The 71,620-nt window shown below is 44.9% G+C and overlaps 2 protein-coding genes across 8 annotated transcripts; one reads left to right on the top strand and one right to left on the bottom strand.

Annotated features, from left to right (window-relative positions):
- Positions 1–1,173: 1,173 nt before the first annotated feature.
- FNTA (farnesyltransferase, CAAX box, alpha) lies at positions 1,174–23,652 on the bottom strand. The gene is made up of 9 exons (XM_044443923.1): positions 23,495–23,652; positions 22,690–22,775; positions 21,071–21,185; positions 19,364–19,468; positions 16,491–16,617; positions 15,782–15,930; positions 14,982–15,044; positions 4,179–4,350; positions 1,174–1,903 (listed from the first exon to the last, which is right to left on the bottom strand). The coding sequence occupies exons 1-9, from the start codon at positions 23,626–23,628 to the stop codon at positions 1,772–1,774; spliced, it is 1,083 nt and encodes a 360-aa protein (XP_044299858.1). The 5' UTR covers positions 23,629–23,652; the 3' UTR covers positions 1,174–1,771.
- Positions 23,653–23,884: 232 nt separating this feature from the next.
- FUT10 (fucosyltransferase 10) lies at positions 23,885–39,547 on the top strand. Of its 7 annotated transcripts, XM_044444037.1 has the most exons (6): positions 24,555–24,789; positions 29,391–29,684; positions 32,614–32,908; positions 36,501–37,336; positions 38,103–38,119; positions 39,014–39,195. In XM_044444037.1, the coding sequence occupies exons 2-6, from the start codon at positions 29,604–29,606 to the stop codon at positions 39,054–39,056; spliced, it is 1,272 nt and encodes a 423-aa protein (XP_044299972.1). In that variant the 5' UTR covers positions 24,555–24,789; positions 29,391–29,603; the 3' UTR covers positions 39,057–39,195. The 7 variants fall into 7 exon arrangements, 6 of the variants coding, with proteins under 6 accessions (XP_044299969.1, XP_044299972.1, XP_044299968.1 ...); XM_044444034.1 differs by lacking the exons at positions 24,555–24,789; positions 38,103–38,119 and adding an exon at positions 23,885–24,093 and having other exon boundaries at positions 39,014–39,547; XR_006416069.1 differs by having other exon boundaries at positions 24,554–24,789; positions 36,501–38,351; positions 39,014–39,136.
- Positions 39,548–71,620: the final 32,073 nt, after the last annotated feature.

Here is a 71,620-nt window from a genome sequence, read left to right on the forward strand (position 1 = left end):
AGAATCTACCCAGACACTGCAATCAAGACCTGGGGCTTGCATTTAATTGCTCCCTCCAAGGGAGGTTCAGTTGGTGGCAACAAGGAGGGCCTTTTCCATGGTGGCCCACTGGCTATGGAACCAGTTTCCCACCAAGGGATGCCTGGTGCCAAACAATCTCTTTTTGGTGCCAGGTTAAGACTGTCCTTTACCACAGGGCAATTAGTGTTCTACTATATTGGAGCTTTGTTAGTTGCTTAAACAGGTCTTGTGATTCATTTGCATAAGCTACTGCAGCTTTTTAACATTTGTTTTAAATTTGGTTTTAATAAAAGCTTACCATACAAAAATCACATTTTTATAGCTGTCTGTATTTTATGTTCCATTGAAACTAGACTTCTGTAACGCGCTCTACGTGGGGCTACCCTTGAAGACAATCCGGATACTTCAATTGGTGCAAAACAGAGCTGCCAGGTTGCTGACGGGGACTGGGCGTTGTTCTCATATAACCCCAGTTCTCCGTCAGCTTCACTGGCTCCCTATTGAAGTCTGGGCCCAATTCAAGATGTTGGTTATGACATATAAAGCCCTTAACGGCTTGGGACCTGGTTACCTAAAGGAACGTCTGCATCCATATATGCCCTCCCGCCCCCTACGATCGGCTGCGGATGCCCTTCTCCGGGAACCCTCTGTGAATGATATTAGGACGGTGAGTACCTGGAGGAGGGCCTTCTCTGCGGTGGCGCCCCACCTATGGAATGTGCTCCCCAGAGAGGTCCACCTGGCGCCGTCATTATTTGCTTTTCGGTGCCAGGTAAAGACCTTTTTATTTAAAAGTTATTTTAATTGTTAATTTATTATTGTATTTATAGATTTTAATATATATAGCTGAGATGGTACCAGTTTTTAAATTATTAATTGTATTATTAATGTTGTAAGCCGCCCCGAGGCTTTGTTGCGATGGGAGGCATAGAAATGTTTTAAATAAATAAATAAATAAACTGCCCAGGGAGCTTTGGCTATTGAGTGACACTGGTCACACCTGGAGACCAGAAGCCAGGATTCTTAGTTTATGGTGAACTGACAGCGAAATGTTGTGGTGCAGTAATCCACACCTCCCCCAGTAGTCACAATCCCCATTTTTGCACTAAATATTACAGAACCAAATTATCGAAACACTGTAAACACTCTAAATCCCTGCACAAGCATTATACCTTTATTACAAATTATTGATGGCATTAGTTGAGTACAATGAGAACACAGTCTGTGTTGCATAGCTGCTCCAATATACAACTGCGTACCCTTCCTCACAGTAACCACAATTAAGTTACTTTACATATCCTCTACACATCAGGTCTCTGCAATCCAACTCAAATACATTCAGAATCTTACATGCGCTTACTTTATAGTCACTTTGTAGTGACCATGGCTGGGAACTGATTTAGAACATTATAATGGTAAGTACAGCATTATTCATATACTAGTAAGAAACAATTCATTTATTTGGTACAATTCAAGTAATTACTAAGTGTTGTTTTTTTAAATGCACAGTGCTCCGGACCGTCCCACAACTAATGTGTATAGCACTAGTAACCACAGGTCAGTTTGTTACACAGAATGCTTTGCACTCTCAGTGTGGTTAGAAGCAATACCTCTGCAGTAATGTAAAGTTACAACATATTTGGGGAAGAGAGGAAACAACACTATTTAATTGCCTGCCTGGCTCTTCCTGCCATGAGTTCTTGTAATACACACAGAGCTGAATGTTGTATTCTTTTCCACTAGCATGAAGTTACTGCGGATCATTTTCAGTTGGCACATTCTGTTCTTCATTTGGGCTGTGTTTACTCTTAAGGGACCTTCCAATGTATCTCCAATATTCTTTCCGTATTATGTCTTTTTCTTTAGCCAGGGTTTCACATAACTAGAGTAAGGAAAATAACAAGTTGTTTAAAAATAGTATTCACATAGTTATTATTCACTATAGAACACCCATGTATGCATTTATGTGTGTGTCATCTTTTACAAAGTAATATAAGCAAAGACAACAGGTTCCTGCTCCAAGGAGCTTACAACAGAATGGGAGACAACGCTCATTTGGTTAACAAGAAGAATATCGCAGTTACATAAATTCCTTGTTTACATCTCAACAATCTAAGGCAGGACTTTTAGGGATCAATTCTACAGCTGATTTCTTAAATGTATTATTTATATTGATTAAAAAAACATTTCTGTGCTGATTTATGGCCCTCAAAAGGATCGAATCCTCTATGGTTAACTTTTCTGTGAAACACCCATCAAGCGTCCATAGAAATGCTGATGCAGCAGTCATACCTGGCACTGCTGATTTTATTTTAATAGCACAGTGATTTTATTTTAACTAGCTGTCAAGATAGCTCAGGAATAGGGTCGCAGCAAAAAATACTCAACTACCCGATTTCCATCTACCCGAATTGGCCTATGAAACCTCTATGGGTAGACAGCCAGCATATTGTGGCCAGAATGCTGGTTTGTCCAGGACAACCCTGGTCCGCCAAAGACAAGCTCAGTAAATGACTTTGGAAACATGACTGTCTCTTGGTGTAACATCACAGATGTTGAGAGATAAATCCTATAAACGTTGCCTTGAGCTTGGAGTAGGGATGGATCCCTGTGCAATTAAAGGTTGGACCAGTTTTGTGAAGGTTAGGGTTGGCCTCTTAGCTAAAAAGTCAAGGCTGTTCTACGTATTATGCCAAATCAGGTCTGGAATGGTGGACTGTACCACTAGACTGCAGTGGGGGGGGGGGGGGGGTCATCTTTTGGAACACTAAACATACATAACACATTTCTGCATGTAGTAAAAGAGAATATCAGAAGTGCCTAGTGCAGCCCCCTTTTATGTGCTTGCTTCATTAGTATATGCTGAGAGCGGGCCTTAGAAAAATGAACCCCTATTCTACCTACTGCAGACTGAAGCATTTCCCCATAATTCTACAAAGTCACTCCACATTAACTTTTTGGCACCGCTTCCTAATCCTCATCCACTATTATAATTAAGACTAAGTATGCGTGCATGGACTGAGGGTGTATTTTTCCCAATTGACACATCCTCATTTCCCTCAGTTTTGTTTATTTCTAGACTGTAAGCCATGCAGGGCAGGGGCTTGTCCTTTCATGATATGCACGAGAACATTATAGCAGCACCTAAATGAGCAGCAATAGCATCACCACACTGTTTTGGAGTGCACAGTAAGTTCTTCTGAGATTTATCTGTATATATCAAGACTTTTCCCTTCTCCAAGTGGAATATTCTATTTAGCTCATTTGGCAGTTCAGTCTGGCTTTTAAGATTTGGCAAAGGAATTGAAACACACAGAGTTCCCCAATCCTCTTAATGGACACTACATAAATACAGCTTTCTATCCTTTCTAGTCTGTTTCCTTTCTTGTACAGAAGACTGTGTCCTACTGGCAGACTACAATTTCTAGCCAAGGCTCTAAAATCAGTCACTGTTACTAAAACAATAACTAGCAAATACAATGCTAGATCTAGGAAGACAGTAAGTTGGAAGGCACCTTTGCAAATTCTGCCATTTGCGTGTTAAAACAGACACTAACTGGCTGGTAGTCATTAACAAAAAGTCAGCAGTTGTATTATGCAAGCAATGAGAATCAGACACTTCTTCAAGTACATGGAATAACATATAGGGGAAAGGGGTAACACACATACACATATACAGATACACATGGGTACACACAAAGAAAGCAAGCATGTGCGGAATACCCTTGGGCTAACATGCCAGAGATAATACATTTTCTTTGTAGCAGACATCAAACAGGCTAATAATTGGCATGCGTGAAACCAACAGTGACAGCAAATATACAATGCAGCGTATTAATATCACTGCATTTAGACAAATGCTACTTTCCCCAAAATTAACTCCCAGCTTGCACTACACTGTGCAGAAATCTTTATTTACAATTCTGCAAAAATGAAAAACTTGGTGAAATATTATAGAAATGCCTCAGTTTGAGTTTGTTCAGTGCACCAAAATTTGATATAATTGGCAAACTGATACACTAGGTTTCAATTTCTTTAATTTCTATAGGAGAATAAAGACAGTCATCATTACAACCTGCTTATAGTTACCAAATAAACTATAAACAATAACACAGGCCAGAAAAAACAACTTCAAAAAACACCCCCAAAAAACTAACCTCTAGTGCATTGTTAAGAATTTCTTCTTTGTTTTCGCACTGGTTTTCTAGCATGTCTTCATATATGTCCACCAAAAAGGCAATTAAATAGGGAGAACTGTGACTCGGCTGCAATTCTAGAAGTTGCTCTAAGAGATTTGGATATTTTGAAAGGCCACGATCTTGCAGAATCCTGAAACAAAACCAGTCACAAACATCACACTGATTTTCATGCCGTCACCACCCGATTGCTGTACAGTAGTTAACGCAACATTTCCTATAAAACCTGAGGTATAAGAACAATGAAAAGCAAGCAGTTAGTAATCAGCCTGCCAAGATTTTGCAGAAGCCTTTCTGGAAAGGTCGTAAAATACATCCTTAACCTGCAAACATCTCAACAAGAATCAGAAATCAGTGCTGCATATTCAGAGTAGTGGGAAGAGCCTTCCCTCTGCAAGGTCAGCTATGAAGGAGACACAGGAGCTGGATCACCACAGGTCCTGTGTGCAACACCTGTATGTACATGAACTTATCAGAAGTATGGGGCATTTCTTAAAGTGTTCAGCTTTGCAGTGGGGATATCTTACTCCACAGCCCATTGGCTTACTCCTCCAAATAGTGCCAGGGAACAGAGAAGAACAATTACCTTTGCTAGAGCCAGCTCCAGGGTCAGGCTGCAGGCACAATTCGTGCTGATGGCCCCATCTGCCCCTCCTAGGATGCTTCCCATATACAGAATTAGCACACACACACACATATACAAAGGTGTGGCTGCTTCAGTGGTGAGCCTGGATCTCATGTTCCCTTGCCCAGTGTATGCCTAGGAGATGGACCGACATGGATCAAGTAGCTATCGCTATACTCGTGGCTCCCTCCTCACCCCCCGCCCAAAGACTCTCCCAGACTGTTAAAGTGGAGCTGGCTCTCTCCAGTCTTAGCTACTCTCATGCCTTGGCTCAAGAATCCATTTTGTTCCCCAAGTCATGACCTGGAAGCTGCCAGGAATATAGCTGAAGTTTTGGAACTGCTAAAGAGGCACACTGTACACACCTCGTTTCTCCTTGGATGAATGAAAGAAAGCTCTTCCCTACGCTGGGGAAAACACACAATGCCTACCTCAATGCCAGGCCACCACCCAGCAAAGTAACCCACAAGAGTCCTTTGGTGCTGCTGAATCAAACACCCTGGCAGGAGAAATAGTCCAATTCCAAATCATCTCCAGCAAGGCCTACTGCTACCCAAGTCCCATTAACCCCACACCATCTGGCATTTTGAAGACTGGGCTATGCTACTTAGCGGCATCCAGGTAAGTGCAAAATTAAGAGGTAAGGAATTTCTCTGCACTTTCCACTTAGTGATGAGCATAGACCTACTGCTACCTTTGGTTTATGTCACCTTGGCTGCAGCCTCTGAGCATATTTTCCCTTCCTTGCAAACCCTGTAACTGCCTCGGTATTTGGCAGTTTGAATGCTCGCAAGTTTCAGCTCTGCTCCAAGATTTAAGCCAGAGTTTACGTGTTCCTTGTGACTCATTCCTAGCACTTCTACTGCTTCAACGCTTTATGCACGTTTCAACAGCCAAAGAACCCTGCTTCTTTCAGTGGGCACCACCCATTACCTTGTTTGCCCAGTGAGATCTGCTGCCTTGTTTACCCAGACAGAAAGCTTTAGTTATACCTCGTAAAGTACCTATCGAGTCCGGGATCCGGTTTTGGTCATAGCACAGCAACCCTATCAGCTGTGTTACCAACTCATTTTGGTTGTCTATGCAGGGCATTGTATTCCATGCTTCCTTGCTTAGTTTGTTTGTTTATTTATTTATTTAAAACATGAATATCCCCTTTTGTATCTGATCAGGATCTCTAGATGGTCTTATGTGCTCAATCCCAACTGAGTGTGGGATTGCAGAGAACCTATTCCGAAGCTGCTGCCAAAGAGCTCTGGTCAGTTTTGATCACTTTTCCAAGCCCATTTCCAAAGTTCTCCACTCCAATTTCAAATTCTTCATTTAGTCAAATTGTGACAGCTCCAACACCTAACAATAGTGGACCCTCCATATTCACTATTCAGGAAAGCAAGAACCCAACTCCGTATGAATCTATCCTCTGTCTGCCTATGTTCTGATAACCTGGCATGCAACAGGGCTAGAGAAGCATGCCACTTTTTCCCCATCTTGCTTTGCAATTAAGAGCTGAGCACTTCAATAATAGTCTGTGCTGATAGAATTTTTCTAGCTTTTGGCAATCCTCAGGTGAAGTCTTGTGCTTTCTCTAAAATCCAGTAATAATAACCATTCCAAGTTGATTTTCTTTTTATTTCTTCCAGGACTGACTTCTGCTGCATGGCCCACCATTCTTGCCTGCATTCAAGCTTCTTGGCCAAGTAGCCTTCCAATCTCCTGCATGGCCACTTTGAGAGCCCACCTTCCCTTCCTTTGCTTGTCAACATTAATTTCCGCAACTTGTTGTCATTCCTGCCTCTTTACAAGTTAGGTTCAAAAGAACAAGCATATTGGCCCATGTGTTAGTAGGTGGCTATGGTAACTGAATGTGGATATGTACACTTCTGAAATTAGAGAGCTATATAAATAAAGGACTCGGAACAAGCATCTGAGCTAATTTCCCGTCTAAGTAGTAGACATCCCCCATTTAGAAAACACATAAAGCACAGGATCTGCTGTTTGCAGGCTACACCTCAGGTTAAAGACTGCCCCTAAGAGCTGCCTTGCTACCACCTGTGCAACCACACACAAGTCACATGCCCATGTGACTAAGAAGAGGCACTGCACTGTGAGGAGTCACGCAAGGCTCAGCACACGCATCCTCACGAGTTCAGGTGATATGCTGCTGTAAATTCCTGCAACATGTTCAGCCCCCTAACACTCAAGATCTGTCTGTCATTTTCCATGGTAGTTACTATGGATAGGATGCACAAGACAATGTTCAGCTGGCTGGTCTATTCATGTGGAAGAAATATGTGGGCCTAGGAAAACCCTTTTGCTAAGCCCTTAGGGGCAAGCACATTGCATTGATGAATTGCAACAACTTCTGTAAAGATGGAGCTCGCTATTGCTCAACCATCAGGAAGGATAACAAGACAGAAAGGATGACACACGTATTGAGGACTGATTGTTCTCTTACCCCTTTAAAAAGAGGATGTTGTGCCTGCCCGCCCCTTGAGAGCTGAGGCAGAGGTCCTTCTCCAGAAGCTCTCTCTGAAGGAAATGAGGAGGGTAGCTACTTGGAGAAGCGCCTTTTTGGCGGTGGCACCCCAACTGTGGAACACGCTCTCCAGGGAGTTTTGCCTGGTGCCACTGCTTTATTCTTTTCAGGGTCAGGTGAAGACCTTTTTATTTTCCCAATATTTTAACAGTTGATTGATTTTATCCTTGATTTTATCATCATTTATTGAATGCAGAGCGTTGTGTGTTGTTTGTTGTATACGGTTGCTTTGTTTTTTGTGTTTTTTGTAAGCCATATTTTTTAGCATTGGACGGCATATAAAAACTTTAAATAAATAAATAAACCAGATGAACATCAACAATCAGTTTTGATGATCCTCCCTCTGCTGCTTTGGACTTCCTTGCAGATGCCTAATATTGCCAGAGCTGCCATGTTCAGCAGCCATTTTGTGTGTTTCTTCACAAGCAACTTGGCTAAGAAGGTCCTGTTCTGTCTGGAAAGGATTGAGCAAACTAGGATTCGAAGGTGCATTTGAAAATTCCCCATCAAAACCATCAATGACCAATCTTCCTCTGGTTCCTGATCTAATCAAAGTAGTAACTATCAATTTTCTCTGGAGAGCTCTGAGATTTCAAGTTACCTCTTCAAGAAATATTTCAAGCAGTTAAAAGCCTAGACCACTTTCTTCCTGTTCAGCAGGAGCCAATACACTCTTTTTGATACATCTGGAAAAGGCCTTCCCAGGGCCATCTGTTTTGTTATGAATGCTGCCTTCCTAAGATCTCAAAGATATTTCAAGATAAATTCTACGAGGTTTTAAATCAACAGGAACTTCTGAAGCTATGCATTGGCAGACACCCTGCCTGATTAGACCTTGGATTCCCTATTGAGTCCCTACTTTTAGCTTGTACATTCTTGCCATGGTAGAGGTAGAGGCAAGGATTCTTGCCTTCCCTTTAGCTTTCTTTTGGATTAATCTGGATGCTGCAGAACCTCTGCTCCTCCTCATGTCTGAGCAGGAAAGAACAGTATTAGTATTCTCCCAGTACCCCAGTTTTATTGTGTTTTAATTTGTTTTTATGGAGTCGTCTCTGGCCATGTCGACGGTTGAGTTTCCTGGGGAGCGCGTGGGCGCCGCCATTGGGGTGGTTACGGGCAATGGACGTTACAGCGGTGGGGGCTTAACGTGTCTGCGTAGAAGAAGGAGGGACAGATGGCTGACACCCGTCCCTCCTTCTGGTTCTGCCCCCAGCCAGAGGGTTCCAGGTAGTCTTGTCAACCGCCCCTCGGGCCTGACGGTGCTGCTGCTTAATTCCACGTCGGTCCACAATAAATCTTCCCTCATCCATGACTTGATTGTGGATGAGGGGGCCGACCTGGCTTGCATAACGGAGACCTGGGCGGGAGGGGGGGGGATGTTGCCCTCTCTCAATTGTGCCCGCCCGGGTATCTGGTTCAGCACCGTCCACGCCTGGAGGGGAGGGGAAGGGAGGGGAGGGGAGGGGGGTTACTTTGGTTAACCGAGCCTCCATCTCCCTCATGGGACTTCCAGTCCCTTCAAGACCAGGGCTGGAGTGCCTCTACTTGGTGTTGGGCGATCGAGACAGATTGGGGATTCTGTTGGTGTACTGTGCACCCTTCTGCCCAAAAGACTCCCTGCCTGAGCTGACGGAGATCGTCTTGAACCTGGTGTTGAGGACCTCCAGGATTTTGGTCCTGGGGGACTTCAATCTCCATGCCGAGACTGGTCTGACCGGGGCGGCTCAGGACTTCATAGCCTCCATGACGGCCATGGGGCTGTCTCAACATGTCACAGGCCCGACCCATGAACGTGGACACACACTGGACCTGGTTTTCTCGACGGGGCAGGAAGAGGGTGGTCTGAGGGTGAGGAATTTATGTCTGACACCCCTGTAATGGTCAGATCACTTCCTTGTGAGGTTTGTGCTCGAGAGCGGCCTCTCCCTCTGTAAGGGTGCGGACCCGATTGTGTGGGTCCGCCCCCGGAGCCAGATGGATCCGGATGGATTCCTGAAGGCCCTGGGGGAGTTTCCAGCTGACAAGACTGGTGCTCCTGTCGAGGCTCTGGTCGAACTATGGAATGGGGAGATGACTAGGGCTGTTGACACGATCGCTCCTAAGTGTCCTCTCCTGCCAGGCAGAGTCCACTCTTCCCCTTGGTATACATCTGAATTGTGGGCGATGAAGCAGGCTGGGAGATGGATAGAGCGTAGGTGGAGGAGATCACGGGATGAATCTGACCAAACACACTTAAGAGCCCACTATCGGGCCTATGCTGTGGCGGTGAAGGCGGCGAAAAAGAAATTCTTCTCCGTTTCCATTGCCTCCTCAAAATGCCGTCCGGCGGAGCTTTTTCGAGTGGTGCAAGGCCTGGTCCGCCCTGGCCCTAAGAAAGATCTGGTTCCACCCTCGAAGGCCCGCTGTGACTACTTTGCCAAGCATTTCAGGGAGAAAATCGCTCAGATTCATCATGAGCTAGACTCTACTAATGATTCAGAGGCTTCTGGGGAGATACCAATGTCGCTGTCTGGTCCAAAATTAATGGATGAATTTCAGTTATTGCAGCCTGATGATGTGGACAAGGTGCTTGGACGCGTACGTCCCACCACTTGCCTATTGGACCCTTGCCCATCTTGGTTAATAAACAATGCCAAGCACGGGATTGGGATCTGGATCTTGGAAGTGATTAACGCTTCTCTGAGGGAGGGTTGGGTACCTGCCCCTTTAAAGGAGGCGGTAGTCCGACCGGTCCTGAAGAAAGCGTCCCTGGATCCAGAGATGGCCACTAATTATAGACCAGTGGCCAACATCCCATTTCTGGGCAAGGTGTTGGAGCGGGTGGTGGCGGGACAACTCCAAGCACTCTTGGATGAAACTGATTATCTGGACCCATTTCAGTCCGGCTTCAGACCCGGGTACGGTACTGAATCTGCCTTGGTCGCCCTGTACGATGACCTGTGCAGGGAGAAAGACAGGGGGAGTGCGTCCCTGTTGGTTCTTCTGGACCTCTCAGCGGCTTTCGATACCATCGACCATGGTATCCTTCTGGATAGGCTAGTGGGATTGGGGGTCGGAGGCACTGCTTTGCAGTGGTTCCGCTCCTATCTCAATGGCCAATTCCAGAAGGTGGTGCTGGGGGACCATGGCTCTGCACCATGGCAGCTATGCCATGGAGTACCACAGGGATCCATTTTGTCCCCTTTGCTGTTTAACATCTACATGAAACCGCTGGGAGAGGTCACCAGGAGGTGTGGGCTGCGGAATCATCAGTACGCTGATGATACCCAGCTCTACCTCTCGTTTTGCACCAATCCGGTGAGGCAGTGGCTGTGCTGAACCGGTGCCTGGCTGAGGTAATGGGCTGGATGAGGGCCAATAAACTGAAGCTCAATCCAGACAAGACGGAGGTCCTGTTGGTCAGCAGATCGGGCTTCGGGGAGGGTGAATTGAACCTAGTCCTGAATGGGGTTGCACTCCCTCTTAGGGACAAGGTCCGCAGCTTGGGAGTGCTCCTCGACCCAGAGCTTTCATTGGAAGCTCAGGTGACAGCGGTGGCGAGGAACGCTTTCTTTCAGCTTTGGCTGCGCCCCTACCTGGAGTACGACTGCTTGGCGACAGTGACACACGCGTTGGTGACTTCCCGACTTGACTTCTGTAACGCGCTCTGCTTGGGGCTACCCTTGAAGACGGTCTGGATACTTCAACTGGTTCAAAATAGAGCTGCCAGGCTGCTGACGGGGACTGGGCATTATATTCACATGACTCCAGTCCTCCGTCAGCTTCACTGGCTTCCCATTGAAGTCTGGGCCCAATTCAAGGTGTTGGTGATGACCTAAAAAGCCCTTAACGGCTTGGGTCCTGGTTACCTGAAGGAGCGCTTACATCCATATATGCCCACCCGCCCCTCAAGATCTGCGGGAGAGGCCCTTCTCCGGGAACCCTCCATGAAGGAAATTAGGAGGGTGAGTACTCGGAGGAGGGCTTTCTCTGCGGTGGCGCCCAATCTATGGAATGCGCTCCCCAGAGAGGTCCGCCTGGCGCCGTCGTTATTTGTTTTTCGGCGCCAGGCAAAGACCTTTTTATTCAAATGTTAATTTAATTGTTAATATTATTTATTTATATTATTCTTTGGGCAGGGCGACTTAATTTATATTGTTAATTTATATTATTGTATTGAAGTTTATTTATGGTTGTGAGCCGCCCCGAGGCTTCGGCGAATGGGGCGGCATAGAAGTCTCCTAAAGAAAGAAAGAAAGGAAGGAAGGAAGGAAGGAAGGAAGGAAGGAAGGAAGGAAGGCAGAAGGAAAAGGGAGGAAAAATTGTTGTCACAGCAAGGCTGCACTGTGGATTGCTTCAGCATCTCTGAGAGATGCAAGCCTCTGAACACAAGTTAGCCAGGGGACATATGCAGGAGGGTGAGTTGCATTCATCCTGCATGTGGATCTCCCATAGGCAGCTTTGTGAGAACACAACGCAAGGCTGGATAGTCCCTTTGTCTGATTCTGCACGGCTCTTCTTACATTCTGAAATGCCATGCCGGTGAATGCAGGCTGTTTTGCTTCATGCAAAAGGGTGAAAACCTAACCAGGAAGGGATAGATGGAACCTCGCTACACAGCACATGCAGCAAGCTGTGAACAAGACAAAGGGGCTTGTGGGCATCCCAAAAATATCTGGCTGGCTCCTACAGGAACAGACTGCTAGATGAGAGAGTTCTTTTGTCCTAGCCAACAAAACTCTCCTTCCATTCCTACAAGAGTAGTTATAGTCTCTCCTGATGTCTTTAAGCCAAGTCAAGCTGAATTGGTAAGGTCTGCTTGTCCTGGAGGCTATATTACTTAATAAAATAAATAAGTGCAGGTAGAGGCAACTTTCTTCCAATTCTAAAAGAGCACTTGTATGAGAACTTTATATACATTGATGTGTTTATTATATTCCACATTGTTTTATTAAGAAATGCAGCAATTTTTATGCGAAGGAACTTCACATTTATACTATCTGTCCTCCATAAATAATGTTATTGGCTTACTAAGGAGGCTGAAATAATAGAGTTCAGCTTGTCTTTATAATGCACACAGTGTAGAAATGGCAGCATTTTAATGCTATGCAGATACAGTAATCCTGTACTATGAAATCCACTGATGATTCCTCTTCCCCTTCTGCTCATTATGCCCAATGAACAGTTTGTGACAATTCAAATAGCATCTTAAGGATGATGGGGTTTCTGTACCTCCATGCAGGAAAGGGAATCTATGCAGTGGGAGAAAATCCGTATTTGTGCAGTTTCCCCACTTCTCTTCTATACAGAGGATACAAAAGCTGTGCCTCTGCCCCCGCCCCCCGGTCGCCCTGGTGTGTGTATGGGAAGGAGGGAGGAAGATTATTTGTTATTTTCCTAAGTAGGCTGAGGTTCTGTATCGTCTGGCTGTTTAGCAGAAATTAACAAAAATATTCAGAAGTTTAAGTTTAGGGTAGTAAGTTTAGAGTAGTAAGCTTCTGTTTAGATTGCAAAACATTCATTTAGGATTAGCCCTACTGATCTACTTCCAACATCTTCTCACGCTCCATGTTAATTTTCAAATTATTGTCTTACTGATTTTTGTATGTCTCCAGGTGGTATTTCCCTACTGAGATTTATAACCCTTCCATATAACTGCAAGGTCTAAATGCAAATTGTTACAACTGTTGCTGCTGGAAACAGAAAGCTGGATTAAACGGATCTTGCTCTGATCCAACCCTGCTCTTATCTGCCTGATCAACATCTCTTTCCTACATGTCTCCCATCTTCCCAAACTTACCCATCTCAAGGAGTACATGCTCCAGATCACGTAATGCAGATTCATTGACCCAGTTTTCGTGTCCCACTGGCAATCCTGCGTTTAACCCAGGAACCGCAGGGATGAGTGAAATGCACAAATCATGCACTCATTTCCATTTTTAATTGACAATCCAGGTGCAAAGCTGGAAATTCCAGGCTCCTGATGGGTTAAAGAACCAAGTTAACCCAACAACGAACCGTGGATACATTCTGGATTTGCACTTAACAAAACAACCCAGGAATCAGGGCATTCATGGGGTATTAATTAACAACAGAAATGACTCATACATTCTCACTCATCCCAGTTCCTGAGCTAAGTAATGCAAGAATTCACATGAAAACCCAATCACCTCTCACATTCTGTGACACTCATAAGATCTGACCACCTCCCTCCCAAATGCTAGAAACTATTTTGATGAACCTGTTCTGTTTTTTAAAAAAATATTATTAGTATGGTAGTTGTAAGCCTCTCTTGGTTATTTCTACATGCAAAAGAAAGAAAGAGTATGGTAAAGAAATTATATTCAGATGCAACATGAGTTTTTCTAGCCTTTTATCCTGGAACAGGGTCAGTACCAACAGTTACAAGAAGTCCTTTAAAAATGAAGCTGAACACAAACAACCAAGGGTGGGAAGAGAATCAAATGTTGAACATGGTTATGTCAGTTAAGCAGCGCACCATTTTCCTTTCTGCTGTCTATATGTTCATCAGTACCTTCCCACCTCTCCAGTCTGACCGCTCTTTAGAGGGCTGCATCTGGAAAGTCCCAGATTCACTCCCTGGTATCTCCTGGTGGAGCTGGGAAAGGACCCTACCAGACCCACCATCAGTCAGTGCTGACATTAAGCTAGATCAGGGTTGCCTACTGGCTGGATAAGGCCAACAGGTGCTCCCACCTGTCCTGACAGCTTCCAGAATGCAGCCCCCCTGAGAGCTTCTCCAAAGCTGAATCCAGCTGCTAAGCCAAAGACGAGATTCCCCATGCCTTGTTGAGACGAGCTGATGACACAACCCAATAAAAGTCAGCTTCCGATGTTCCTGTGACTTTTGAGGCAACTCATCACCTATTAATCCAAAACCATGGCATACAATTGCACCTAGGAAGCAAATGTTTCTTTTGGGTACCTGAACATTCAGTATCCCAAACTGACCATTTTTTCCAGCAAACACAACAGTATCTTAGCTATTAAAAAGATTTCTATCACTTCGGCCAGTCTGCATGAAGGCCACACGCTGTGCCAACTCAAAACAGCAAAATGTTTTGTGATGGCACTTCCTGTTGGTTCACCTAACACCCTCCTGCTTGCTTTTCAACTTGTTCCTCCGACCAGAATTGTCAGTAGGAAATCCTTTGGAGCAACTCTCCTTACATGCTTCTCTCTGGAATTCCTTTCCTCTTAAAATATTCAGGGTTCTGTGTACATCAAACTAAAGATATTAAAATTTTGCATCCAGACACAGTCTGGGGAAAAGCAGATTCTGCATTCTATATCCATTGCACCAATCTGCATGGTTCATCATTTTTTGCTTAATTTCTTTCTAGCTTTGCTGGTCATGAAAAGGGACAAGGCACTTGAAGCCCTACTCAGAGCCACAGGAAACCTTAGCAACTGCACTGATTTCAATGGTTGCAAGAAGGTGCTGTCCACAAATGGACAAACACTTTTTTGCAGTCACAAGAGCTAGAAACACATTTTCAAACAATGAAATCCAGCATCCTCAGAAAACTGAATCCTGTGCCTGGAAGTACATTCTGCACTTCCAGAGATTCACGGCATACTCGGCCACTAACAAACAACTCACCCTTTCAGATAATTCCAAGCACTTTCATTATGAGGCACCATCTTGATCATTTCTAGGGTAAACCTGAAAAAGGACAACAAAATGTCTCATGAGCCAATAGCGGAAATAGAGCCATATTCCAGACGTCAAAGAATTCTTAATTCCAAACACAGAGACAGACACACTGACAGCCAACATGGGACAATACATTGTGCCCTTACTTTCTTCCTCCTAGAATAGAGATAGTTCTGCAAGGACAAAAAAGCTTCCTAAATAAAGTCAAAAGACATGAAGAAGAATGCACAATACGCTTCAAAATTGCTTTGCTAAGTATATAGTATTGAGTAATTTGCTTGTTAAAAAATATTCAAGAGCATGTTTTTCTATCCTCATCAAGTGAGAAAACTAAGATATTAAAAAGAAAAAATAGGAAAAGGGAATGCCTGTAAGAAAGTGCTGCAACATGGACTGCCTGGAAACCTGAACAGAAATGCTCAATTTTCCACATGTTCTACCCCAAATAACCAGGCTGTATTTCACCCCTACTGTGCTCTGTTCATACGGGCATGTCTTCCCCTCACCCAAAGTTTCTGTCTCCTCCTTAAACCTGTGCGCTTCCCTCTTTGCCCTCTTGTTTGTGCATGGTCCTCGTTTTTCTACAAAAGGACAGTCATGCAGATATTTGAGATCCCTATTATGCAGAAACTGCATATCTGGCATCTCAGGTTAGCAAGAGGAGCTCAGACAATTCATGCTGTTTTCTTTTTTGCCTACAACAAAGGTAAATGGCACTAGATGATGCCACATATAATATTACTTACTGGACTTCTCTGTCTAGAACAGCAGGATCATCATAACCAGTTGTGTTTGAAATCACAAAGTATCGTTGGTTCCAAACAGAATTGTTCCTAACATCTTCTTTCAAAAGTTGTTCCACATACTCCAGCTCATCATCCCATAGTTTAAATTCCTAATGCACAATGTAAGTGAAAAATATTAGAAGAGGAAATAACTGCCTCATTTTCCCAGACAATTGTAATTAATCATTTTTAGGATTGTTAGCATGAGTTTCCAGATGAACATAACATAATTTGGACAAGTCAATCTTACTGAATGGGAGAGGCAATTGACAGTAACAACAATTAGCAGATTAAAAGCATCTTGAATGCCATATATTAGAGAAGGAATCATGAGACTAGACCGCTTGATCCGAGTTTAAGTGTGTTAAGGCAATTATCTATACCAGTTCCCATCACTCTAGCATGACTGAGAAAATTCAGTATCAGGGACACAAACTCTGTCCAAGTTGCTTTTCTCAGCAGCCATTCTCTTAAAAGTTAAAAGTGGCACAACTAGGGGCGACCCTGTAAAGGAGGCAAAGCCTGCCTCCCCCTGTAGCGGACAGCTTGGATTTAGTGAACAGGATTCTGCCATGAGTTGCACTCTCCATGGCTCTTTGCAATATATAAGCCCCCCTTTTCTACCCATGAAACAATGTAAATTTTGCTAGTAAGAGCAACATCAAAGTACCTGAATGACCCACTGCCTATGCTGCCATGCATGGTAGTTCTTAGCATCCTGGTTAAGAATGTCAGCTATAAATTCAAGTTCTTGGGATGGATCCTGCAGCCATTCTACCAACACTCTTCTGTGGTGCCTAAAAAACAAGATGTCTTTATTTTCAAAACAGTACACATTCAGTTCCTCTCCGATGCATTTGATTTTTTAAACAAAGCAAACAGAATAAAAGCATAAATATAGTTATTACTACTGCATCACCCTACAACAGTATTTACCAGGAAACAGAAGAGTGCAGTGAAAAGGTAACTGAAGAATGAGTGCAACAGGTTGTAACAAAATGGCCAAATAAGATGATTTGCATCTTATACGACTCGGCATGATAGGTTGCATCACTTGGTCTCACACCACTTTGCTAAAAGTGTAAGCTGCTGTTGAAAAGTATTGTGCTTGCAGAGAGGTTCTCCCTGTAGTAACTAATCTAAGTATCTCCTTGGCCCATCATAGACATCATGAGATGCAAGTGCATGTGTGTAGTTGGACGTGTTTTCCACGCACAATATTCCTAATTGTCCATTCAGGAATGCACTGCAGGGGGCGTCCCCTCCCAAGTTGCAAAATTTCAATACGCACAATCCTAATAGATTACTTTAAGAAAACTGACCAACCACGCATTCTTCCTGATAGTAAATGAATTCCAGCCAATGTGCAAGAGCAGGAGGCCATTGTTCCATTTGACAGGTAAAAACAATAAATACTACAGCTTGAACAATGCAAGCTACCAGTTCCAATGCTGCAGCAAAGCAGCTTTACAAGGTTTAGGTATCCACTTGATTTGGGGATATTATTAACAAACAAACAAACAGAAGAAATACATAGATTTTTGCATTAAGCATGCACCAGCTAGTATGTATCAGGGTATCTTGGAAGAGGATTTTTCTTCTCCAAAAGAGACCAGGAGAAAGATCAGTGTAGCAGGCTGAGGGTTGATTTATGACTAAGCAGCCCCAGAGGCTGAAGGAGAGGACTTTGAATCCCTAACTTGGCAAGCAATATTACAGTTGTGTGGAAAACCAAACTCAGCTCATCTTGCCAAAGACAGGGACTGAGGGTGCCTAATTAAAACCACCCACCAACCTGCTGAACTCACACTGAGGAAGATTAATGAGCAGCAAAGACAGGCATGAATATAGCTGCTTGTCCGGTTGCCTATGGCAAGTGAATTTTCCTGCTGAGGTGACTGGGCAGGAGAGTTCACAGAAGTGATGGGCATTATGCCATAAAGAACGGAAACAAGTGTGGGCAAGCAGGTGAGCAACTACTTTTGCTGACTAGCATTTTGGTGGACTTAGTCGCCAGGGTGAGTAAGAGGGCATTTTTGTCAAACCAGTGGAGACTTTTTCTTAAAAATAACAGGAAGAATAAAGCAGACTACAAACAATATATGGAAGATTCTAGGGCTGCAATCCTATGTACTCTTACTTGGGAATAAATCCCATTGCACTCAGTGGAGCTTGTTTCTGAATAGATATGTATATAATCATACTGGTTGTGTGCACAGAACCTTTTTTAAATTAATGTTCAGGTCACAAAGATGTTCTATGTAAGCAACATGTGCATTCTGTGCATACAGGGTGTTCATTAAAAGCACAGGACTGGGACTCAGACGACCTGGGTTCTAGTCTCTGCTCAGCTATGGAGCCAACTAGGTGACTTTGGCTAGTCATTTTAAGCAACATTTTAAATGCTAAATACAATTGAATTTTATCTGGCCAGGGCGGCTTATTTTATAATGTGAGTTTTAATCAAGATTATTTTATATGGATTTTAACTTGTTTTATCTATGTTGTAAGCCGCCCCGAGGCTTCGGCGAATGGGGCGGCATAAAAATGTTTTAATAAATAAATAAATAAAATAAATAGTCACAGACTCTCAGCTCAACCCACCTCACAGGGTTGTTGTTATGGGATATAAAATGAGAGCAACACAAGAGTATGATGTAAGCTGCTTTGAGGCAGGATAAAGATCTAATTAATTAATTAATTCCCAACAGATGACTACGAACAATTTAGCTGATATTCTTGCCCTTTGGGCTGAGAAAGCTCAAATGATAAACAAAGTCAAAAACTGCCATAAATCAGCCTATTTTTTAAAACAGATTGTGCCAGGACATATAAAATGAAGCACTGGGGGGGTGTTTACCAGGGGGTACAATATTTGCAAAAGACACCTTCTAGATGGCTAATTATACAGACAGTAGCCAGTAAGATAAGTTACTCTCCCCCGCCTCAAAAAAAGCCACACACACAACCCCACAGCAGTGGTGCATTAATGAACGCATTAAAAATCAAGTACAGAAAAAACAATTCATATAAGAGATAAGGGTGACCCAACCATATGAAAGATACAGAGGCTAATTGTACTGCAATGCAGATTGGAATGCTGTTTGTGGATCATGTCTAACAGCATATTTTTCTCCTATTTAGCAGGTATCACTTCTGTATCTTGTATGGTTCTTCTCTGCCCAAAGAAAGTTCTGACTGGACAGATATATTTATTAATGTGGTTCATGTGTTACACATAGGCTATGGCCAACCAATTCAACTGCAAGACATTTCTTGCTGTTCTTCTTCAGACCTTTTGTAAGCACTCAGACTTCCCTCTCCAGTGCTTTCTGTTAGTTCATGCAATACCTATGCAGTGTTATCCTATAAACCAACCTCATTATCATCGCATTCTTGCCATTTGTAACCATGTAAAATAGGATCCCTGCACAATAGGATCCATGGGACAATCGTGCACCTCTAGTTCAGGGAATAACAAGTAAACAGGATTTTCCTCACAAGGGAAAAAAACCTTTGTTCTGAAAAGAAGCCAGACTTTACCAGACTTGGTAATTCTTTGGTTGATCTTCAATGATAGCTGTGATGTAACTGAGTTCCTCAAGTAGGTCTTTCTTTAGAGACTGCAGAAGAACCCTACGGAAATGCCTGGGAAAAATAAAGAATTCAGTATTAGGCATCTCCTGCTGTTTCTTTCCTCCTCCAAGCTGCTTTACAACAGAGTTACAAACTGCCTCTTCCCAAGTCCTCCAGCTCCCTTGAAAACAAGGCAGTGCTTTCTCTCACCTGCACAAAACTTTGGAGCTAAGAAAAGGTACACAGGAGAGGCAGAGCCTTTGCTCACCTGTGGAGATTTAGAGAAGGTAAGATACAGCAGCAGTTTCTCCCACTGTTTACCCTCTCAATCAAAACTTGCCCTCAGGTTTTCTGACAAACACACTGAGCTACAAACACAGACATGAGTTTTCCTCTTAATTGTAATGAGATCTGGAGAAAAAAATAAAGAACAGCAGAAGAAACTCCTGCTGCTTCACATCTCTAACTTGCAATGCAAGGGAAGCTGTTAGAGACTGATGCAAACCTTGGCCAGAGGACTAGAAGCATGTGGCTCTGACATAATGAGTTGGGGATACCTGTATTTGCTTAAATACATATATTCTGCTTTACCAGTCCATAGAAGGTTCTAAAAGTGGCTTATATTTGCAATGGTATCTCAAGAAATCAAATACATATGCCACAAAGCAGTACTGAAACCTACAGGCTGTCAACCAAGCTATACCACATTAAATTTATATGTCTCTCTGACATCAGGAAGAGGGAACCTACGGCTCTCTGAATTTTGTGGGTCTACAACTTCCTTCTTGCTGGCAAGATCTGATGAGAGTTGGATTCGCATATCATCTGGAGGGCCACAGACTCCTCTCCTCTGCTTACCACTACTTTTCATACCTCACCACAAAGAGAAGGCCCTCTTTAGTAGATTGCTCAACCTGAGAAGTAAGAAAGTACAAGTCATGCTGGATCGGACAAAACGCTTCTTCTCCTCCTACAGTGGTCAAGCAGATGAGCCTGCCAGTAGGGCATGACGGACCCACCTGGTCATGATCTCAAGCAACGGGTATTGAAAATAAAGCCTCTGACAATGGTTACAGCCTTCACTGCTAGTAGCTGTTGACAGGGAACCCATAGGAGGATGCTTTCCATATGCCCTGCAGCCAGGCCATTTAGGGTTTTCAAAGTGAACACCAGTACTTTGAACTGGGCACAGAAATAAAGTGGCAACCATCAGCTCTTTGAAGAGAGCTGCTATATAGCCCTTCCAGCTTGCTCCAGGCAGAAGTCTAGCTGTTACATTTTGGACCTACTGCAGTTTCTGGACACTTTTTGAAAGGTGGCCAAATATAGAGCCCAGTGTTGTAACTTAATCTAGAGGTCAAAACCTCAGGCTATGGTGGTCAAGCCTCATTTGACAAGCATGAAATTAACAGGAAGAATTCCATTTGTTTACTTTGCAGCAAGGCACAGAAATGTAATATTTTAAACAGAGTCTGCCCACTGCTTTCTTCTTCTCAGAGATCATTATGAAGCTGGCCAGACAAAGATAGGATAAAACAGGCTTCAAATCAACAGGCAAATGTCAACTTGCCTGACTAGCCCTGAATCTTCCTAGCATTCTTCATATATACTCAGGAACTCCTAAGTTTTGTAAAAACACCAATTGCTACAGTAAATGAATGCATTACTACATACCACACAGTGTAGTTTGCAGCATTAAGATCAATGGCATCACTTGTTAACTTGAACGCTCTTTCACTCCTTTCATCGCGTTGCAGAACCGCTCGGAAATAATCGTAGACATCTTTAACTAGACAGAAAAAAAATGTCAAATCACTTTCTAGCCTTTCTTGGTCACCTTTTGGTCCTCCCATCTCTACATCCAAATTTGAACTGCCAGAACCAATCAGTATCTCTGCTCACTCAGCCTCTGGGATGGCTCTCTTCAAGTCCCCACACTGTTTCCCCATTCAATACAAACTCAAGTCCTTCTCTTTACAGCTCGCCACAGATCTGTACCCATCTCTTTTTTGCCCCTACATCCCCGTCCAGGACTTTCATTCCTTTAACTCTTGAACCCAGTGCTGCCTTTAAGTCCACTGCCTTCTAGACCAGTTCCTCCCATTCTCTTGCTGTCTCTTAGGCCTGGAACTCTTTCCCACATCACCCATAGTGTTATCTCTCTCTCAGTCTTACCTAAATGCTCCCCTAAAAAGGTTTTAAACATTAATTCACACGCCAACTGAAATTAAAACAACAGAGATGCTCATATTTATTGTTTCCTTTGCTGTTCTTCCATCTTTTCACTGTTTAAAGTTACAAACCTATGCAGAGTCGGAAAGAGAACTGCAACTCCCATCATGCCCCAGCCAACATGGCCAACTTGAAAGAATGCTGGGAGGTGCAGGACTTTGTCAGTCTAATCATACATAGGATTATGTCCTTATATTGTAACCTCCTAGGAGCAAAGACTTCATTTGGTTATTTTAAACCACCATGTGTACATTAAATGAATCATTCTCACCTAGAAAAGCACCTGGAAGCACATTTTTAGAAGAGCCTACCCTTTTGCTGCTTCTGAGTATCAGCTAGTAAGCTTACCTGGATGTAGTTCATTTCTGCTTGTTAATATAGCAGGATTTGTGTTGGTAACCTCTCAGCACCTAAACTATCTACAAGGACTAAAGTCCTGACATCTCTGAACTGAACATTAACAGTTTATTTTACCTTTTAATAGTTAAGGAATTTTAATCCTAGTTCTCTAATAAGTAGGTAGAGTTATAATTCATCTTCAACTCCACCTTATTGCCAAAAGCCATGTGCACTGATCTAATCTCATACTTTCTTTCATGTCCTAAATAATTTCATTTGCCTTTCTGCTCTGCCTGCTCTCCCATAAAAGAAATAATAGTGAAGAACTCCAGATCCTTGTTTTTAAAAACACATGTACAAAAACTAATGCATATTTACTCTGAATCATGTTGCACTATGTTCAAGGAAGTTTACTTCAACAAAGGCGTACACAGGATTACAGCATAAATTTATCAGCAATTCTGCAAATGTTTGATGAATGAGTAAAAAAAAAACACAAATAACTACTCTCCAGGAATACAACTAAAGGACAGTGCAGGACCTGAGAAAACAGAGACAGAGGCAAAGATCTGAGGGGATAAACAACTATGGAGCAACATCAGCCAGAAGAGCAAATTATGGCTATCCGTTTATTCATACATAGCCTACTTTTATAGCCACATTTCCATACAGACCCCCATTGTGGAAATTCTGCTTGTGTACTAAAATGTCCCCAAACTTACATTTTTCACTGTAAATAATCTGAACCACTGGATGTGGTCCATCATCCTGAGGAACTGGCTCAATGTCAGCCCATTCCTTCCTGTCCCTGTAAAAGATATATATCCAGTAAAAGTAAGGCATGCCAAAACAAAACAAAACAAACAAAAAAGCTGTTATGTTTAAACTCCACTTTATCAAGCACAGGAATTTCAGGACAGACTCACAAGGCTTCTGTACAATCTAAAATGCTGAGATTGTGCCATACACTCCCTTTTCAACCAGTGAGGTCACAAAGTAGTTTACAGAAAGTGAAACAGTCATTTCTATAAATTCATCAGTATTTTATGTTTATTTTATTCTTCCTGATACCGTGCCCTTTCCCCACAAAATGAGTGCCTTTCCTTCTGTGGTCAACCACAAATTAGCCCCTCTCCAACTATCTTGACTAGGATAAAGGAGCTGCTGAAAAGAAAGCTTAGCCTTTTTTAGGAAACCAGAAGCTGGCATTTCGCAGCTTAGTAATCAAACGCTACCGCAGAGATGCTAGTTCATCTTGTTCCTCTGGGCATTTACAACCCACATTTCTGTGATAAAAAGAAAGCCCAAGACAGCTTGAACAAAATGCATAAAATCACAACAGAATTAAACTAATTGTATCCATAACATAAATCGGAGTTAAAAACAACTTCCACCTCCTCCACGCTGGCCACAATCCTGTGCGAACTTAATTGGGAAAGAATCCAAATGAACGCAACGGGATTTACTTCTGAGTAGCCCCGCATAGGATCGCCTGGCAGAACTTCCTAAAAACACCCCCGTACGTGCCTGTACAGCACGTAGCCGTTGGATTCCAGGGGTACCCCACACTCCAGCAGCCCGCTATCTCCGGCGGCCTCCGCTTCTGTCTCCAGGCGAGGTACGTAAGGGTCCGGCTCCAGCCTGCCTCCCTCGTCCGCCATCACTGCACTGCCTCCCGCCCACCCCGGAAGAAAGCCAGCTAGACCGAGGCCCTATGAGAGAGAAAAGGAAAGCTCCGCCCCGTACCATAGACATCAAGCATAAAGTCTAGAGTGTCTCCACAAGGAACACCCTGCACAGCGGAAGCCATAGAGATGTCTCGGTGGAGTGTCTATCTTTTCCGCTGCAGGGCTGTGATGGGAGCAAGGCGTGAGCTTTGACCATAGAGATTCAGGAAGCCGACGATCCCGGTGGACTGATAAGAGATGCCCGAACGAGCACCGCTCTCTTCCTTGGTTCATGTGCACTCCCGGAAACAGAGTGAAGGGAAGACGTTTCAATTTAATTGCCAAATAAAGAGTGCCCCCGGCATAAAAGGCGCCAGAGAAAGAGGGGACGAATTATGCAGTTGCTGCTTCTGCTGTCACACAAAATGCAATAGGAATCGTGCAAAGAAAAACATGCATGTGTGTCCTCTTTGTTAAGCTTGGTTTGAGTTCATCCTGTTGGCTAGCCTTACTTGGATTTTTTAAAAAAGGCGAAGGATTACGTTTTCAAAACTTTCTTTGGGGTTTTTTTGTATTTTTTTATTTATAAAACACTATAGTAAAACTCCTACCCTGAATGTCAGTGGTTGTTTTCTTGTTAGCGGTTGTTTTCTAATGTCTTCCTCTGTCGCGTACTCAAACAATTTAGGTATGTTAAACCTTCACAATTAGTGGGGCTACAGGTTAATCCCTGAGAAAAATGATACAGGGTTGGAGGGCGCAAATGGCACGATTATTTCAAAGTACACAAAGGAAAAGTTCCTGTTACCTGGCTGCTATGTTTGCCATTTTATCAATTTCTGTTCTTTGCCCCGCACATGGAACCCTCAAAAGACACGCAACCTGAAACCGGAAGTTATCAGTCCATGTGACTAGTAAAAGAATCTCTTTGCTGCTGTTGAAATGGCAGGCGCAGGTTGTCCTCTTGTGGAACTTCTCTAAATTCTAGTCTCTTTGTTGCGGAGAAGTTTTGTACTAGTGTCAGTGCAGAGGAGCAGTGAAAATTAAGAAACAGTCCTAGGCCAGTCTACTCGGGAGCAAGTGCCATTGAGTTCTTTCCCAAGTAACAAATGTTGAAAGAAGACACACAGTTTCTTGCAGCAAAATCTAAGCCAGGTATGTTATCCAAAAGACGAACACATTTATTCTGGCATTGGATGATGCCCATGAAACTTATGTCATAATAAAGGCCCTTTGATGTATGGGAACACAGCCCAAGTCTTACAGCTTGACCCTAAAATGCACGTTTATTTTATTTATTATTTATTTAAAGGATTTAATACTGTTCCTTTAGTCAAATGACTCAGGACAGTTTACATCACATTAAAATGTTACTCAGAAGTAAGCCTCAGTGAATGCTAATAGGGTTTATTTTCAAGTGTTTTACTACATAAATAATTGGAATGTATTTATAACATATTATAATTTATGTAGTGTTTCTTTACCCTCACCAGGCCATGCTGACCCTTGACACTGACCTAAATCTAACTGTGTGCTGCCTTTTCATGACGTCCCAGATCAGCTGTTTGGGTGATCAGGCTTAGAACAAGGCTTGAATAGATGCCTAAGTAAGCTATTAAGAGTTGCTATGTATTATTATGTATTAAGAGTTGCTATGTATTACTCTCCTGTACAGTACAGAAGAGCTCGCACTTTGGAGTCTCAACATTCCAACATTTAAGATAATGCATTCCTTACCAGTAGACATTAAACTATGTTTTAATTTTTTCAAGTGGTGAAGCTGAAGTAACCACTTGATTCCTATGGGGGGCAGAGCAGGCCTAGTAACTCGCTTATGTGCCTAATTCGGATGACACCATCAACTAGGGAAAAAATCTGCAATAAATTCAAAGGAGTGCAGGGTTCCATGAATCCAGCTTGTGAATTCCACAGTGGGCCAGCTTTTCCTGAGGTGTGTGGACCAGCAGGCTTTTTTTAAACTGTGGGAGATTTGCATTAATTCATGCTAATACACACACTTTGGAATGTGTAATTCTCATACATTCCTTAAAAAGTTCAGTTGTGTTAAGAAGCAGGTGATAGAATGAAAGGCATCTGACAATCCATGCAACACAACTCAGTGAAGACAGAAAATTCAATTCTGGGTGACTGTTGGAGGGAAGTGAATAGAAAACCAAAAGGGAGAAGAAATGAAATGAAGTATCTGGGAAGACAACATGGCAGTCTGAAATCTTGGATAGCACACTGCATCATTTAGTTGCAGGTCTCATTGTAAGAACCACAAAAGATTTTAATCTGAAAACACTTCCCATAGAACTAAGCACAAGGTGACAGGATCAGTATGTTTATGATATCAGAGAATTTTTGATGCAGTATCAGTTGGATATTTAATACCTTGATGGGAAGTTTTTACATTTATTTATTGTAAGTTGCATCTGTCAAAAATGTCTGCATTGTAGAATTTTATACATAGGGAACTTCAGGAATGGTAGTTGATTGACTTCCCAAGATCTTTTCCATAGCTAAGATATTTCCATTCTGGGATTTCCCTGGATCTGTTGGTGACCATCAGTTTTTCCAGGCCTAAATAATCCCAGAGTTAACCAATCTTGTTATTTCTGATGCTGGTAATGAAATCCATAAAGCAGCCCAGCAACTTATGAATGGTCCACAACAGAGAGCAAGATGTTGAAGCTCAAACCAGTTACTCACCAAGGGACTCCATAGGTTTTATGGCATATAATTCAACACTGGAGAAAGGAAGCTGCCACGTTGCCTCAGGATAGTGCCAGTCCTGCAGAGAAAATAAATCTGTCAAACAGGCAGAGAACACAGAAGCTCCAAGGGAAATGGAACAAGTTTTGGAAAAATTTAGTGGGCAGACATTTTGAGGGGGAGCATCGGGAATCCTTTTGCAGGTGCCAAGATAGGTCTTCTTGGATACAGCCTTGCCTTGCACCCAGAACAGTCCCTTCCAGCAATGCCCAGCTAGGTGCAGGATGCAGAAATTTGCTATGAAAACGGGGAAGAGGTTACATGCGCGCCCCCATTTTCAATTGCCAAAACTCAGCTGTTGACTGTGGATTTCTTACTTTTGTTCTGTTTTTCTTGCCACGTTCCTATTTTTTTTAAATATATATATATGTTGGGAGCTACCTCGAGAAGGCGGTAGACAAACATTTTAAGCAACTACATGTTAAGGATGCTAATGATATGAAATATGGCATTCCTCTCTACGAAGTGATGGGTATGTGTGTCCCGAATTAGCTGATTTCCGATCTTCCCACTCGGAGGGCTTTTCAGCGCGGCTTCTTATACCAGGAGTGGTTTTAGCCTGACGCAGCTCATTCTCAAATTGGCAACTCGCTTTAGCATAATGCAGCAAGCATCCTGCAACCGCTGCCTTCTTTAATGCACTCTTAAACACAAGAGCCTGAAGCCATCCGAGAAACCAGATTAGCGTTGTCCTTTATTTAATTTCCTCGCTCCCCGCCCGCCCCCCGCGAGATCCTCCCGCTGGGGACTTCCAAGAAGGGATGTCTTCACAAATATGAAGACACTACTAAGGTAATTAGTCTAAGTTTGCTTTACACAACCCGAGAAGGAAATATCCCGGCACCCCACAGCCAGTCATCATTGCCGCGCTCCAAAGCGGGACACGTGAAATCCTGGAATGTGAATTGTGGAATTGACTCTCCCCGATAGGTCTTCAGATGGAAGGCTTTGCCAGGGTCCCTCTAAGATCCACTCCAGGTTTAACCGTAAATCCTGGAAGGGGGGGGGGGCGGGATACAAACTGAAAGTAAATGCAATCGTAGCGACCACAAGGGAGAAGAGCCCGGGTGAGTTTTTTGTATCTCCAAGCGCGATGCATGCTGCAAGATCTTCCGCAAGCGATTGCTAGGATGTTGCAATGCTGCGAGGGATATAAAGCGGCTATTGTCTGTTTTCAGGGATTGGGAAAGGCAGGAAAGATGCTCTCTGTGAAGTTCAGTTGTGTGTGTGTGTGTGTGTGTGTGTTGAACCGTGTGTTTAGGAAAAGGGCCATTTCATTTTGCAAGGTAAAACATAAATCATCGGGAAGGGAAAACATGGCAGGGAATTTTGAACGGAGAGGATCAGCTTTATTTATTGTCCAGAAGGCTGATGGGAAAATGTTAACTATTTTTTTAAAAACCCTTGTGTCGGGAACTGCTTCATCGACGATTTCTGCTTTGTTTGTTCGTTCGTTCAAGGCAGAGGAGCAGGCCAGGAAAAAAAGTTGGCAACTTTGCTTCTGGAAGCTTCCAAATATCATATCCATTCTTCCCCACCAAGCGTTCGGTGGGGAACCTTGTAAACTTTACATAACGTTAGTTATTAGTATTAATAGAATGCTTCCTTGATAAAGAGCCCAGTCTCTTAATCTTATTGAATCTACATGGACCACGATAACAATCAATTTGTTTTTACTACAGTTGTGTGTACTTTGTACTTGAACAGAAAAACTAGAGGCAGCCAAAATTCTGCTCCAGTTTATTTACATGATTTCTTAGCCACCTTTCAAAAGCAGTATTTTCAAGGAGCCCTGCAGTATGACAATAACACAACCTGTATATAAAATCATATTAGATGCAAACAAATTTGAATAAAACTAGTAATAATAAGATACTGTTTCAGAAAGGTGTTTTTATTTTATTTTTATTCTATTCTATTAAGGTGTATGTATAATGCAAATAGGATGTCTGTATGCTAGACAAATGGAAGGGAAAGTGTCAGTGCATTCAACATGATATAGTCTGCCTTTCCTATTCATAGGAACAAGCGTATTTCCCACACACTTTGAAATCTTTCACCATAGCCATAAAGACTTTATTTATTTATTTATTTATTTATTTATAAAATTTGTATGCCATCCAATTACTTACATCTCTGGACGGCTTTGATGCAGTGGTTTAAACTGCTGTGCTGCTAGGCTGGTTGATTGAAAGGTTGCCGGTTCAAATCTGCTCTGTCCCAGCTCCTGCCAACCTTGCAGTTTGAAAGCATGCAAATACAAGTAGATAAAAAGGTATCACTTCGGTGGGCAGGTAACAGCGTCCTCGGCTAGGAAATGGAGATGAGCACCACCCCCTAGGGTCAGACATGACTGGACTTAATGTCAAGGGGGAACCTTTACCTTTTTACTGGATGGCTTACAACATAAATAAATTGACCATCCACACTGGCTGCAAATTAATAAAATACAACAATAAAATTCAATATTAAAACATATTAAAATATTGATTAAATAAAAAGGCGTTGACCTGGGGCCGAAAAACATAATGACGGCGCCAGGTGGACCTGTCAGATGAGCGCATTCCATAGTCAGGGCGCCACCGCAGAGAAGGCCCTCCTCCGGGTACTCTGTCTCCTAACTTCTTTCACAGAGAGTTCTCGGAGGTGGGCTTCTGTTGCCGATCTCAGGGGGCAGGAAGGCAAATAGGGAAAAAGGCGTTCCTTTAGGTATCCTGGTCCCAAGCTTCAGAAAACTTGAAGCTTGTTTTGCCTAAGTATAAGGAAAGCCAAGGTTCTTGTATTTCTGAATTCCATTTCCAAAATGACACTCTATCCTGCATTTAACAATGTTAAATCATTGTTTGTTAATCATTTAACAAACAAACCCTGGTTATAAATTTGTGTCCAATTTCCTTTATATATAAAAATTAAACTGCTTTGATTTTCTTGGCTGCAGAAATATCTCTAAACTATCTTGAACTACATGTTTGATTTAACAGATGCATTCACCATGAAGAAACCTTTATTTCAAGAAGCTGCCCTGATAACAGATCAAAAATGCACCCAATTTGGATCACTATCATTGATGGCATTTTTACCCCCATCGTTGGCGGAAATGTAGAAAGACCAGGAAACTGCAAGAGGAGCTTTTGCGGAATATGTTAAATAAACTAGAACAAGTTATGTGTGCTTTGTACACCTAAGTGCAAGGCATGAATGCAATCAGGAAGAAAAGATTTTGGGCCTCCTGCTTCTGTGTTGTTGCCTTCTTCTTTCTTCTTGTCACCCTCCAGGTACTGAATATCCTTAAAATCAGGGAATGAGTAATGAGTACATGAAAAATGACAAAAGGAATAGGGCCATTCTGTGTGGTGACGGGTCTTAAAGTGAATGAGTGCTTACGAAAAGGCAATTAACATGGAAGTTATAGGAGGAACTTATTAAAGGCCTAAACTAAGGAAGCTATGTCAGGAATGTATTAAACTCTAAACTACACATCGAGTTTGTATGTCATTCTAAATCCTTGGGAATTTAACCATGAATCCATGCCCAGGGAATCATGCACCCATGTAAAATTGCAACTTTGCTAAATTTGTTCAGAATTTCTTTTTTAAAAAGGTGGGCATGTGTGGAATGCATCAAATGCAACAGGATCACCAGGGGTTCATGGGTCCTTATTTTCCAAAATGTGCACATGTTCCCCCCAAACTCCCCAAAACTCCTAAAAAGGGTAATTAGGGAACCCCCTCAATTTCCCCCTTCTCAGCAGGATCTCCGGGGCTTGGTGGGAGAGGCTAGGAAGCCCAAACAGTTTTGTTATTTATCCCAAAGGAATGGGTCCTTGAAGTGGCAAAGCGTGATGGAAACCCCAGCAGTGGGGGACTCATGGTATGCGATAAAAGGAACAAACCCATGGGTGAATTTCTCAAAGTTTGAAGTGCCCCTTCTGCTAGCAGCCAGGAGGCACAGTTAACATTTGGGGGGCAGCTGGGACAGCAGCCCCCCCTAAAAGAAAAGAAGCCAAGGGGTTGTGTTGCAAAAAGTAGGAAGTGGCCCTGTTGTATGACGTGTGTTCTCTTGGTTGTATTTTGACAGGTCAGCTCCCTGCAGAGGGGATGGGGTGATACTTTATTATTATTTTTTAAAGTGGACAATCATAGCCAGCCCTCCCATGGTACCACTGGGGAATTTGGGGGATGTCCCAGATCAGGACTGGGAAAGCTGCCTTTAATGGTGGCTTTCACCATCTTCAAAAATGGATGAAGCCATGGCCAGCATTAACCAGCCACAGCTGCTGGGGGGTGGGGAGGTGGAGAAGCCTTACCTGACTGTCCCCAGATGTTGCTATGGGGTGCCTGGGAAAGGAACCCACCCACTAGCCCTTTGGCTAAGGCAGCAAACCCTCCTGCGACTCTTGCCAAGAGGCCCTTTGGTTCTTTTACTTGACCATGGCTTGCTTTGTTGCCTGGGTTCGGATGCACAATAAGCCATGATGGTGTTATTAAACCCTACAGCTGTGTTCACACTCAATGTGAAACCATACCTTGCAGTTGCCATGCAGCAGGGTTCCTTAACTGGCTTGTTGTGTTGAGACAGTGTTGTGGCTTCCATGCTTGCATGGTTTCCACCATTCTCCAGCATTCCTCCTAATGGTGGCAGGTATCCCATCAGCTCCCTTAGCTGAAATTCAATCCCAGGGTGCATCATTCTTGCCTCTCCCTCATTGGTCCACACACTCCCCTGGGCATGTCCTCAGCCAGTGGCTCCTGTCCCCCCACCGCCACTGCTCAACCAAAGCAACCACTTAGACCAGTGGTGGTGAACCTATGGCATGCGTGCCGCAGCGGGCACACCGAGCCCTCTGTTGGCATGTGAGCAAAGTTTCCCCAGCATCGCCCCAGCAGCCAAGCATTGAATAACAGCGCACATAGGGGCCATGCGCATGCTTGGAAAGGACTAGCGGCACCAGGCCATGACATCATGAGCCACTACTCATTAGCCACGACTCGTCCAAGCTTTTGCATGGCCAGTCAGTGTGTCGCCAAGAATATATATATTTGCTTGGACAGGCTGTGAGTTTTAATACATTTGTTTTTAGTAACACAAGATTTTAGCTTTGAGTTTTCTTATTAAAAATTGAAATTGAATATCTAAGATTTAGCAGAGATGTTCTAATTAAGAGACTGAGATTCTTTCAATGTTGCGCTGTCCCCCTGGCATATTTGAATCTGCAGCATCATATTTAGTTGTTTTTTCTAAACTAAAACCTCAGCATTCAGGTTTTATTGCAGCGTTGGCACTTTGCAATAAATAAGTGGGTTTTGGGTTGCAGTTTGGGCACTTGGTCTCTAAAAGGTTCGCCATCACTGACTTAAGATAACACTATTGCTCTAGAGTAGCACTCCCTTGAGCTGCTGTGCTCCATGCATACTCACCCACACCCCTCCTTTTCCGCAGCCCTCCCTTGCTGCAGTCTCTGCAGATGGTGCCTTATAATACATCCCACAAGAAGAGTGCTGGGTTTAGATGACACACTAAATCATGCTTTTAAATTACCGTGGCTTAAAATGTCACGTGAACCCAGTCGTGTTATCTCTCAAGTATTTAAACAACTCTGCTTAGCCTGGGTGATTTTTTTAAAAAAAGAGGAATAAAAGCAGGGATCTGCTGGCACCCTACCTGGCTGACCCTGAAGATTGCAGTAAAGAAGGGCTCCCCCCACCCTCTCCCCACCAAAGCCTTAACTGCAGCCTCCAGTGGGGGCACTCTTTCCCAGCGTTCCCCAGGATTCCCTCTTGCTTTGCTGGTAAAGCACCAGTGAGGATAAAGCAACTTATATTGTACTCCCTTTCGGAGCAATATCTATCAGGATTACGCAGACACATGTGCGCACGTGTGCGTTTGTGGATGTGCCAATGCAGCCCTCAGGGCTGCAAAGGCCATGCACATCCCTGCAGTAAGGACGCCGCTTCAGTAATTGACCGAAAAGTTGGCAGCCCTATTGAACAATGAATGATTAGAGCAATAGCCTAGCCAACTCAACATCATAAATCACTGAAGGTCACCATCCCGAAATAGCATTCTTAACTACAGTCCTATTTGGTCAACGTAGAAAGTTCAGGGGCTGTTGTGTTGTGCACGTTAAACTAGAATGAGTATGTGCCCTGGAGTTGTTTGTGTAGATTTAATTGATAAAGATGGATTTTTCTTTTCCTCTGAAAGGTGGTTGTAGAGCTTGGGAAGTCTGAAAGGATGATGACAAAAAGCTCCCTTTTGCACAGCAATGCGTTGAGAAGGGAAGAGTTGTTGACATACACTCGTCTGCTTGCAAAGAAACTGGAACTTCACAGTGACGCAAAGGATGCTTTGGACGAAGATGGACATCCCATCTTGTTGTGGTGGTCTCCGCTGACGGGAGAGACTGGGCGGCTTGGCCAGTGTGGACAAGACACTTGCTTCTTTACCATCAACAGAACCTATCAGCACCATCCCATGACAAAGGCATTTCTCTTCTACGGTAAGGTGCTGCTTAATTTTATTTTTCAAAGTTCTGAGCAGCTTTTTCCTAGCCCACACTGTGGCTGACAAGCTCCGCTAGACGAAACAAGTGGGACCGAAGGCAAAATGTGTCACTTTGGAGTAGTGGATTCAAGCCACTCCATTCCATTTCCCCTCTGTCCCAGTTTTTCAGTTTTCCTCCAAACAGTCTGCCAGCACTCCAGGGTCACTGAGCCTGAGGTCTCCTTTTAGCCCAGGTATTGGAGCAGCTCTCTGCGGCCACATTCACGAGATGGGTAAGCCAGAAGGCTCTCGGGCAGAACCGAAAAGAAGGCACCTTTCTGCTACAGACATCATCATCATCATCATCATCATCATCATTTTATTAGAACTACTACTACTATATTACAACAACCATTAATTATTATACTATAATAATATATTAATTATAATAAAATAATAATATATTATCACCTTTAGTAAATAATAACCATTAATTATTACTATACTGTACTACTACTACTAATAAATAATAGTAGTAGTAGTATAACTAAACTGCATTTTTATTTTATTGTGTTGTAAGCTGCCCCGAGGCTTCGGCAAGGGGCGGCATAGAAATGTTTTAATAAATAATAAATAAATAAAATGTATATCCCACTTTTTCTCCTTTAGTGAGGAACGCTACTGCCAGTAATTAAGCCTTAGGAGAGGTATTTCAACCTTGCAGAATGGAAACAAAACTATTAAAAAGCCAGGAAACCACCAAACTGTTAGTTGTAGGTGGGGAGGGAACAAAGTGCCTGGGGGAGGTGGCCTGTGCAAATGGAGAAGCCCAGAGGGCCAGGGGGGCTCCAAGCAGGGCGGTCATGGCCCACAGAGCTGAGAGTCATAGATTAGCCACTGGATTAAAGTTCAGTGGCTAATCTATGCTTTACTGGCAGTCCCCAGGTTACAAACAAGTTCCCTTCCTGAGTCAATGGACATTCGTCTTTCAAATTTGCATGTAAGTTGGATCACCTATAGTTGCCTCTCCACATTTGCAGGGGCTAGGGGTGTGAGACCTCTGAAAGTGGGAAAAACATGAATATCTCTAGCTTCTTGAGGACGGCCTGTACAGTGACATCTAAATTAGACCACTGAGTTGTTTCCATATCACTGTTTCTAGGTTTATGGCTTTTTCACACTCTGATCCTGTATACCTTGAAATCCCAAATCTGGCAGAACTTGCTTTTGTGTGCAATAGCCCTCCCTACTAAATTGACCGTGCTTTTAAATGCTGCAAACCCCAAGCATGAAAGATTTAGCAGAGTTGTTGGAGGGGGCAAGTGGAGGACGAACTGAACTCAGCCGTTACTGAAACATCTCTTTTGACACATTTGAGCTCAGAAGTCAATACGGGGTCAGAATGAATAACAGTGATACCAAGTCTGTGCTCACGAGGCCTTTTCATGCTTTTGTTTGGACAGAAACGCTAGACATGGACATGGGAATTCTCCAGGAAAGGTGCACTGAGCTTTCTTTTAGTAGGAATTCTATGAACCTCAATAAATGTGGATCACAAGCAATGAACATAGTTTCTTATCACTGGACTCCGGGCTTCCATAAGCATTACCATGTAAAATTTCCCTCTGCAACAGTAAGGACTAGCTATGTATATAACACACACACCGCCTTTATAACTATTTATAAATAACTACAGGGCGGAGAGAAGGTAGGCAGATAACACAAGTGGCCAATTGCTGCCAAGAACAATTCCTTTATTCCTCATTTTTTCACATATGATCGATGTTGCTTCATGCTTCACATTTGGACTGTGCATATACTGGCAATTTTGTTGTGCCTTGCCTCATCATAAGCCTATTAATGCTTCTCTGTCATACTTTGCTCTGAACTGTCATCTCTTGAATCCTTAAAAATGTATTGTCCAGCAGCTAAGATTGCATCAAATTGTATCAATTCATCGTCTGAGCTCTTTCTCCTTGAGGGTATATTTTTTTTAGACTTCTGCTTATTTATTCTTGACCTTCATTAGTCATCTGGCACCTCCCAGTTGTTTTCTCAGCAGGAACGGACCCTTTTTGTTTTCAATATCACCCAAAAGCTAGGGTCCACCACAAAGAGACAGTGATTTCCCAGTTTAACATAGTTTTCTAGACTATATCCAGTATTTCTCTAGGTCATGCATTGTAAATCTTGCTGCATAGAATTGTTTTGCAAAAGCCCCAGTTTTCTGAAATCAAAGTCAAAACATGCACAGTCCTATCTGATATACTCACAAGTAATTTCCCTTGAGTTTAATGCACTGTGCCTCCAGCCAAGGAATTAGAGATTTGTAACCTTACAGCACAGTCCCCTTCCTATCTATGCTGAAGTAAGTTCCACTGATTTTAATGGCACTTCCTCAATAAATGTGTATAGGATTGCACTGTTACACTCTTTAAAAGTATACTAAACCACCTTTATGGATGCAACTCAGAAGAGCAAATCTAATACTTAGAATTACAGAAGGAAGTCAGATGGTCACAGCTGCATTTTTAAAGCCCAAAGATTTAGAAACTACTTTTGTATTTCCCCTGGAGCTGGTGGTATATCCGATGAATTATTTCAGCTGTCAGTCATGAACTTACTTCATTATATCTCTCTTCAGGTCTGTGATAAAAATATTCTTTTCATAATACTTGTCTGAAGAGTTTTCCCTTCCTAATACAGAACCATATATCTATTCATAACTTAGATAGACCTGGAGGCTGGAAGTCAGGAGAAATTGAATTTCATTGTTTTTTTCCAGAATGTATAGCGTAATTTCTGTTAAGCAGACCAAAGGTACCTGTCACAGTGTGTTTTGACCTACAACATTTTATGAAGTCAACAGAACTGCAAAACTAATACAGTCCTCTTCATCCCATTTTTAGTGTGGCGTAAGTTCGGAGGTACGTATAACTGACTGACTAGGGACTTGTTCCTGCATAAGAGTATATGGACAGCCTCGGGTCTGATTTTCTTGCTAACAACATGGCGTGCTAGTTGCTACAAAATCAGTCCCCATCCTTGGCCGCATCTGCACCATGAGAGTCAGCTTCATGTCATCTCGGGAGCATATGTCACTCTGCCTTTTGTAGCAGTTGCCCTGAGCTAGAGGTTCAGTTACCACATATTGATAGCAAACTCATTCTCCAAACCTTATGTACTCAAAACAGAATCATCCACACCAGAGGTTGACATCAGCAGATCTGGAGAGAGTCCATGGTTTCTAGAATACACAGAAACTTTAGGGGGAAAGCCCTGGGGGAAGTAATGGGAGAAACCCCATAAAGTCTATTTATTTATCTATCTATCTATCTATTTATTAAAAGTTTTTCTATCCTGCCCCCTACAGAAGGATGCTGGTAATTGTAAGACTTTTAAAACAGTCTAAACTTACATAGGATTGTGCCCTAAGGTGCTGAAGGTCCCACCATGGGGATAGTTTTTGGCAAACTGGGGTGTTGGTGATTGTTGTGTTCTCTAGTTAATGTGCCACTCATACTGTTCCAGGAAGCACAGCTGGACTGAATCAGATGCTGTGTAATTAAGATGTGCTGTCTTTTCTATCTGTATTTTTCAACTTCTAGGTACTGACTTCAGCATTGATGCCTTACCTCTCCCTCGCGAAGTCCACCATGACTGGGCCCTTTTCCACGAAGAGTCCCCTAAAAACAATTACAAGCTCTTCCAGAGCCCCGCAATCACACTGTTCAACCACACAGCCACTTTCAGCCGCCACTCACACCTCCCGCTCACCACCCAGCACCTTGAGAGCATCGAGGCCTTGATGTCCCTGCGGTACATGGTCCCGCTGCAGGAGAAGAATCGCTTAAGGAAGAGACTCGCGCCACTTGCCTACGTACAGTCAGACTGCGACCCTCCCTCCGACCGGGACAGCTACGTGAGGGAGCTGATGAGCCACATTGAGGTGGACTCGTACGGGGCCTGCTTGCATAACAGGGACCTCCCCAAGCCTCTCAAAAACCCCGCCTCCATGGACAGCGAGGACTTCTACCAGGTCCTCGCCCAGTACAAATTTGTCCTTGCTTTTGAGAACGCCGTCTGTCAAGATTACATCACGGAAAAGCTCTGGAGGCCACTGAAGCTGGGAGTGGTGCCTGTTTATTACGGCTCTCCCAGCATTGAAGACTGGCTTCCGAACAAGAAGAGTGCAATTCTCGCCACAAGATTTTCCAGCCCCAGGGAACTGGCACAGTATGTCAGTGCTCTGGATGTGGACGACAAGGAATACGAGGCCTATCTTGAATGGAAGCTGAAAGGCAACATCTCCAATGAACGACTACTCGCCGCTATCCAGGAACGCACGTGGGGAGTGCAAGATATCATGAAAGAGAATTACCTAGATGCATTTGAGTGCATGGTCTGTACGAGAGTCTGGGAAAATACCCGGAGACAAGCAAAGGTAATGTTTAGTGTGTCTGGATTGCTAGGCAAGACCTGCTCCATAGACAGACCTTCAAGTGGACTTGGGGACAGAAGCCAGGAAATCCCCCTAGAAAAAGGTGGCTGTAATGTTATTGCTTGGGCTGAAAAGGTCTTCAGCCACTTGCAAAGGCTAATAGAAATGCAGTAGTCAAACAATGCAATTAATGCAGTGGATGGATTTCAAGCAGCAACTTCTCAATAAATTGTTAACTAAACCCCATATGCTTGTGAGACAGTTGCGATACAAAGAAAACTGAAAAACATAAGTGGGGAGAAGCCAAGCTTTCTTGTGGATGGTGTGAGTGTGCTTTTGGCACCCCCAAGCTCTTTCTATGGCAGAAGTCTCCCATAGACTGCAATATTCTGTGAGTTCAAACTCCTATCCAATCCAGGTACATTCTTGCAGGGAAATAGTTCACCAGACCCTGAACTGCGAATTCACAACTACCAGCTTCAGTTTCCAGTTGGTAGGTCATGACCTAATGCTGGATTCTATTCTCACTTAATGTGGGTTGTACACAACAGCCATCATTTAGACACACACATCTGCAACAAAAAGTTGCCGTGTAGAAGGCTTTTTTGTCAGGACATTCCATTTCATTTTTCTTTCCAGCTGGGTTCCTTTCTACACCCCGACAGTCAGTCAGTCAGTCAGTCAGTCAGTCAGTCAGTCAGTCAGTCAGTGAGCGTTTCATGCTCCCTGACTATGCTCAGACTTCATTAGACTTGTTTTTTCTTCCCAGAGCCTCTTTGATACCTGGTAAAATATGAGATTGACCCTGTGTCTGTGGAGACCTCCCTCTTGGGTGTGGATGGTGCTGTTTTGGCAACATAAGCCTCGGAACTCGGACTACTTTCTATTATTTCAATATAGCCCTCATGTTATTCAGTGGTAACAACAACCTCACACAGTCACTTCAGTAACGTCTGGTGATGTATAATAATGTTTAGAGATTCACTCACTGCAGTTCCAAAAGATTAAAGATTGGCAGGTATTTTGTATCCAGGTCTCTCTTGGCAGATTTGTTGGTTGTCATTCTTCCTGTTTGGGTCTAAATGCATCCAGCATGTTTCAGTCTTCCAGAACTGTGCCATGCGAACCTGTAAACCTTGTTCTGTCGTGCGTGACTTGATCAAAATGCCCTTGTGATATCGCTGGTAAAGGCGTGGGCTGAATTTAGCTGTATTTCTCACCATTGCCATGTGCTTCTCTTTGGAACGAGACAAGGGAGGTTGGGGTTTATATGAGCTTCAAAATACATTGCAGCAGTGATGCAACCATTTTTCCTGCACTTTTTAAGGGAAGGAGAGAAAGCAAAAGAAAAAGCAAGGGGGGAAATAAAAAAAGAAGAAGAAATACTGCATTATTATATTTTATTATTTGATGATTTTCCTCAAAATCTCCTGTTTGGGTGGTTGATCAGCCCCTGCAGTTTTCCAGTATCAGATTTCCTTGGCCATTGACTGAGAGAGAGAAAAGAAAAAGAAAAGAAAATCCCATATTGTAAGTTGGCACTAAAAAGGAAGCCTCAGGGCTGGAAGGCTAGGGAGTGTTTCCCTCTTTTAGCAGAGAGGAAAGTATACTCATCCCTGGATCTCCAGTACTTCATGGGGGCTAATCCAACTCAGATTGTGTTCCTTTGTCTTTTGCCAGGGTATGTTACCAAGAAAGTGGAACGCTGCACCTACTCACCTGAGCTGCCCCAAACCTCAAGCATTTGTTTTTCCAAACGTGCGTGGAACAGCCCTGCAGGAGCTGTGGATACCCAGCTTTGAACAGTCAAAGAGAGAAGCACGTGCGTTGCGACAGCTGGTTGAAAGGAACAGAAATTTCACCGCTCGGGAGTTTTGGTCTCTGGTGTTCAGAGAGTGATTTAGAAAGACAATTGGCCCTTGACTCACACTTGGAAGACAACAACAACTAGGAAAATCTTCCAGAAAAGGCTGAGCCTATAACATAACCATTGCCTTTAAATAGCCTTAAAGACATAATATAGGAAGCAGTTTTAACAACTGAGAAAACATAGTATTCAGTGAATACTAATCCATAAAAAGAATTACCCAGTTGGGTCATCTTGTAGTACATTTCTGTACTAATATTTAGTATAAATTATTGCTATGTGTTGTTTATATAATTAATACTTAAAATATTAGGGTCAGAATGCAGTAAAGTCTACGGTTTTCTTTCCCGGCATCTGTGTGGTTACTTCTGCCTCTGCGGTTGTTCCCAGGAGGGCAATGTATTTGTCAAAACTTTCCCCCAAGCAGCCCCGTTTCCTGGCATGTTTAGAAACTGCTCAAGCAACAGACCGTGTGCAAGGGGTTAGGCAATGTTGCTCATGTCCCTTATCAGAAAGCCAAGCCATATGGGAGAAGGTCTTTTGGCACAGATCCATGACCTGTGCAGGGGCAAGCAGGCTGCGAAAGGGACCTGGGAAAGAGGTCTCAGAAGGAATGACTCGTCTGGGCATGGGGTGGATGATCCCTGTCCCTGGAGCAGTTCACTGAGCCACCACAAAGTTCAAATGATGTGTGTCGTTTCTTTCCGTGGCCAGAGGGCTAGGATGTGGATTGTGCTCTGGTGTGGAAAAGGACCCATCCTTCACAGTCCTTGTCAGATGTTATCTAGCAGCTGTATGGAGAGGCAGCCTTTAAGCGCTCTGATAATGCTAGAGGAATGAGGACTGCCATAAACAAAGGGCATAAACAAATAGGATGTTTTTCTTGGCCTTTAAAGACCTGTGTGATGTCAGATGATCAGGTACTCAGACTAGGTGCCTCGGGGGCCAAGCAACTTGGGACTGAGAGCACGCGAAGTCCTCTTCAGGCACAGGAAAGGAAATGGGGGCTATGCCATCTAGGCCTGTGTCATGATGCTCCCGATTGACCCTAAATACCAAGTTCTGGCCTTTTGCCATGGCTTGGTCCCAGCTGGAGCTCGAGCTCCTGACTGCAGGGATGTTGAGTTGAAGGATGCCCCCTGCCAGCTGCCCACGGCAAGCCCAGCCAAACGACAAGCAGCAATTCAGCTGATGTCGCCTTTTTTGGCATGCTGAGTACAACAAAAGGGCAGGGAATCATCAGCTGAATTCATGCTTGGTACCCAGCAGTTAATAAAACGAAACACAATATGCAGGAGCTTGGCCAGAAAGAGAAAACTGGCAGCAGTGGCCTTGTAGAGGCTTTGATGCGAACATGCTCTCTTTGCTGAGTGCAAACTAAGGGACTTGGAGGAATGTACTGTTTTGTAGCAAGACCTAAGAGGGCTCACGTACCAGAAGGTAGGTGCCCATTAAAAATAGCTGACTGCTCTCGGTTGTGTATCTAATTCGTGAGAGCCATAGCTTCCTTTCCCTGACAATCCATGTCATCACCAGTTATAGCTGCTGCAAGTGTGACCTCTGTGACCAAACACCCACGCAGGAGGATGGCTGGATCCAGGCACCGCTACTGGTACGTCCGTGCAGTGCCAATCCCCTTGGCATCAGCAGTTCTAACCGAAACTTGGCAGGCTGAAGTCCCCCGATGCAGAGGAAGAATGCAAAATGCATTAGCACTTGGCACCCGTTTGCTGAATTCCAAAGTCAGACTGAAAAGTAAAAGTCCTGGTTAAGATTTATGCACCCTCCAATGTTTAAAAATGGAAGCTTAAAAGGCAGGCACCGTCCCAAATCCTTGGGGGACTCGTGCTGTCTCTCAGGACTCAGCAGCAGATTTATGGGACTCTCCAATCCATGCCTACTCAGAACCCCTCCCGTCTCAGCAGCACTCATGCCTAAGTAGCTATATCCAGTGTTGTCGTCCTAATTTTCTCCCCTTAGTACAACTTGTGGCCCATCCAGCCCAGCACAACCCACACCCCTTGTGTGGCAACCTCCGAGGGGCTTGTAACTTCAAAAAGGGGTGTGCACCCCGGCAGATCCCATTTGTAACCAGTGGGGCTGCATCGATGGAAGCAAACTGACTGGGATGCTGTTTACCACTGGAATATCCCAACAATTGGAATATTGTTCCTTGGGTCAAGAAACTGAAGGTGTAGGTTTGCTGTACGGTCTCCGTCTAGTGTTTAACTTCTGCAAGGCCTTATTGACAGGATACTACCAAATGTACTCTGTCTGGTCCTAATCGGCAGTGAGATTTCTTGCTGGATTACTTGAAAAGCAGAGTCAGGATGGGGCACTAAGACCCCCAATTCCCCCCCCCCCTTGATAAGTGGCTTGTTGGCCACTTAGTTGCCCTGGGGGGCATCCCTTGCCTTTCTTCCTTTGCCCATGATTAAAGAAGGTGGGGGCAAGAGGAAGATTTGCCCCAGAGGTTGCCAATTGTTGACTGTTCCTATGCGCATTCAACATGGACATCCTATGTGCATCCACCCTCCAAGAATGGTCATTGTCTGATGCTGTGAATATGTTACGTCAGTCAGTCGTGAAGTTATGCCCGACCCATCTTCACCCCGTGGACAACATTCCTCCAGGCTCTCCTGTCCTGTGAAAGCTGTAAATAAGAACCACAAATAATTACCAGGGTGGGTTTAGACAGATATTGGATGCTTTTAACAAGCTTTGCATGATCTAATGCTAAAATCAAGCAACACTTAAACCAAATGGGAGCTCTGCAGGCTACTGCAGCTCCCAGCCTAAAACATGCTTATCCAGAGATGAGTCTCATTGATTAAAATGTTGCTGCTTCTGATTAAGCAGGCTTCATATTGCAGCCTGGTGCAATGAATCTTTGTTTGGAAGTTTCACCACGTTCAGGAGGGTAAACTCTTAAGGAAATGTGCCTGCTGTGGGATTAATAAATAGCGTATATAGTGCAATTCTCTGTATGGCTTCTTAAAAACAAGGCCTTTAGAAACCAGTGGGACTTTTGGGTGTAGGTTTGTAGCCTTTAGCACAGTTGCAGCTCAGTCTTGTGCTTGGGTGAATCTTGGTGCAATCCATGCATGTTTAGACAGAAAAAAATCCTACAACCCCTCGCATTCTGCAGTCAGCACTGCTGTTAGGAATCCCGTAGTACGTCTGAGTAGCCCAGCTTAACATGATGAGAGCATCTTAAATTATTCTTATATGTTTCAAGTATTATTACACTTCAATACCTCCCGGAGCCAAAGCTCTCTGGGTGGTTTGCAACAATAATCATGTCACCCATCCAGATTTTAACCAGCCCTGACCCTGCTTAGCTTCCAAGATTAGGCAGGGTCAGGCGCTTCAGGATATAGGCCAACTTAAACCAGCAAGTCATGCTGTGGTTTCTGAATTGGGACCCAAAAGCATTGAGGTTGGAAGATTTGTATAACCCCCCTAGGCCAGAACTTGCTAACTTTAATTAAGCTATAACCATCTAGTTCCCATCTAAAGAATTCCATAGGCCACTACCAGCTTGCATTATTTTTAAAACAATTGTTCTTTGTTGCCCAGAGTTATTGGCTGCCATGTTGATTAGTAACACATGAGTTTTGGAAAGAACAATGCAAATAAACTTTTGAAAAAGAACTGAGTGAGATGGCATTATTTCTGTATCGAAGTATGTTATTTGCCTTCCTTCCCAAAATCCTATGTAAAAGGATTTACACTGATCTGTGCAGTGACAAACTTAATGGAACTTACCAATGGAAATGTCTGTAGTGGAGTGTTTTGAAGAAATGCAGGGCAAGTAAACAGTGTTACTGGCAAGCTGGAGGAAACTGCAAGATGTCTTCCAAAAGGCCTCCTCAGACCACCCTGGTCACTCAGTTGCTCTGCTTTCTCTCTCCAACCCCATCACAGTCTCTTGGTTTCTTCCACTGCTTCTCAGGCAGATGGGAAGCAGCAACACCATTCCATTTACGGAGGTGGTCGGGTGTGCTGGGTAGCAAAGCTCTGGAACACCTTCTGGATAACTTCTGTAAAGTTTTGGAGGGAAAAAGCAAAATGAGGCCTATCTGCTCTGTCCCCACCTTTTACCAGGTTGCAGAGACAGAACATGAGTGGTACTGGATCCCACCACTGGCCCATCTAATCCAGCTTTCTGGTCACACAGTGAAGCAGCTGGCTGTGGGAAGTCTGCAAGTGGAACATGAGCGGAGTGGCATGTTCCTGATTAAGTCCCCAGTAAATGGCATACCAATGGCCTAACAAAGATGACACACACAGACACAAATGCACTCACCCTGCGATACCCAGTGCTGTCGTTTGGGAGCCAGTCCAAGCACATCAGCGCAAGTGTGTGGAGCTGTGGTGCGTGTGCATTTGTATCTTCTTTCCAGGGCTCAGAGTCAAGATGTCCATGACCCCCAAAACAACACATGGTGTGATGCTCAGTTGCTCCCTTCTTACTGCAAGCCCTTGCACCTCTCCTCTTCTGACCTCAAATCCACATTTGAGGCAACACCTACAGCGGAGAAGGAGGAGCTGTCTTCTGCTTGTGTGCATGCATACACAAGAGCCTTCTTCATGGCTGGGTTCTCCACATTCCAGCCATGGATTTCATTCAGTGTTTGGGATTTCACATAATTTTATTCCTGTAACCATGATATAGATTATCCATCCAGACCAACCTTCTACCATAACCATGGACTTTCTGCAGCAGGACTTTTTAATGGAACAACGTCCCCCACCTTTGTGTTTTAACATGCACACCCACACCCACAAGATGCTGAGTGTCTGTGTGCATGCATGCGTGCGCGTGCACATGCACGTGTGTGTACACACACGTTATAGATAGGTAAAGTGGATAGTGATCTGTAACATACCCCCCTCTTGGGCGTCAGACTGACTCCATTCCAGTAGCCTACAGATTCCATTGATCTGCTGTTTGCTGATGATCACTTCCTTTTTGACCCAGACTCTGACATTTCTCAGAAACTCAAAAACAAGCTGGCAAACATAACATTTAGCAAAGGTCTTGTAGTAAATTTAATCAAAATGAAAGCTGCATCTTGCGGCCAAGCTGGAATGCTTCTCAGCAGCAACAATCCTCCTACAATTGTAAAACCAAAACAAAAAGCTTTCAATCTATCTAGAGGGAGCGACTGAGAAGTGTGTCAGCTTTAAAAGACATCTAGGCTGTTCACAAAAGAGGGGGTTGTTCAGCAGCACAGCAAGGCCTGCTGCCCTCCCTGCCAGTCCTTAACTACCGCATAGTTTCGAAAAACAGCTCCCAGCATTCAGAGACACTCTCCCTCTCCCCATGCCTTGCCCATGGCTTTGTCCAATACAGCATTCTCCTTAAAAGCCTGTTCACAAGGCTTACTGTGTTTGAAACTGCTCTGACAGGGAGGTACCTGGTGGCTTTGAGATGGATGCAAGGTCAGTCAGTCAGCATTGCACAAATCCAGCCGTTGCTCCAAACCGGAAGAGCTATGTTAACCCCAACCTTGGAAGAAGGTTGTAAGAGCCTAAGATGGTTGGGTAGACTCGCTTCCCCAGTTGGCCCATGCAGAGATGTTTCAAAATCCACCTTGGAGCCGTAACTTCATGCGAACTTACCTCTGTACCATCCAGCTTGTTGAAGAGGGGTGAAGACTTGTGTCTGCACTTGTGGGGCATTTTTGTTAATTTTTGCCAGGAAACAGACGGCTGTGAGTATCTGCTCCCCATGCTCAGTGAGGGAGTGGGCTGCTCTTGTTCCCGAGGTCTTTGTCCCGGTCTCAGACTAGGCCAGGCGTAGGGGGAACTCATGACCAGGACTAGCATCCAGCGTCGCTCCTCTTCACCATTGCTTCTTACTTCTTCGCCCACCTCTCACTCTGGCCCAGGCAATCGAGGTGTTGAAAAGGAAAAACAGGAGGCATCTGGCCTACGTGCTCGGTGGCTCCCTGCCTGTCAGGCAAGCAAGGGGAAGCAATGATGAGAAGAAGGACGGGGACTGAGCATGGCTAGTGACCACGACAGCAAAAAGGCCGACCCACTGAAGGCAGCACCCGTGGAGGAGGTCTTGCCCAAGGGCCGTCCAAAACCTAGAGCTGGCACTGTGTGCAGTGCTTATTCCTGACAGAGCACTCCAGCCAAGTTCAGCCCAGTACCCAAAATATCCCCACCCACTTTCACTGGAACATCTCACAAGTTCTCCTCTCTGGCTGTTCTCCCTGCCCTTGGCTAACTGCAGCCATGCAACACCTGCAGGCTTGGTCATCCTTCCCATCCGCTGTCCTTTCCGTTCTCCCATCTGGGCTTGATCCACTGCCATGCTCAGCTGGACGGCCAAAGCCTTCCCACTCGCTTTGGCTTGTGCTGCAGCCGGAGAGAGCTGGCTCACCCTCCGTCTCTTCCCCAGTAGGCTTGGTCGGCAACTACTTGTCCACTGGGGCCATATTTTTAACTGAGTAGGTGGACATGGCTGCTGACTCCAGCTTTTGGAGGGCCTTGGACAAGACATCAGTGGGCCCCATCCTTCCATGGGTCTGCCTTCTCACTGCTTTTGTCGCCAACAGCTTTCTCATCATTGTTGTCACTTGCTTGGCAAGGAAAGGACTAGGGAGCGAGGATGCTGCGGCATCTCCTGCTCTTCCTTACTGCCGTTATTGTTTGGGCTAAAGCAAGAGGCAAGCACATCTCAGTTTATCCACCCTCATGGGGCCCATGTGGACTCCCTGGGACAAGTTTAAGACCCTCATGTCTTCTCTTGGTTTGTTGAAAAGAAGCCATAACAGAACCCAGAATTTCCAGATATAATTTCTTTTTCTGTGCTCAGGAAGAGTTCCACCAAAACGAGAACTCTGAATATGAACTGAGTTTAGCCCTATGAAAGGGTCACCCATCCTGTCTTCTCTTTCTTGTTCTCTGAGGCCAAAACGGCAAGAGCGCTCACATGCTCATTATGAGAACAATGTGCTATTCTTTATACTGTTGAACTGGCTCTTCCAAAAATGTATCTCTGGAGAACACTGAGAGCTGCATTTTTTTTTTTTTTGGTTTTGTTTCCATCTTTCCTACAAGTGATTAGTGCTGGTGCCAGATTTTGAAAGACGGAAAAGCAAAGACAGGGATGGAAACTTACTTTTTCTATACACGGACATACAAAAGGCCCTGCTGGGTCAGTTCAGGCTCATGTCCTCTCTCCGACAGTAGTCATCCAGATGCTTCCAGGAAGCCCAACAGCAGGGCCCAAGAGACATGGCAGCTCCAGTCCTTCATTTATCTCCAGTACCTGCTATTCACAGTCACAAGGGCTATTCTGCCATCATGGGAGGCAATGAGTTGGGCCCATCCTCCATTAATCTGCCCAATTGCCTTCTAACAACATCTAAACCAGTGGCCATCCTGTAGCTTAGACCCAAATCCAGCACCCAAGAACAACAGAGGCAGCACAAATGATGAAAAGCTAATGACAATGGAAAGAGGGATTACCTGCCGTCTCCACCAAAAGCATCCTGAAAAAGTAAAGCTTTCATCAGCTGCTTAAATTTGAATAATACCAGGGATAGGCTGCCCTCCCTGGGGACCCCACACCCCCAGCGTCATGACTAGCTCAGGTTTTGGATGGCTCCTGCGCAAGACACCCTCACTGGGCTCTGTCTACCTTCTTAGCACCATAGTCACCAGCTACTCTTGCTCCTCTTCCTCCTCCTCCTCCTCTTCCTCATAATTGCTTCCATGCCAAGAGCACTTATTGCCATGATGGTTCTCTGAGAAAACTCAAACCAAAACGTTCTTGTTGGTGTGCTGGAGATCACTTGTGCTAGTGCAGGGACGGGCAACTTCTCGTGGTCCAGGGGACATTTTCACCCAGCCTCCATCCTGCAGGCTACATTCCCCTCACAGGACACCCTCATCCCAGGTGCCGAAAACAGTGGGGTTGTAGAACAGAAAGAAAACAGCATCAGAAGCTGTTATGAACTGCCGTAGAGGTTGCCGTCAGCTTGTGGCAAGCTAATGTTGTCCTTTTGCTTCTCCAAAGCTGCTACAGAGTCTGAAAAGGGTAAGAACGACCTTGCAAACCAATTGTTGTTGACTATTTAGGTGACGTCTTAAAAATAAAGCCAGCTTTCGACAGCATCTTTGGATTCGTCTCCCAATAGATTCCTTCTGTGAATCGGTGTGGTGCTCCTATTTCAGAAAATGCTGGACCAGCCTACAAGGGCCCTTGTCCTGACCCAACAAGGCTCTTGGAGTCAAAGGCTCTTGTTCTTGGGATCCAAATGACCATGAAGCCCTCCTTTTTTAGCTCATTTTTTGTCAGCTGACACAGTGCCACAATCCTGAGCGGCGCTATTCTGTCTGAACCACAGTCAAATGGATCGCCATGGCATAATCTATTAGGTTTTGAGTCATTTATAAACGGACAAGGAGCAGGATAAACAGAGATCTTTCTTGCAAGGCATCTTCAGGGATATCAGTCTCTCTCTTGGCAGTAAAATAGCTAGTGTAAAGGGCTAGCTGAGTGGATTCCTTGCGGCAATCTTGGACATTCGCATCAAGATGGAAGAAACACGGCATGTTTTCGCTGGCTCAATCAAAATGGCAGAGTTATTGCTCTGGGGAGGAGAAAGGAACAAATAGCTTAAGATGCAAATAACTGCTAGGAGAACACATTAAGGCATGAATAATTTACTGTCCATGAAAAATTGAATTCTGTTGGAGTAGGGGGTTTGTGACACATTTACGATGGGGAAAGCTGATACCAGGCTGTCGAAACGAAAGGCACGGGACAGGAAATAAAAGAAGTCGTCTGGGAAGAGCTTGGAGAATATACTCACATTTGACAAACTGGGTAAACTCATTGCTTGGAAGGGCAGCCAGCTCATACTTCTTCAGGATTTTACTGTAACATTTACAAGTTTTCAGGTCTTCTGTCCTCTAACGCGACATTTCCCAATTTCCACTGTTGCTCCTAATACCTGAACCTGTCCCCTCCCATTTTTTCCTTGGGCATTTTAATACATTTTGATCTCCCTTATCTTGGGTGAGATGGTGGTTTTATGCTGATCCTACTGATTTTACCATTTTAGTCCTTTTTATATATATAAATTTTGTTTTGTTGAGTGCTGAAGTTTTATAAGATGCCCTGTGGCAGATAATAATGATATTTAAAGCCTACATTTGCACATATTTATCCCTCCCATCTCTCTCTCTCTCTCTCTGTACGACTTGATACACCAACCCAAATCTTGATCACTATACAGTTTTTCCCATGCAAATAAATGCACAAGGCTAAAAAGAGGATTCTGACTACAAAAATCTCGAGTAATGGATGGAATATGCTTCCTATGAGGTGGTATTTCCTTTCTGTTATGTTTTCTTTTGGAAAAGATAATGTTTGGTGGGTGCCTGTTTAGAATGATTTATTTATTTATTTATTTATTTATTTATTAAAACATTTTTATGCTGCCCCATTCGCCGAAGCCTCGGGGCGGCTTACAACACTAAGTTAAAATAATTACAATATAAATCAAAAATATAAACATTAAATTAAAATACAAAAATACAGTATAAAATAAGCCGCCCTGGCCAGATAAAATCCAATAATATTAACAGTTAAAATGCCACTTGATTCAGGTCTAGAACATAAGCTTTCCAAACAGGTTGGAGTAGATCATTCATTCCAGCTCTGGAACTGAAAGAGATTTGAGATAAGATTTGCTTTCTGTGAGTCCACACATTTCTTTTGTCCTGTTTTTCTGCAGGTCGTTGAACCAAGGCACCAAACTGCAGCTTGATTTCCAAGAGTAAAAACCGAATCCCACCACAAGCAATGATGGCTCCTCCAGGCTAGTTTCTACTCTCCAGGGCAGGATGTGAGTCTGTATAGTCCCAAACTTTATGTCCCAAGAAAGAACTGATACACACGACAGAAAGTGCCTCTTAGGATGTACATTTCCTCTTTCAAGTATCTTCTGCTGTCTCTTCCAAGTGAATGATGTTTGGACGCATGCCATGGCTGAAGATAAAACAGTTTTAGTAACACAGATGCAAACATACAGGGGATGTTTGATGGTTGAAGACCCCTTCCCTAAGACACAGTTGTTCAGACTTTACACAGCGATATACCTGCAGAGGGGGACTGCCTGCCTGGCAACACAGGTGTGTTGTACACAGTGTATGGTGGCTGGCCAAGCCCACTGGGCCCAGTCAGGGATGGAGAGTGCTCTGCGGGACACAGCTAACACTGCACTGCAAGGCAAGTTTGGCAGTGCATGTGGTGGGGAGGGCTTACCGCACTTCAGGGAAACTTCCAGTCATTATAAAGGTAAAGATTTCCCCTTGACATTAAGTCTGGTCATGCCTGACTCTAGGGGGCGGTGCTCATCTCCGTTTCCTAGCCGAGAGAGCCAGCGTTTATCCACAGACAGTCTCTGTGGTCATGTGGCCGGCATGACTAAACACCGAAGTGCACAGAACGCTGTTACCTGCCCACCAAAGTGGTACCTTTTCATCTACTTGCATTTGGATGCTTTCGAACTGCAAGGTTGGCAGGAGCTGGTATGGAATAACAGGAACACACCCCGTTGTGCAGATTCGAACCGGTGACCTTTTGATCAACCAGCCCAGCAGCACAGTGGTTTAAACCACTGCGCCACCTGCATCCCTGCTCCAGTCATTATTGATCTCCTTTGACAGAGGATCCTCAGATAGGCTTGAGAGCAAATCAAGTGATGGCACCATTTTCTGCTGCTTGCATGGTTTTAGCAGCATCTACCTGAGAAGTAACCCTCACCAAACTGAATGGGACTTGCCACTGAGTAGACATGTACAGCTGCCTTCACCAACCCGGTGCTGGGGATGATGGGAGTTGGAGCCCAAGGTGTATGGAGGGCACTGAGTGGGGGAATTGCGCTGTGCCTGGCCCATAGGGTTGACAGAGAATATTGGTCAAGGAAAAGGGCAGTAAATAAAGGGTTCTTCAAATCTCTGGGGCTGAAGCTCCCATAAGCCCCAGACAGAAGGGGCAGTGGCCTGGGATCATAAGGGCTGGAGGGCACTGTATTGCTTACCTCTGCTCTAGGACAACACCTTGATCTATTCCAGCAGCTCTGAGGGAATTTCCAGCAGTGCAGAACTTAGGAAACAGGCTGTTCCTGAGATCTTGCTGCATACAGATAGTCCCTCACACACTGTCTCGCTCTTTCTTCTGCACTGAGCTTACCAGAAAGCCTGGAATTAAGGCTCAGATGCACGTGTGGCTGGCAGTCCAGGCTGCATCACTGCAAGTCCACAATGGGAGAATTGTGTTCAGTTCTGGGCTCCACATTACAGGAGGGATATAGCCAGGTTGGAGTCAGTGCAGCGCAGGGCCACAAGGTTGGTGGCCGGTGTGCAGGGGGTGGGGTATGAGGCGAGACTGAGGGAACTGGGTCTCTTCAGCCTGGAGAAGAGGAGGCTCAGAGGGGATGTGCTGGTGACATACAGGTATGTGAGGGGGTGTCACATGGAGGTGGGCAGAGACCAGTTCTCCCCTGCAGAGGAAGGCAGGACAAGTTCCAACAGAGCCAAGCTCAAGGAACCAAAGTTTGATTTGGATGCCAGGAAGTACTTCCTGACAGTTAGGATCTCAAGGGTATGGAATGGGCTTCCATGGCAGGTGGTTGAGGCCCCATCAGTGAGGGTGTTTAAGGATAGGCTGGACATGCACATGGTAGGCATGTCATGAGTGGAGCCGGCTGGAGCCAGGGGTCAGACTAGATGGCCCGGGAGACCCCTTCTGACTCGCTCTGTTTCTATTTTACTAAGTCAGTACAGCACGTAAAGTCATCCAGTGCAGGAAAGTATCTGTGATGTGAATGATGGGAGACGGGCAGCTCTTGGCCTTCCTATCATGGATCGTGGGTGGAACATTGGCTTTTCTTCTCCTTCCATGGAGACTGAATGAACTCCTGCAGTCTCTGCATCCACATAAGGATCCCAATACCTTTTGCAACCTCGAGTAACAGCAAGGAAGGACCCCTCTTTCTTGGAGTATCTAATCTCTGACGGCTGCAGTGTCCTGCAGCGTGCTGCAAAAGCATGCTTTCACCAGCGTTTCCTCCAGCTGGCAAAATGTCTGATGGGGGCGATCAAGCAAGTGTCTTGGCTGATGCTCCTGGGTCTTGTCTTTAGACACTTGCTTTCCTCTGAAGCCAGATGCTTCTGCCTCCACCCCGCTGCTGGGGACACAGGGCTTGGGAGTTCACTCCCTCTGCTTGGGGTTGCTGGAGAAAAATGCAACAGATTCAATCGCACTTGAATTTCTGCCTTCTGCAGTAGGTGGGATTTCTCCACGCTGCACAGTCTCCATGAACATGTGAGCCATTTTTTTTTTACTTCTGGGGGAGAGTTGTGCAAATGCACGCTTGCACTGATGCACACTCATGCAAGCGCAATGACATTCTTGTGCATCCCTTTAAAAATCCAGATCTGTACACTGGGATGAAACATGAGCGGAGCAGATCTAACAACCTCTGCAGGGCCCTGTGCCTGCTGCCGCCTCCTCCTCCTGCTGCAGCTGCAGCTCCGACAGGGATTGACGTGACTGACAGCATCAGGATATTGGAGCACGAGCGCTGGCAGCCCCGCAGCACTCCTGCATCAGCTCTGCCTAATTTGACCAGGCTGAGCACCGCAGGGAGTCAATGGAGAGCCACCCACGGCTCAGCCTGGCTGCATTACTTGTGCACCAACACATTATTCATTCCAGATGTGGCACTTTATCTAAGATAGACTGAGCACCCCTCCACACACATTTTCTTTTTCATTTTGCAAGACAAAATAACCTCTTGTCTGATAGTTTTTACGGAATGAAGGTGACTTTCTAGAGATTTATGCATATGATCTGATTTACATTATCGTGCATGTTTGGACTGGTACTTTGATATTTGTTTAACATTTAACACTTGGCTCTGGTGCATTTCCCCAACAGGACACAGCAGTCATAATAGCTGATTATGGCGTTTACACAAGATTAGTGTCTTGTCAGATGTTCTCTCATTTGGGGATCAAAATAACACTTTTGTGAGAGCAGAAATATTCCTTATTACAGTTACGTGAATGTTCATTTTCCTTTATCTTTTTCACTATTATTGTTTCCACAATCTGCTGCTGTTCTGGCAGCATAAACTCATCATCATCATCATCATCATCATCATCATCATCATCATCAACATAATCATCATTAGGACAATCCCAACAAGTCAGGGATCACATAACTGGTAAAATGATGTTATGATGCAATACAGCCAATCAGGTCTGGCTACTGACAATGTCTTGGAGGGCAAACAATGCCAATTAGGAGTGACCCGTTATTGCAGTCAGCAAGACAAACATGCAAACAAAGTAAAGGCAAGTAAAGAAAGAGAGCATATTATAAATCACGAAAATGCATCTTCTCACAATGCCTTCACCAATCATTTAATTAGTTTACTGGGTCTTTGCTAGTTGCTTCTCTAGGTCCCAAGATTTACCTCATTCAAGTACAGTTTCAATGGCAATTTTAAATTAAGTTTTATAATGTGGTGCATTTTAGATTTTATTTTTAATGGATTGTTGAAAACTGGCCAGAGAGCTTTGGGTACTGGGTGGCATAATAGTAGAGTAGAGTAGAGTCCGTACTTGGAACTCAGCACTAGTACTCAAGTAAAGGCAAAATACAGGCAAACTCACAGCCGCCACAGTTTTACTAAATGCCAGGTTACCAAGAGCACTATCTCTTCTGAGCACGAATAAGACGATATTTTAATTCTGGACTTTTTGTGATGCACCCCTCAGCTGCATCTGAACAGCAATATTGAAATGCAAAGTGGCCTCAAAGCCGGCACTTTCCCCGTCTCAGCATCCCAGATGGAACAATCTACATTTTGACCACCAGGTGGCACTGTGGTGTAGGACATGACCACAGGAAAAGGGCTTTCCATAAGACCGCCTTTCATCTAACAGGATTTTTAAAAAACGTTTTTGTTTTAGCATCCATGCACTGATTGCTATATATTGACAAGCATTCTGAATCCAGAAGATTGAGAAAGATGAAAGAATCAGTGTGGTGTGTCTGAAAGTGCGTTTCCCTGCTTCAACACAGTGTTGATGAACCTACAAGGGAAGATTCCAGAGAAATTTGGACAGTTGACTTCTGCTTGCATGCAACGTTAGTAGGAAGGTCACTGACCCGTGAGTTACTTTAGACTGAAATCTCTTCTCTTGCCATCAAGGAAGTCTTTCACTGAAAGTCATAAGAGCGTTAAGAAGCTGGCAGGATTTGTGTGGGTCGCCTGTTATCTCTCTGGTGAATAAACAGAGGACTTGGATTTCCTTGGCTAGCAATCCAACACCTTTTGCATGGCCAGAGACTATCAGGGCGGTTGCAGGGAGATTTTGAGGTGATTCTTCAAAATCCCATATTCAGTGCTGCTGCTGGAACAGCTTGCAATCTGTCGACATGGTCCCTACCCTTGTTTTCTGCCAAGGGTGTCCTGCTGACACAATTGCACCTTCTGTTGTTTGTTACGGGGAAAGCTCTCCTTAAATCCCAGTTTGGCAGCTGCTGGGTTAGAGTCTCAAATTAAGATTGGGAAGTCCTAGGTGCAAATTTCCACCCAGCCAGAGTGACCCCGGGCCAGGTGCTGCCGCTCAGCCCAACCGACCTCACAAGGTTGCAATGAGGAATAATGGCAACGATGCTGAGGGACTGTGTTGGCTGGATCCAAGATTCGTCTTCCACAAGGGGTAGGGGCATTTGGTGAGAGGAAGGGCTCAGCTCAGGGAAGGCCTCTCCATTCAGACTTTGGAGTTCTTCCTTCCTGTTTACACAACACGGACCAGGCACAGAACGGATCTCACTTCATGACCCTCGTGCAGCATTTTCACAGGGCCGTGGAGTGGAGGCTGCCGAGGGACTGAGAGGGCATGGAAGTTGCCTCTGCCAATGCAGTTCCAATAGCGTAAACCTGGCATGGATCTAATTTAAACCCAACCTACCACTGCGCTTATTTAACATACAGCCATATGTACAGATACAGTGCTCAGTCCAGATGCTCAAACCTGAACGTTATTTTCAACTCATATTTATTTTATTATTTATTTATTTATTAAAACATTTCTATGCCGCCCCTTGCCAAGGCCTCGGGGCAGCTTACAACATCAAATCTTATGTTGTGGCATCTTACGTTTCTAAACGTTGAAGCTTTATTGTAAAAACATGATATGTGGAATTTTGTGGTCCAGGCCTCTGGTTGTCTTCCAAACAGCTGCAGCCTGGAACTTTGAAAGCGTGCCGCTAGGCCCGGGAGTTAGTTGTGTAAGAATGAGGCTCTCCTAATGCCAGCCTGTACTTTATAGAGGGAATGGGTGAGATGCATTGGATGCTCAGTCTCTCTCATGAAAATCAGCACACACACAGCACATAGAAAGAACGTAAGGTTTAATTTGCTCTTAGTAGTTTAGTTTACTTAGTTTAGTAAACTACACGCAGGGACCTTACATGGGGGATTTTTTTTAAAAAAAGGAATTTCCATATGTTTATCGCATATGTAGCAAATGTCCAGATTTTATGACATCAGCATTCTGCCACACAGTTCTAGGCATATTTACTGAGAAGAAAGTCTGACTTTGTCCGATGGACTTACTCTCAAGTAACTGCATAGGATGGCAAAATAAGACTACTGAGCACCAAACACCATGCTGGCTAGGAATGATTATTGTTACATTTTTATTCCTCCTTTTTCTTGCAAGGGACCCAAGACTGCCTATATGTTCCTCCTGCTCCTCTTCATTTCATCCTCACAACAACTCTGTGAGGTAGGTTTGGCTGAGAGTCTGTGACTGGGCCGAAGTCACCCAGCGAGCTTAAGCTCCTTCGCAGGGTTGTTGTGAGAATACAAATGGAATGGAGGAACCCTTTGTCAGCCATCTTGGATTCCTTGCAAGAGGAAAAAAGGCAGGCCAGGAATGCAATGCCATAGTAACCTGGGGCTCATCAGGGCTGGGGAATGCCAGCCTAAGAAGTCCTCCTCTTGCCCTTGTTCAGCAGCAGGAAGACAGAGGCAGGGTGAGTCTGCATCAGATGGCGTGGCAGATCTGATCCAGGGCGAGAACCAACGGGTGGCACCTGCAGGAAAGCAGGGAACCCAGTGGGAGCTGTCTGAGTGTAGGATGGTCCACTTTACGAGGGGTCGGGATCTTTTTGGCTGGAGCTATGTGAGCAACAGCTGGCCAGGTACTTCTCAGGGTTGCTCTAGCCCCCGCCCCCACCTCTGCATTGCAGACCCCACCTTAAACACAGAGCAGACTACAGAACACCCGGCTCGGGGGCCAAACGTGGCCTTCGGATGTTCGCCAGAAGGCTGTGCCCTCTTCCCCTGGCCCCACCTCCTTTCTTCCAACCACCAATCATTTGATGGTTGCCTGATTTATGTGCAGCTTGGTTCCCATTCTAACAGGATAAAAACCCTTCCCTACGATCAATTACTGGCAGGGAGAGTGCTAGGATGACAAATGCTGGGATTTTTGCATTTTGATCCCAGCCTTTTCACCCCCAGCCTTGCTCAGGACTGTGTTGTGGCCACCGAAAGCTTCTCCAAAGTGGAATTGGTCCTCAGGCTGAGGGCAGCTGCCCTCTCTTGGACTTGTGGTCTCCGTGGCCCATCCAACGTGATGATTCTACGCTGCCTCCAATCCTGGAAGTGGCTAGAAAACCATGAACTTGTCATCACATCTTGTGGCTGCCATAGCTACATTTATACCATAAACGGCCGCTTTGTAAATCTTTGGGGCAAGTTGTTTAAACCTCTTGGAGCGGCTTTGTTTAATGTCTGGATCAGTTGCAGATTATTTCATTCCTGTCCATCCGCTTTATGATGTACTTTTTAGGACTAAGTCATGAGTCTGAGGTACACTGGCATGACTCCATTAATTTCTGCTCTCAGCTGCTGAGGATCAAGCCTCACTGATATAATAATCGCTACTGGGGATACATCTCCACACTGGTGAGAACGCTGGTGGGTTTTAGGAGACAGGGACAAACTGGAGACCTTGGAAATGGCAGCCTGTGAACATCTGCATCCTGATAACAACTTTGTACCACAATTTTGCTTTTTATGCCTGCCAGCATTTACAAAGCACATGATTAGCAAGAGAACTGAGGTGAGTAATAGTTTATAAAACTGTCATCAGAACTTACATTTGACAGCGTCAAAGAAAAAAGCTTGAAAGTTTGTCTCCTGGAAAGACACATGGCCACTTTAAAAGCAGCCCTGCCAAAGACTGCTCCTGAAATTTCTGACTACTTAGGAAAATGGGAAGTGTGAACTAATTGTGTACATTACATTGCATGGAAAAGATGGATTGCAGAAAGATTTCTAGCAAAATGAAAGCCAAGGAATGGCCTAAGAACAAAGGCTAAACTTGTATGCATCAGCATAGTAAGTTTTTGATTAGAAATCTGGTTTCCATTTCAGCCAAATCATAGGATGATGCAACCCCCCCACCAAAAAAAAAAAAAAAAAAACTAAACAAGAGAAGAGGAGAGAGAGAGAGCGAGAGAGAGAGAGCACTCTATTCAAGTTTGTCCAGAAGTTTGTTTCATAAATTTAACAATATTGGTGCTTGGTTTCCCAGCCAAATTTTCTGTAATGCTCTTTCCAGATCCGCATTGCTTGCCTTTTTCATTGCTGTTATCAAATGATGTGTTTGTCATATGGCGCAAAAATCTCCATGTCCTACTAAGTGGATTAAACAGCCTCTGGCCAGCCTGATGTGGCTTCACCCCCGCCCCCTACACACATATTCCAGGATTCTTTCCTTTCCAAAAATGCAAAGACACAATGGCAGCGGTTTTTCAGTGACCTTAAAACGGCTGACTTGATCTCTATCTTCAGATCTGGCAAAAAAATCAGAAAATGCATCCAAGTTGTTGTAAAGACTGAAGAAATAATCAACAGGGCCAGGAGGCTCCCGGTCAGCTCCCTTCCGGGCACACGGCCACACAGAGGTCAGATTGGCAAGGGACAAACCAGGCGTTACCTAATTGGAATCCGTCAGTGACATTTTTCCTCCTAAAGGCAGCCTGGGAGCTCCCCTAATCTGGATCAGATCATGGCATGCCTAACACCTTCCACCTATACCGTAACTGCCATCCATACGGTCTCTCCTCATCTGTGGCCCAACACCAGTAACAAAGGGGGACACAGAGAGACTTCCAGGTGAGGCCTTTGGCACGCAACCGTTTTTTTCCTCCCTTAGCATGCCTCATTCCTGGAATTTTACAAGAGAGATCATACCTCACTTTCTTCCACTTGTAACCATCCCGTTTTTGTCCGCTGCTTCTTTCACCCTTTTTGTTGGTGTGGAAAATCCATTAAGGAAGAAAAGACAGAGTGATTGCACAAGGCCTTCTCATGAATAGCACCGGGAGTCCTCTATCTGGAAGTGGCCATTGAGGAACAAACATGGAAAAAGTCACTGAAGACGGAGTGTATGAAAAGCCTGTTTCGATGTAGTAATGGACAAACTTACCACAAATTAATTTGTTATTTCCTTGGAAAGTATCGGATTCATCTGTGCAATCTTGGACAAGAGCTCTCATTTAATTGAAACCTTGTTCTGTGTCTGAGGTTTTTTTGTTTTTGTTTTTTTTGGTGCATTTGCAATACCAAAGTGCATTTTGGAGCTGTAGTTTGGAATAATGTAGAGTGCTCAGTAGTCCCATGTTAACTGCACCCTCTGGATTATGTGTTTCTACACAAGTGGGCTTTTTTATGTTTATCAGCTGCCACTGATTGTAATATGGAAAAGGGAAATGCTGGCTGGTATAAGGAAATGTATGCCAACAATATGCCTTTCTTCAAGCAGGGTTAAAATGAGGTCATCCCATTTCCTTCTGAATGGAAAGGGTTAAAACAACCAACTCAGCACATGCACAGAAATGCCATTGTTTATGTGAAGCTCGTGAGCCAGGAATGGCAAGACAATAACACAAACTCATTTCAAAGTCGAGCTTTACGAGCTGACCGAGATCAACATTTGATGGCATCACTAGTTCTAAGTACCTCGCTTTTATTTCTTAATTCCCTATTCCTTCCCCATTGGTCCTACGAACACGACACAATGCAATGCAATGAGCTCGCTGCAATGGTGTGTGTGCGTGTTGTTACATAGCTGTGTGCAGAGCTACCTCTTCCAATCATCCCGTTGACCAGCTGTTTAGTGAAGCCGGAAGAAGCATGGCTAAATCCAGTCCAGTTGCCCCACCCCAAACCTTTGAAGACAGCTTTTTAGGAAAGATCTCCAGGTGAGTGGCACTGGCAGCGGGAGAGGCTCTGTGTTTGTAGTATCCATTTCCCCATGCCGTTCTGCCTCCAGGTGCGGATGGGTGTGAAGCGGCCAGGCTCCAAAGGAGGATGCCAACTCCTAACTGCATGGCGGATTACAGAGCAAGTGTAGCAAGTGAACTCTGTAGGCTTTAAAGTTACACAGAGTTCTCCATTAGGCTGGGCATTCAGGAAAAGAGCCAAGGAGAAAAATACATGTTTTGAGGGGACTGGGAATAGAGATTTTTGAGAAAATGTGGGTCTTGTGGTAGTAGTGTGAGATATTTCTAAGTTTTTCTCAGCTTGGAACAAGCCATTATTTAGTTATTTATTAGATTTCTATCCCACCATTTTACTTTCTGAAGTACTCAGAGACTTCTGTAGTAGGGCTTTTCTACATGAAGCTTTTAATCCATCAGCTTACTGAGGCTTCTTAACAAGATGAAGATCAGCTCCTCAATATCAATATTTTGTCTTGCTCTATCTTTCCATAATGTATGTATGTATTTATTAGATTTATAGTCCACTTTTTTTCTTACAACAAACTCAAAGCAGCTTACATCATTTTCCTCCTCCTCCTTTCAGTCTTATCCCCATAACAACAAGCCTGTGAGGTAGGCTGGGCTGAGAGTCTGTGACTGGCCCAAAGTCACCCAGTTGGCTCCATGGCAGAGCGGGGACTCGAACCCAGATCGTCTGAGTCCCAGTCCCATGCTCTTAACCACTGCACCACACTGGCTCTCTATTTTCTTTCCGGTTCATTTAGCCTGGAATTTAGCCTCTTGATTTATCCTGAAGAGCCTTTCTGTATTCCAGTCTCCTCTTCATGTTTCTACCATGGGTGCATTCTTAAGATGTTTTGAGTCCATTGTGGCTCTCATTTTTGGTCAACCCAGACTGGCTTCTTCAATCTTGGTCTATGTTGTAATCGCCTTCCTTCTTCCTTTCCTGGAACTGCTCCAGAGTAATCATTTGAAAATAGCTAATGGCCAACAATCTCTTCTTTGTCATGCCTTTAAAAGCCTGCGGGACCCTCACTCTCCTGCACAGTGGTATAGTGGCAAATTCTGCAGCCGTGTTAATTTCCCTCTGTCTGTACACATGCATCACGCGTGTCCTTTCTAGGCAAAGCTGATGGATCTCAGTAGCCCATTTAACAACTAGCCACTCCTGAGCACTTTGCCTTACGAGAGGGATAGCTCAGCCCTTATCTGTTGCAGGGAAATCAGCCTTCCCCAGCTAGTGGCAGGACTGCAGCTGAAATCAGAGGGAACAGGGGAGCATCATGGGGGTGCCGGGGTGTCATCAACCCTGCTCAGAAAAAGAAAAATGTGGGCACCTTGAGCACAGGCACCCTGGTTCCACTAGACCACGACTCTTTCAACACACAAGACTGGGTTCACAAGACTGGAGGGGTGAATAAGCAGCGGTGGCATATTTTCCCTCTCCAAACTTGCTCCGGGGTTTCAGGGAGCTTTGCAAACTAGCCAGCAACTGAGTTCAGACTCTGCTTCCTGGTAGCAAAGCTGCTTCAGTAGGGCAAAGGGTCTCCTCACAGTAAAGGAAGTAATTCTCGACAGAATGGTTGGGCAAAGCTGTTCCAAGGTGGTGATCCCTGGTCATCTCCCCGAAAGCTTGAAAGCTGTAATACCCCGGTGTGCCTTCTAGTTTTGGCACACTGGGAAAGTCCACATCCAGCCTGGCTGGGCTCAATGACACAGCAAACAACTGCATTATTTCCACGGTACCTGGGTTTTTGCGCAAGTTTACTAGTCCAATTATGCCACATGTTTCTGTGCTCCCTGCTTCATCCTCATATTTCCATTGCAGCACCCAGGAGCAAAATCCCCAGCCTCTCCCTCCCCGCTCTTGCCCATGGACCCCAGTTGCCTTCTCCTGATTGGTCCACCATGGCACAGAGGAGGTTCCCCCTTTCTGCTCCCAGCTGCTCCAGCCCCCACAGAGCTCTTTATTAAATGTAAATAGATAGTTTGGCGCCCCTTCTCTCTGTGTGTACTCTTGCACTGTCTCCATGCTTCTTAAAGTAAAGGAGGAGACAGACACATTGCTTGGCCAATGGGAATAAAGCAAACCATGACACCTTTGATGCTAGAAAGCTGAGGATAGTAGAGGTATAAGGTTTGAAGCAGCCACTTCCATGGTCACTCTTGCCAGGGAACTCTATGATGTTTCCATGCCAACAATAGGGATCTTCAGTCCTGATGACCAGAGAAGCCACAGTGAAACTTGGAAGCAGAACAGATGGACAATTCTCTCTGTTGGTTCAGAAAGCCAAACCCTACCATGCAGGAACTCCAGAACTGGATTTGGACAACACATCAGACCACAGTGGTAAGAGTTCACCAATGCTTCTCGGGCATTAGGGCCCATGCAACACAGTTTCCATGGGCAAAGCAAATGGGCTATGATCTGGGGCATATGGAAGAGAGCACGATGCCTTCAATTCACCCCAGCCCCTGAGTTCACCAGGCACAGCTCACAGGAGCAATGCCAGTTAATTCATTTCGTCTGGCTCTCCAGTCACTCTTGAAGGAGCAAATGAGGACAATGGGAACGTTGTGCTTAAAGTGCTGGGGTGGGCCAGGTTCAGCTCTCCAGGCAGTGATGAAGCACAGTGAGTGCCCTTGGCTAGTCCCCGTTCATTCAGCTCAACCTACACACGTGTTTGCCGTGAAGAGGAGAACCTAGTTTGGTACCTTGAGTTCCCTGGAGGTTCTCCCAAGAAGGACCCAGGTGTGCTGTGGCTCTGCAGTGTGCCAGCCTTCTCCACACACTCCGTACCTGCGCTTCCTTGGGCTAAAATAAAAGTGCTCTCCTCATAGCCCACGGAGTCTGCTGGAACTGCTATCCCTAGTCAGACCTGGATGGCTTTTCTCAGCTCAGCACAAAAAAGTTCCTTCCTTCATTGCACTGGCATTACTCCATAAGCAAATAGATGAAGACAGCAGCAGTTACATCCTGAAACCAAGTGCTTGTTCCCACAGCCTTTGTGGCCTCTCTTACAGCCACTGCAGCTTTTGCTTGAACTCCCATGAACTCCAAAGGCTGCATCAAAATGAAGCAGCTGCTGCCACCAGGCACACTTTGAGCTTGGTCCAGACCAGCCAATAACACTTCTTCATTGCAGCGGCAGCTTCTCCAGGCAGCTTCTTGTTGCTTGCAGCACACCATCGGCAGAACTGGTGGTTGCCAACTGCAGAAATAACCCTAGATCTTCCAGCTAGGCAAAGACCTGGAACTGACATCCTGTTTCTGAACTTGATTGGTTTGCATGTGGACATCCACAAAGACTGGGGGTTTGGGCTGGGCAGGGTCTGTGCCAGAGGATATCTGGGCATCATGGGAAATGCAACTAGAGTTTAGCATAGGCTGATAGTTCCTCCCCTGAAGCCACCCTCAGCAGCAACGCTTGGCCTGAGATGCCTGCCAGCCCCACTTCCTTCATACCCTTCTTGCTGGTTGCCCACCCTACTGATGGGGTTGGGGGGGAGAGGCTGGCGGGTGCATTTGTAATTTTGCACATGTATCACTGGTGCTTTCACAAAATGGCTGCTATGGACGAGGGGCTTGGCCATTCATTAAATGGCAGGTATAGCCAGGGACCACTCATTTTCCAAGAAGGTCTGTGCTCCAAAATACCAAACCACTTCTTAGAACAAAACAACAACAACAACAAAGGGGGTTGGAAGGTAGCTCTTTGCTCTGCAGCATGCCAGCCCCTAGTTAAGCCTTACTATAAAAAACTTAAGATATTAAAAAAAATCTGGAGAGGTAGGGAGCTCAGTGGCCACCAAGAATGGCATCTGAAGACGAACTGACGTCTGGGGAGACCCCAGAGCTACTCCACAGAGGTAACAGGGAGAGGGAGGAGAAGAGGTGAGCTGGTGGAGAGGCTATTCCCATGCATACAAGTGCATGTGATGCGCGTAGGGTAAAAAGGACCACGGCGTCCATTCTTCTGTCCTTCCCCTCACTCCAGGCCCACTTTTCTCAATCCTCTTGTATGGCATGCACTCCAGGTCACCTTTCCAGCTCTACTAATCTATAATTCTATGATCACATGATCCTAGGATTCTGTGATTCCACAATTCTACGATCCTACGATCCCACGATCCTGCCATCCAACCCTGCTTCACAGAATCCGTCCCCAAGCATCTCAGACCCGTGCTGCCCTCCACGTTTCACGCCAGCAAGCCTGTTCATGTTCCCTTTCCACTGCACGCGCGCCCCTGTCTGGCTGCCCGTGATCCTGAGCTCAGTGCCGCATTCCGTCTTGCGCCCTCCCCGCTCTGTTCTCTCTTTTCCTCTCAGCAAAACATCCAGGCCTAGATGCACGGCTGTGCTCTCATAATGCCATCATCCAGCGGCACAGCACGCTCTGGAATCGCATGAGTCTGGTGTCCAAAAATAGCAGCAGATGTGAAAAGGCAGGCACAATAATGTAATCCATCGTGCGAGTAACACCGGCATTAACCTGGGGGACGTGACTTGAAAGGGCAGAACGCAGGCTGCTTCACTCAATTGATTTGTTCCAATATGAGAAGCCGGTCTGTGATGACTCTGCAGTTCTGGAAGCGCCTGGGGCAGGCTAATAAGGTGCAGCAGCTGTGAAAAGCAGGGGGATGCTTAGTAAAACGATCTGCCAGAAGCTGCAGCATGTGCGATGCAGAAGGGATGCAAAATGGACAGCAGAGGTGGCGTCTAATCTTGACAGCTATCCAAACGATCGTCGTCGGCGTTTTGTTTTATTTTCGCTATGGTCTATTTCAGCTTGTTTTCAAACCAGAGAGCAGCTTGCTCAAAGGACCAGCAAAGGCGTGAGAGCAGGCAGAGAGGTGGTGTTGTAGCTTCTCGTGGCAAAGCAGTGCAGACCCTGCTGAATGCTGGGGCGAAAGGGGAAAGGTCAGAGACAGCTGTCATTATGGCAGCAGCCAATGCAATGATGACTGGGCAGGGGGCGACCCCATCAAAACTTTTGTCCAGGCACTTTCTGTCTGCACAACGAGAACTTAGAACTCAGTGCCTGGAATCCTTCTTAATGTGCCTCAAGGTCTAACCAGTTCCTTAGGGGTGCAGATACAGTTGGGGAGCTGAATAGAAGTTACTCATTACATCCATGGGTGTCACTCCCTGAGCAGAAGCTCAAACTCTGCCCCGGAGGAGGTTGCCATCCAGATCATGGTGGGAGCCATGGAGGTACCTGGAAGGGGCCCTAAGCCTGAGCCAGGAGCCAGAGAACCTCCTGTGGGAGCTTCAGAGCAGCACCTTGGGTGAGATGCCGCGCAGAAGCCAGCTGAGTACGAACCAGCACCTTTGGGCCAGGATAAGCAACAGAATCAGATGGACCTGCCAGAACAGAGATGGAGAACTGGGCTCTGGGTCTTGAGGTGGCCTCACTAGTGGGTGCAGCCAATCTAATCTGAGTGCTAATCTGACCCAGAAGGTACGTAAGGCCTCAGATGGATTCCAGACCTTGTTGGAATAAGTCAATAACTTGGAAATTTCATTCCGACATGCTAAGCTTGTGGACAAGGAAAAGAGCTTGGGCTTGATTGCTTCCATGAAACTGCAATAGAATGGACAGTGACACTGCCTGAGACTACAGATATAGATATATAGATGGTATAACATTTCTTCACAACTATCTCGATGCCCATGTAGAAATAGACACCAAGCAAAGTTTATGTGTAGAAATACAGGACGTGCTGGGACACCAAAAACTGCCTCGGTAACAAAAGTCTCGGTAGCAAAAGTAGCAAGAGGCAAGAAAACAACTGGACCAGCACCACTGCTGCTGCTTTCATGGGCAAATTTTCTGAATCTGGGCAGTAGAAAAGACAGCTGAACTGCTGGGTGGGAAATTAGGAAGGTTCCAGTGACACGGGATAGCAGCACTGGTGAATCATGTCCCTGAAATAAGAATGCTAAGCATTAAAAGTCCATCAGGGTAACAACCTGCACAGACATGGACCCTGGCATGACAAAGACAGCTGGCACCAGAAGGTCATGGATCGCTTTTGCATTTAGGAGCAGGTTGTTCGAAAGCTGCAGTGAGAACTTTTTGTGAAGGTGCCCGTAAGTGAGGTGTTGCCTCACCAACATCCTGAAGCTGGATATTGTTCTCCTGCGTTCAGGATGGAGGAGACGTAGTGTCAGCTCTGACCTCCAGTGATGGTGAGGCCACTGGCTGCAAACATGGTGACTGCAGCCCAGTGTTGGCTTCTGATGCACAGTGTGTGTGTGTCTGTGTGTGTGTGTCAGGAAAGACATGGTAGAAGTGAGGATGCTTCACTCTGCCTTAAGCCAGTTTGTTTTCTTCTGCGGCTTTCCTCCTCAGCCTCTTTTCTTCACATAAATGACATACTCCAGGTGCTTCCAGATGAGGAATTATTGCCTCATCGACCTCACTCAGCTACTGCATTTTACCAGGAGTCCAGACACCATCATTCTCTTCCATTTGTAGCCCTGCTGTCTTTTCCCGCCACTAACTCCTGTCATTTTTCTTCCTGCAGGAAATCCATTAGGAAGTACAATGTGGAAAAGATGCAAAGTGCCTTCTAATTGTTCGTGGCAGGAACTGTCTGTCTGAAACCACCCTCATTTGGGGGAAAATATTATGGGATAGGAAAGATATCCCCCACCTTTTAGCAAGCCCTTGCTACTGCCCTCTCCACCCCGCTTTTCAGGATTAGAGGCAGCACCACAGGGTAGAGAAATCCATGCTTGCCAAGCCTCTGCTTCTTCCTGGAGAAAGGTTTTAGTCTCTCTGTCGGAATTATTATCATAGCTCCTTGCAGTGTAACATAGAGAAGGAATAAGTCACAGACAGCAGGGAACAGATGGAAAGGAGAGGAAGGAATCAGGTTGCCAATGTTTCAACCAGGCCTTGTAGCCATGCCTTTAACAGCAGCCTGATGCATAGCATTGAAGGCAGGACTGGGTAACTTGGATCCCGAGGGGCACCTGCAGCCCCCGCTGTTCCACCTCACCCCACACTGTTGCCAAATTTGCAACAATACCATTGTCGGTTCACTTCTGCACTGAGCTCCTTCATTGCTGGCTGGCCAGCAATTCAAACACGAATGGCTTGCTAGGTGCAGTCCAATTGCCAAACTATATTTCTATCCTAATCTAACCAGGTGCGTCCACAACCCATCAGCTATGAGTGTACATTTAAGCCATCAATGCCAATTGAAAAGACATCCCCCAGTTACGACTTTTGCAGAAGTCTAGAGGAAAAGCCCTCTCTCTTAGCCTGCGGCACTTTTTCGAATTTCTGCATTGCCAGCGTCTATGTCACTGAATCCCAGGCAGGTCACACAAATGGAGTCGATTCTCTGGCAATGTTAATTCATGCACTCCTCCAAAATCAAATACGGCTTATGCAGACGTACAATTGGCTAAGGAATCAGTTCTGTACTCTTGACCAGATTCAATAAATCACAACCTTCTGGCAAACTGGCACAGTTCCCAAGCACAGCGCAAATCTATATGCAAGAAGCTAGAAACGAATTCTGCGAAAAGAGCCAAGATCTCTCTAAGGGACTGGGAAATTAATGAGTAGCATTTTTATTTATCAGAGGTTGAAAGAAAAGGGGAGAAAAACACAGCAAATTCCTTCAGCTACCCTCCAATTGTTTCATCAGTCTTCAGAGAAACTTCACTGCAGATAAAGGCACACAAGATTTAATAGAGACTTTGCAAAGGATGTTGTTTTGATGGTCAACTGATTTTGTTTGCCTTCCAGTAGGTTTCCAAGAGAATTCCAACATCCAAACTTACTCTAAACTCGCAGTAGTTGTAGTAACAGCAACTGCTACTAGTTTTTAATATTCATTTCGGGTTGTCCACCTACTGGGTGCTCCACAGAGTGATTTCAGGCAAGCCTTTTTATCTTGTGTTTTTTCCGGCACGTCTTCCATCTTTTGTTCTCTCTTAAAACATGTACACACACATGCAAGCACGCACACACAAGAAAAAGTTGGAATAATGGCACAATATATTTTGACTGGTAATGCATGGTTCCTCCAGTTGGGAGAACCACAGGATCTGCCCAATAGAACAGGGGACAGCAGCTGGTGATTTGGAGGTTCACTATGGCTGTTCAGTGATGCCCATGGACTTTTCCTAGGCATGAAAACAGTGCATGGAGAAAATTCTGCCTGTGGCAATAAGATATGCTGGAGATTTTCTGGGTGGAGGAAGTGGGGGAGATTGCTTTCTCCTTCAAAAAACCGTCCCCTGAAACTAATTCTTGACCAGGGGCTTAGCAGCTGCTAATGAACAGTGGAAAGGGGGAAGTCAGGGTGACATATCGTCTGTCTATATTGAGGTCAGCTGCCAACCTCTTAGCCTGTTCTTCCACCATCTTCTCATGCACCCAAGAAGAGGAATCCAGGCAGGACCCATGTTGGGCATTGATCCTCTGTCAGCTAGAGGGCCAAGTCCATTTAGGAGACGCTCCTGGGGGCAACATTCCAGTGGGGATCTTGGAGCGGGGTGGCAAAAACAGCAACACCACCAGCGTATTTTACTTTAAGGCTCTTGCTGACAGCCAGTCAGTTGGAGGAGAGGCATTTCCACCTTTAAGAATGGGAAAACCTGGACAAAGCTGAGAAACCAGCAAATGATCCACGGTTGAGGAAAGGGGAAGGGGGTGCAGCCCTTGGCCCTGAGGTTCTGTGCCCTTGAAACTTATAGAGGTGGACTCAGTTTCTAATGGCTGAGGCCAGCAGAGGCGGTGAACTGATTTAGTGGTGTCTCTATTTCCACCCGTTCGCTTTCTAGGTGGAGCCCTTGTGGAACCCACATGCATGTGAGGCAAAGCTAAGATAACAGTAGATTATTTAGGGTTGCAGCTCCCACATGCTGAAGCATTTTGCCAATTGGCACCAGACAGCTACCCCAAACACACAGACACAGTCCCAAATATTGTCGTGAGCTGTGTTTCTCCCCGCCACCAGTGACACTCTCACCCGCTTTTCTTTGCCAAAAGCCTGTATGTTACATGCAATTCCCTGAGCATACACAAAGTGAAATGTTGAACTCTCTCTCACATTCTTCACCCAGAGCTTTCCCTATGAACGCTTCTGCGTCTGTCCCTGGCAGGAAGACTGCTGTGGAACCGGATACACCTGGTGCTCCTCCTTCAGAAACCCCAATAGTACCACCCTACAACTGTGACCATGGACTATCAGGTCCACCTGATCGGGGGGGGGGGGGTAGAAGTTCCCCATCTGATAGACTCCCCATCTCTCAATCTCCTCCCTCAGGATGTTGCTGCTTTCCCCCAATCCCACAGGCAGGTTGACTGTCCCCCTCGTCTGTCCTTGAACTAATCTCCCCCACAACAGACCCAGCGCCTTGGACTGCAACTGGGAACATTTAAAGGATTGCCCACCGGGATAGGCAGCCTGCCCTACACACACCTCTTCCTTGGATTCTGCACTGTCACTTCTGCCAAAACAGGTAGACTCTCGTGCACACACCTGTGATGTGGTAGAACGTGTGTACACAGCAAATATCCACAAACCATCTCTCTGAACAGGCTTTCCTTGAAGTATGTCCCAGCCAGCGACGGTCTGTGCAGTCTTGGGATAGCTTTCTTTCATAGAGTGTTGTTTTATTGTTTCATGGTTGTTCTGATGCCAGCAGATCAATATATGGATTTGGGAGAGCAAGCAAGAAAGCATCTGGGGATGCTGTTTCAAGGAAAATTCTGTCTTCCTTCCTGACTTTGGCCCAGTCCCAACTGACAAGGTGATCTCTGCACAGAAAGCAACCACCCCACCGAAAGCCCTTGCAATGTACAAGCTTTGCTTGCTGTCATAGTTAGTGAAACCCTTTCTGAACTTCGGTGTTTCCATATCCAAATGCACTCACCATTCAATGACACAGCCGTGATGTTGCAGTTGCACCCGTTTGGGATAGCGGCATCTCCCCACTAGGTTTTCATATAGCTTCTGGACATCAATAGGGTTGGAAGGCATGGGAGAATTTGAATACCCAGCTCTGAGGATGGAAACAGACCTCCAACATGGGTGTGAGACACCATGGCTCTGCCCCTACTCCCCCCACCTTGCAGTCTGCACAAAAACTAACCTGAGAGAGGGGGCATTAAGTGGGGGCAAGGAGAGAAAGACCACCAGGACATGAGGTAGCCCAAAAGCACCCCAGTATCTTCCCTCTTGCTTCAAAATGCTCAAGCAGGTGAAGATAACCTCTGCCATTCCTCCAGTGTGGTTTGGATGCTTACAAGCCTTGGAGATCGCAGCTTACCGACAGCTGATAGGACTGCACCTAAATTGCCTTATTTCCCCCTTTCCCCACTTCTGCCAGCTTCTGCAAGTTCCATGCGCCATCCTTGGGTGTGCTGAACTGGATCCACTCTCTTACAGTCTTTGCAAAGCAGAAACAATATTGTATCACCTATGTTTAAAGGTAGGACACAAAGCGGCAGGTGCTTCACAGTGGAAAGAGTAATGTGAAAGAATTATCAGGTGATTAATGAGAACTTTACGAGAAGCTTTTAATGAAATTAAAATAAGGTCCCTGCTGGCGCGTCTCCTTCCCTTACCCAGACGTGCCCTTGCGCCTCTCTGCAGGTACCCACCAAGTCTCTGCAAGAATGCAAGAACAAAATTATGCATGCAGGACTTCTTTTCCGGTTCCTGAAAGTTAGCACAGACTGCTAGCATAGTCTTAAAGGCTGAGCAGGAAACAGTCTGGAACCTGAACATTCCACTTCGGAAAAGAGTACTCTCTCCAGTCTGTCTCCTAGCTATAAAATGAGTACAGAATAGCATTTTTTTCACAGCCGTTTCTCTGAGACTTCAGAAGCCATTACTCTATTTCCACTCTGCAGCTGAGATCATTTGCAATACAGCTGAAACTAACAAAAGGGCAAGGATCGCCAAGTTTGACAGGCACAGAAAATAGAATGAATGTGGCTGTACAGAGGTGAAGGGGGGGGGGCGGGACCAATACAGCTGCTACCCAGCCCGGGGGTCGGTAACCCCTTTTGACCACAGGCACATCTGGCAATTTAAGAAGCTCTTGAGGACAGCTGCCACTTGCCCAAAAGACAGTGTACAAGCCATGATAAGATCTGCGTTCTAATGCAGTGAACCACAAACCAAACCTACCATGTTCAGCACCAGCAGAAACCTGTCTCACAGCACTCACAGCACCCAGTCTGAAAATACGTTGCTCTGAAACAACCAGAAGAAATAACAAATGCATGTGAGGGGTATAGCACTTGGTGGGCATCCAGAGCGGTATCTAGGAGTACACTGGTGCCCACAAGCTCCATGTTGCCTACCCCTGGCCTGGGTAAATAAAGAAAAGAGCTTAGGAGACTTTTTCCTGGATAAGTGAGAAAAGAGTTGCAGCCAGGGTGTGACTTGTTTTAATCCAGACAGGCATTAACCTCTCCATCAGTTCAGTAGCAGAGCATATGAGGGTGGCCAGCTGACCAGAAAAACTTTGCCTGAGCCTCTGCCCTCAACAGAGATTGATATGCAGACATAAACCATGGAAATAAACACTGTCATCTGCCGGTTATTGCTACAGATCCAGTGGTTGCTAAAGGCAGGCTGACTTGAAGATCTCCACGGCAGATCTCCACATTTGTTTTCTGGTGGAGGAAATTCAGCATGATAAATCCCCTCTTTTGCATCATTCTAAGGATAGGGGAGACCTTAACTTAGCACTATTGTAAAGCAAATTTACCTAGTTTGCACTTTTGGGTCAATATGCAAACTGAAATTCCATTATCATTTGAAACTGATAACCATTGTAAACCCTCCAGTCCTGAGACTTTAAGTATGGGACCTTATCGAAAAGTTTTAAATAACTAAATAAATAAACTGTCTTTTCTCCAAAATTCTGCACTGGAGCTTTTCAATCAAACAAGGTGTACACAAAGGCATATGTTAGGGTGAAGTGAACATAAAATGTGTTTATTTTTATTTGGTTTGTTTTACATGCCACCCATCCTCATGAAGAACACACTAAACACAATACTCCATAGAAAACATAATACACAACACAAACAATATCAAAGTCATGAGTGCAACATCACACACTTATAATAAAATAACACTGTTGTATTTGTGTGTGTGTTATATATGATTATCCTGTTATTTCTATGTATACTTTTAAATCTGTAAACCACCCAAAGAGCCCAAATGGGCTATAGGCAGTATAAAAGTGGTGGTGGTGGTGGTGGCGGTGGCGGTGTCAATGACGACGAAGACAATGATGATGATGTTGATACATTAATATCAATAACGCTTACATCCATAAGCGTTATTGAAGGAGCGCTTACATCCATATTTGCCCAGTCGCCCCCTGAGATGGGCGGGAGAGGCCCTTCTCCGGGAGCCCTCCGTGAGAGAAATTAGGAGGGTGGCTACTCGGAGAAGGGCTTTCTCAGCGGTGGCGCCTAAGTTATGGAATGCGCTCCCCAGAGAGGTCCGCCTGGCGCCGTCGTTATTTGTTTTTCGGCGCCAGGCTAAGACCTTTTTATTTAAGCAACATTTTAAATGCTAAATACAATTGAATTTTATCTGGCCAGGGCGGCTTATTTTATAATGTGAGTTTTAATTAAGATTATTTTATATGGATTTTAACTTGTTTTATCTATGTTGTAAGCCGCCCCGAGGCTTCGGCGAATGGGGCGGCATAAAATGTTTTAATAAATAAATAAATAAATAAAATAACAATGGCGATAGCCAATGCTTGTCTATTTCGGCAAAACCTGTGCAAATACATTTTCTAACTGGTGCTGCCACAGGAACAGCTGAATCTCTACTGGGAGCTGACTTGCCGAGTCAGGGTGCTGCCACCAAAAAAGCCCTGCCATAAGCTCCACCTTCCTTATGAGCACCAAGAGACACCAGAATTTCTCTAGTTGAACCTAAATTCCAGAATTATTTTTTTCATTACATTTCATTTCATTTCTATGCCACCCCACAGTGGAAGCTCTCTGGGCAGTTTACAACAATTCATAAAACAGACAATAAATGCAATGAAAATATCATAAAATAT

This window comes from Varanus komodoensis, unplaced genomic scaffold (genome assembly GCF_004798865.1).
Source record: "Varanus komodoensis strain SLA01 unplaced genomic scaffold, ASM479886v1 scaffold43, whole genome shotgun sequence".
In the NCBI taxonomy this organism is placed as follows: Eukaryota; Metazoa; Chordata; class Lepidosauria; order Squamata; family Varanidae; genus Varanus; species Varanus komodoensis.

Excerpts from the sequence above, each read along its gene's own strand:
- FNTA (XM_044443923.1), bottom strand. The coding sequence starts at position 23,628 with ATGGCGGACGAGGGAGGCAGGCTGGAGCCGGACCCTTACGTACCTCGC. Across the intron at positions 22,776-23,494 it reads AACGGCTACGTGCTGTACAG|GGACAGGAAGGAATGGGCTG; the intron begins GCACGTACGGGG and ends TATCTTTTACAG. Across the intron at positions 16,618-19,363 it reads CCAAAGAATTACCAAGTCTG|GCACCACAGAAGAGTGTTGG; the intron begins GTAAAGTCTGGC and ends CTTGTTTTTTAG.
- FUT10 (XM_044444034.1), top strand. The coding sequence starts at position 29,604 with ATGAATGCAATCAGGAAGAAAAGATTTTGGGCCTCCTGCTTCTGTGTT. Across the intron at positions 29,685-32,613 it reads TTCTTCTTGTCACCCTCCAG|GTGGTTGTAGAGCTTGGGAA; the intron begins GTACTGAATATC and ends TTCCTCTGAAAG. Across the intron at positions 37,337-39,013 it reads ATACCCGGAGACAAGCAAAG|GGTATGTTACCAAGAAAGTG; the intron begins GTAATGTTTAGT and ends GTCTTTTGCCAG.